At 40.5% G+C, this 60948-nt stretch overlaps 6 protein-coding genes and 1 non-coding gene across 7 annotated transcripts; 2 read left to right on the top strand and 5 right to left on the bottom strand.

The window, feature by feature from the left end:
- Nucleotides 1-3388: 3388 nt before the first annotated feature.
- Nucleotides 3389-8988, bottom strand: sid1 (secreted immunoglobulin domain 1). The gene is made up of 3 exons (XM_085371973.1): nucleotides 8927-8988; nucleotides 4447-4517; nucleotides 3389-3774 (listed from the first exon to the last, which is right to left on the bottom strand). The coding sequence occupies exons 1-3, from the start codon at nucleotides 8986-8988 to the stop codon at nucleotides 3389-3391; spliced, it is 519 nt and encodes a 172-aa protein (XP_085228099.1).
- A 1084-nt stretch (nucleotides 8989-10072) lies between these two features.
- On the top strand, nucleotides 10073-26245 carry LOC146618051 (uncharacterized). The gene is made up of 5 exons (XM_085373006.1): nucleotides 10073-10625; nucleotides 17621-17717; nucleotides 22575-22728; nucleotides 22820-22965; nucleotides 24914-26245. Coding segments are annotated over exons 1-5 (726 nt in total). The 5' UTR covers nucleotides 10073-10298; the 3' UTR covers nucleotides 24916-26245.
- A 231-nt stretch (nucleotides 26246-26476) lies between these two features.
- LOC146618050 (cocaine- and amphetamine-regulated transcript protein-like) lies at nucleotides 26477-28206 on the bottom strand. The gene is made up of 3 exons (XM_085372747.1): nucleotides 28075-28206; nucleotides 26980-27063; nucleotides 26477-26584 (listed from the first exon to the last, which is right to left on the bottom strand). Exons 1-3 carry the CDS (start codon nucleotides 28204-28206, stop codon nucleotides 26477-26479), a joined length of 324 nt encoding a protein of 107 aa, XP_085228873.1.
- Nucleotides 28207-30748: 2542 nt separating this feature from the next.
- Nucleotides 30749-41220, bottom strand: LOC146618049 (uncharacterized). Its single transcript, XM_085373660.1, has 9 exons — nucleotides 41188-41220; nucleotides 40913-40978; nucleotides 39801-39932; nucleotides 39273-39461; nucleotides 37496-37690; nucleotides 35556-35666; nucleotides 32866-33006; nucleotides 32226-32381; nucleotides 30749-30784 (listed from the first exon to the last, which is right to left on the bottom strand). Exons 1-9 carry the CDS (start codon nucleotides 41218-41220, stop codon nucleotides 30749-30751), a joined length of 1059 nt encoding a protein of 352 aa, XP_085229786.1.
- Nucleotides 41221-43156: 1936 nt separating this feature from the next.
- On the top strand, nucleotides 43157-43229 carry trnak-cuu (transfer RNA lysine (anticodon CUU)). Its single transcript has one exon. It is a non-coding gene; the product is annotated as a tRNA-Lys (tRNA).
- Nucleotides 43230-44846: 1617 nt separating this feature from the next.
- LOC146618047 (growth arrest and DNA damage-inducible protein GADD45 beta-like) lies at nucleotides 44847-45642 on the bottom strand. Its single transcript, XM_085371843.1, has 4 exons — nucleotides 45628-45642; nucleotides 45390-45490; nucleotides 45082-45295; nucleotides 44847-44960 (listed from the first exon to the last, which is right to left on the bottom strand). Exons 2-4 carry the CDS (start codon nucleotides 45488-45490, stop codon nucleotides 44847-44849), a joined length of 429 nt encoding a protein of 142 aa, XP_085227969.1. The 5' UTR covers nucleotides 45628-45642.
- Nucleotides 45643-47416: 1774 nt separating this feature from the next.
- Nucleotides 47417-48558, bottom strand: LOC146618046 (growth arrest and DNA damage-inducible protein GADD45 gamma-like). The gene is made up of 4 exons (XM_085371910.1): nucleotides 48542-48558; nucleotides 48077-48178; nucleotides 47757-47970; nucleotides 47417-47587 (listed from the first exon to the last, which is right to left on the bottom strand). The coding sequence occupies exons 1-4, from the start codon at nucleotides 48556-48558 to the stop codon at nucleotides 47417-47419; spliced, it is 504 nt and encodes a 167-aa protein (XP_085228036.1).
- Nucleotides 48559-60948: the final 12390 nt, after the last annotated feature.

Raw genomic sequence — 60948 nt, 5'->3', positions numbered from 1 at the left:
CCCCGGTCTCCCCTACAGATAATTAAACCCCTGACATACTGGTCTAAAGGGAAAAACAAAGAAACAAAGACGATCTTTCATCTTGTTTTATGTTTCCATGTTTTTGTTAGTTTCTAAAGAGAAGCTCTCAAAATCCAAACAGAATACGAACACAGTGCTGACCGTGGTGCAGTTTGTCTAGTGGAGCTGTACCTGTTGACTTGTTTTGATGGTTGAGAAGGTCATCATCAGCATCAAAGTCAGCCACTTCTTCATCAACATGCACCACCAGCCGGGTCCCAGGGCCAAAAACCATCGAAAAAGAGAAAGTCTGTCTGGTGGGAACTGAGCAAACAGTGCAGCAGCTGCAGCAGCAGCAAACCACCATTACTAACAGTGGAACAAACGTGAGTGTTAAAGGAACAGTTCACTATTCTGTGCAGCATCTTACCTTATGAGGATGATGAAAGTCACTGCAGTTTCCATGACGATTCCACTAAAGATTTAGCTGAAGAGAGAAAAATCCTGGTAAACAAAGATTAAAGTAAAAAGCCTACACCACTCATAATGCTGTTGAATAATACCTGTGCATCTTTCAGATTAAAGTCTGGTACTCCAAGAACATTTCTAAATCATATCGTTTTCCTTAAATACTGATATTAATTTCTCAGCTGCCTCGACCTTAGATATTTACCTTTGATAAGTGTGTCCCCGTGGTTCCTGCTGTCACTCTGATGCCCACAGATCTCCTGTGTCGTATCATCTCTCATCAGTGAAATCAGGAAACTTCAGGGTCTGGAAAATAGAAACATGAGAAACTGCTGGAGCAGAACAACAACAGTCTCCAGAGGAGAGAAACTGCTCTTGGATCACATCGACCGTTGGTTTAGTCAGTTGGTGAAGGACAGAAAAACAGGAAATTTTCAGTTTTTTCTTAATTCAACTGTTGGACCCTAAATAAGATCCCAGTGAAACCGTCAGTTTGCATGTTCACAAACACTGTTTTTATGATTTATTAGCTGAACATTTCCCATAAAGATACACTGTAACACAACATCTAATCTAATCTAATCTAATCTAATCTAATCTAATCTAATATAATATAATATAATATAATATAATATAATATAATATAATATAGTTCAAGTTACATATGATCTTTGTTACATTTAAATAAAATGTAACTGATGCAAGAGATTACTGACAGTTTAAGGAGACTGGCAATAAATACAGCGCTGATTGTAACTATGGCAATTACGTTTTTGATTATAATTTTCTTGAGATGCTTGATGTTGAATGTTTATTTCCTATTTCAAGTAAAAGAGTTGATGAGTATTTTTAAAACATTTCACATAAAACATACTAAAATTACTTTGGGGACTTTAAGGACAAAAACTTTCAGAGCAAATAAAACTAAAAGACTACGTGTGATTAAACATTTCATTTAACATTTCACTTGATTTTTGTTTTACAGCACAAACACAAAAAACACCAGAAGTATAACAGCTCTGCATCAAACACATTTGTAATTTTATTACCATCTTGTACTGAGTTTTTAAAATGGTGTAAGATTGTCTTGAAAGAAATTTTCATGTTATAGCAGCTTACAGGAAAATACGTCTTTAAAGGGCGCATCCACTTAGAAATATGATTTTGATGCATACTTCACTTCATGACATCTGCGCAGATGTTGTTCGTCTGCTTGCTTGAACACCTGCAGCTTTTATGACATCACAGCTATTTTTCAGTCACTTGGGTTCGAGCTTTAAATGTGAAACGTTTAGGTTAAAGAAGAAATAAATCTCAAGTTAAGCTGGCCTACATGCCCCCATGGCACAGAGGCAGGCTGTCCTTAATTCAAGGACAATAGAAGGGTGAAAAGTAAGTTGTAGCAATGAATCTTTAAGTCATGCTTTATCTGTATTTTCAATTTTAATAATGTAAAATATATATGGTTAGATATTTAATGATATGAGGTGCGTCAGATTTTGACAAGCTCTAGAGGTTTCTGCTTACTAATGAGAAGTTTTTTACTTTAATAACTAATAACTCTTTTTTTTAAACTATTCTTCATTAGGTCAAAAAATGTTGTTACATGTGTTTCCCTGTGCATATTATTAATATAAAAGAGATTATAAAAAACTTTCAGATAACCTCGACATTCATGGTATAAATTTAGGAGTGGCAGAGAAGTACATGAAGGTTGTGCAGAGGCAGCGCTGAGGTGTGCAGTAAGAGTGACAGAAGGCTTTGACTTTACACCAAGGCTCAACTCTGAGCTGCTTCTTGTTTGCAGTGGTGATGATGAACAGGTTGACAGATGAGGTCAGACAACAGTCTCTGTGAACTATATGTTTGCAGATGATACTGTGATCTGTAACAACAGCAAAGAGCAGGTAGAAGAAAGCCTGTAAGTAAAAGGAATGAAATGTCCTGGTATTACAGCACACATCTGTGAATGAGAAAAAGGTATAACAGTGAAGCTGCACAGAGCACAGGTGGTGAAGGTGGATGAGTTTAAGTACCTGGGGTCAGCCATCCAAAGCAGCAGTCAATTCACAGGAGAGGTGAAGAGGAACGTGCAGACAGGGTGGAGTGTGACAGAAGGACAATAGCAGGAGTGAAAGGGAACGTTCATATCCACCAAATCAAAACACACACACACACACACAAACAACTAAATTATGCTGAAAACACAGTAGACACCAACAAAACCACATCACTGCTGTCAGAGCACATTCACCGACCAAACACAGCCTGGCTAACTGCTGCAGCTGTGCAATGGTTTCTCAGGGGAAATGGGTGGCAGAGTTCAGGGAAGAGACAGGACACAACAACAGGCACACAAGGCTGAAACTATGTTTGGATCAACAGTTTTTATTATGGAAGGTATCAACAGGAAGCAAGCATTCTTGCTGGGTGAACAAGTGTGTTTCCTGTATTTGGCAAAGACAGAATCAAAGAAAAGATAGCGTACTGCAATGTACAAGAAAGGCAGTTTTTATTTATGCATTTTTAGCTTTGCTGATGCTATAATCTAGCAATAAATCTGCCAGCAGAAATGGTGGGGAAAGAAAAAGTAGTGCCACAAAGCAAATACCTTTACAGCAACAGCTTCATTTGGCCGGACTGTGAGAGCGCATGGATATTGAAAAAGCACAGCCTTTAAATCACTCTTAATTCAAACACAAGTTAATTAAAAATCTCAGAAACTTGGCCGTTGTACATGTAAGCTCACTGTTTTCAGTCACTGCACAAAAAAAGCACATTTATTAAACTGTGAGATGGGGTGCAGATATTCTTCTGCGTATGATGTTCAAAGATGAGGCTTAAAAATGAGGGGAACTGAAGAAGAGCAGAGAAACAGTCTGAACAAGCAGCCAAGTAAAGCCGATCCTCACTCCTGACATTATTTCCTTCTGCGGCTCCGTGGCCTTGGTTCCTTCTTCCGGTCATCTCCCCGGCTGATTCCACAGTAATAAACCGCCGAGTCGCTCTGCTTGGAGCCTTGCACCACCAGTGAGCCATCGGCCGCTATAGAGACTTTACTGCGGGGAACACCGTTGCCGTATTTCAGTTTGAGTCTATCCATAGACCTGAAGGAGACAAGGAGCTGTGGTCCCTGTCCTGGTGCTTTCCTGTACCAGCTGAGGGTGGTGGGCGCGGTCGGGGCAGTGGTGGTGGTGAGCATGGTGAAATTGGAGGTGTCCAGCAGAGGGCACTGCAGGGTGGCATTCTCTCCAAGCCTCACCTGGATGGTCGATGAGGGATCGACAGCTGCGTGGTTCTGTAAACCTTTACATGAACAACATCAAAGCGTTTGATATTCCTCACATACTGAAATGTTGTGTAAAGTAATATGAACACGTAAAAAAAGCTTGTAGTGGAAAATCAAAACCTACAAAGTGAGTGTTAAAAATAAAAAATTAACATGGGAAAAAATGTTATAACATGTCATAAAATCAGAAATGTTTGGGTCCAGATTTGTTGAATAAATGTTAAAGAAGAAAATAGCTTAAAAATTAAAGTATGTTAAAAAAAATCTCAAAATATTACCATTATGATCAAAAACTTTAACCTTTTGGAAACGTATTAAAAAATGTGCCTGTTTTCTTTGCATTCAACTTTAAACAACATCAGCGTTTAGTTTGTTTGACCAAGATTTAAAACAGAGGAAAACCTTCTAAATTAATTTTTAATGAATGTTTATTCAATCAAACCTGTAAGTCTGTAAGCCAATAAACATTTTCTCTTTTGCACTCTAATCTCTTAATCCTGCACACAGGAAGCTTCATTTTGAACAGATTTTCACCATAAAATCCTTTTAAATTGGCCTAAAGTGGCGAACAGAGCTTCAGCCTGTCGACAGCGTCTTCGTTAAACATCCAGTTTTAAAGTCGGTGAGTCAGTGAAGTGTGAATTTGAATTCATTAATTGACGACAGAAAAGACAGAAAGTAGAACTCACCACTGAGAGCGAGCAGGATCACCCGGACCAGCAGAGACTCCATCATCAACTGACTGAGGAAGCTGCTGCTGCTGTGAAACCAGCAGAGTGTTTCAAAACAAGACTAACGGATAACAACACATGGCTCAGTATGTGAACGCTGGATGTTTTTCCCTCATGTGAGACCTTTAGTTCTCATGTATGTAAATGTGGTAACACTTCATTCATATGTTAGCTACATTTAAAAAAAATGCTGAAAATTTCAAGATATTTCAAAGAAGGTTTTGTACTAATCAGAAGAGACATACTTTTAACATTTAACATAGTTAGGTCCAGATATATTTGGACACTGACACAAGTTTGTTTTTTTACCTGTCGACTGAAACATATAATGGACATGGACATAACTCTCAGCCTTCGTTTGGGGCTATCCACATTTCAGTTCGATGCAGGGTTTAGGAGTTTCAGCTCCCTAACATGTGCTACCATCTTTTTAAAGGCGCCGAAAGTAATTAGACAACTGACTCAAAGAATATTTCATGGGCAGCTGTGAGGAATTCCTTTGTTATGTCATTATCAATTGAGCAGATAAAAGGCTTGAAAGAGTTGATTTGAGGTGTTGTGTTTGCATTTGGAAGATTATGCGGTGAACCGATAACAGTCAAAGGAGCTCTCCATGGGTGAAACAAGCCAATCTTAAGCTGCAAAAACAGAAAAAAGCCCATCCGAGGTATTGCTACAATATTAAAGGTGATAAAAACACTAAGCTTTGGTTCAGTCAAACCCCAACCCATTTGACCTTAGAACTGAAGAAGCTTCTCGGATGAGAGGTGAAAAGTCCAGACGCTTTTCTTTGCAAGCTCCTTTGACTACAATGACCTGGATGACTGAGAACCTTCACAGACATGACAGCATATATTGCTCTGCACACCTTTCAGCACTGATCATGCTTATCTAGACGTGCAAGCTGCCAGTTCCATATGCACTAATGCAGCGGTCTCCAACCTTTTTTGCGCCACGGACCGGTTTATGCCCGACAATATTTTCACAGACCGGTGTCCCAAAGTAGGTATCCCCGACATAATTTGTTTCCCCTGTGCTGGGAGTATGCAGGAAGTACTGATGTTTTCATTTTGTGAAAAAGTGAAAAATTAGTATCGTTACGTTACCATTCAGTTTGAAGGTTACAACAGAAAATTATATATTTATTGCTCACGAGGTATCAGATGGGATTATTTTAATAAACCATTAACATTTTGGCTGATAAATATTTTTATTCTCCTGTAACTTCACTATATAAAGAGCTAAATCCTCCAAAGTTTCAGGAGTAATGCGTGTTTGTGAACAAAAAATCAACAATGTGGGATCCTGTTTGTCCGTGATTTACACAGGGGGAACAAATTGTGGCAGGACCAGCCTGATATTATTTGTATCCCACTATAACGTCGTTGTATAAAGAGCTAACATCTCAAAAATGTCAGGAGTAGTTGGTCATTATAAGAAGTGTTTGTAAACGAAAAATCAACAATGTGGGATACTGTTTGTCCGTGATTTGGACAGTCCAGCGTGTGCTCCCTACGCAGGGGAAACAAATTCTGTCGGGGATACCTAGTTTGGCACAACACCTGTACCGGTCCGAAGCCCGGGGGTTGGGGACCGCTGCACTAATGCACCCCTATACCAACAAAGATACGGGCTGTGGACTGAGTGCTGATAACAAGCCATATGGTCTCTTTCTCTGACCTTTACCTCGATGGATGCAGCATGCATGTTTTACAAACAGAATTACAAATCTCGATTCTTCTGACCATAGAACAGGTTTCTACTTCCCCACATTTTAAACGAGCTTTGGCCCAGAGAGGAAGGACGCATTTCTGGTAACAAATGGCTTCTTCTTTCCACGATAGAACTTTAACCTGCATTTATCGATGGCATGGTGAACTGTGTTCACAAACAATGAAGTGTTCTGGAGCCCATTCAGTCATTTTCACCACAGAATCATGCCTGTTTTTATTGCAGTGCCAGCTGAAGGCCCAGAAACTGAACGAATACACAGATCACTATTGATGGTCACAATTTTTTTAAAATATAATTTTAACAGAATTTTGTTAAATGATCACAGTGTATAAAATAATACCATGAATAATTATTGAACTCTTGTCTGTGTTGGGAGTTTGAAGGTGTAGAGTATGTGATCTTCCAGCAGGTGGTGCTGTAACTTCACTCACTGTCTGACATGCTGGATTCTTATGCGTTCTGTTAAACTGAACCACATTATCTCATTAGTGATGTCTTAGTGTCAGCAGTAACACAACGCTGAACAAAACAATTAGAAACAGAAATGAAAACTTTGGTTGTTTTTGGACAACACAATCAGCTGCAGAGCACAGCACTGCTTTTATTGGTAAGCTGGAATATGAAGCCACTAACACACAGCCAGCAGGAAGTGTGACAACATGACACTGTTTTAGTTTACCTGAGTCACCCACACATTCACACACACATTCATCCAAGCACACGCTCACACTCCTGGTGGATTGGGGGCATTTCAGGGTTCAGCAACATTCAAGGTTGCTTTGGCAGACAGGGAGAGCTCGGGATTGATGAGTAGATTAGCTGCTCTTCCTCTTAAGCCTCTGTTTTTGGTATATCTGCTGCTAACATCAGCACCACTGTTCCTGGTTTGAATTAGCTCACTTTGCTGAGACTGCTTTTGCACTAAACTTTAAACGTGTTCATTTGTGCTGTAAAGTTTTGTATTTTAAAATCAGAGTCAGTGGAGATTGATTCACTTTTGACACCAACACCAAGCGGCCATCAGAGCGACTGTGGATGTGTGGCACTGATCGGCTCATCTCGTTTCCAGGAAAGGGAGGAAAACAACCTGAACCTTATTAGAAACTACATGTTAAAATGCATTTAGATTTCAAAGAAGGTTTTAAAGAAGTTTAAAATTGTAGGTTTGAGTTGATGCGACCATGTCTCTGACCGCCACGTTTCTATCATTGGTTAATACTGCTGCACCATCAATAAATAACAAATACAAGGCACTTGATTCATAAGACAAAATTCACATTTAGATTATCCCAGAGTGACGGAGTACAACACCGTGTATCCAGTACTCTCATCATATGGAACTAGAGGGTTGTATTTTTACTCAGTTGTATATAGTATTTGTATTTGTATTCTATTCTTATCTTATTGTATATTTATTCTATTTTATTCTACTGTATATAGTATATTATTTTATTCTATTCTGTACAGCTGTGTACTGTATTTATTCTTATTGTATTCTAATTTTTGCCTCATAACTTTTGCACTGTCCACTTCCTGCTGTGACAAAACAAATTTCCCACGTGTGGGACTAATAAAGGTTATCTTATCTTATCTTATCTTATCTTATCTTATCTTATCTTAATTTAATTTAAAAAATACAATCATGGACATATTATTTCCGGTCTTGGCTTAGTATTGCCATGCTGTGTGAGAGTGCGGTTAACCCCTGACCTCATCTGAATGCACAGCACTTCCTCTGTTTGGACAGTAGAAAGGAGGGTCAGAGGTCAGCTGGCTGTCTGCCTTCAAGCCAAAAACATCAGATCTGAGAACAGAGGAGTGTTTTCTTTCTCTGTTCTCATGTTTTCTCTGCATTATTGGGTCTTTACCTAACAACACGAAGCCCCTCGAGGAGACCGATGTTGTGATTGGTCCTATATAAATAAAAAGAATTGAATCGGTTCACAAATCTTTATATGGTGGCAAGAAAGTGATGCTGATTAAACATTTCCTGTTGGCTTTTGCTGCAGCTTTTGAAGGTTTGAAGAATTCAGATAGTTTTGTGTTTGCAGGTGGTTCATATTTTAAGGTATACACACCATTTGGCTAAAGTGATAGCTACTCTGTTTCTTAGTTTAAACGGTGATTTTGAAAACCTGCATTCAGGATGGCAAAATGAGAAAAACATACGGTAATTTTAATGAATGATTTATTGCTTTAATCAAGAAAAATAATCAGTTTCAGCTTCTCCAAAGTGAAAGGTTGGTGCTCTCAACTGTTCTGCATCCTTGTATATTTAATATTTTTGGAGCCCTAAATGAACTAAACCTGTGAATGTAAATATCTTTTTCATGGCACTAACATATAATTAACTAGTGTAACTGAATTGTAGCTATCGAAGCATGCAGAGGTCCACAGCATTGTTAAACTTGACTTCCTTTGAGTCTCGATTTCTATAAAAGAAGTTAAAACTGGACTGTAGCTCTGATGTGACTAAATGAGTCGCAGCTCTCGTTTGAAAACTAATTCTAATGGGACAGTCGATTGGTGTGAATTGTAGAGAAACATATTTTATATTTTTCAGTCGGTTTTCTCTTTTTAACTGAAGGATACACAAACACCTGCAGAATAATAACAATGGGATTATTTTTCAGTATGAAAATGTGCATGTTAAACTAAAGCATCCTGTATAATGAATATAATTAAAGGATTGAAACAAACCAACCTGGTTGAAAATGAGCTGAAATTGTACAGCAACCGATTTTGTGTACAGCTGTCGCTCCTCATAGATGCACTCAACCACCCAGCACTATGGCAGCTGTGCTGATGAACAGGCATATTTATCATTGACAATGATGGCAGAAAGCCACTGTTTCCTGCTCACTGTTTTTCTCTGCTATTTATGGACTTGGCCCAGGACACCTTCACTACACTAACTGTTTATCTGTCAGAGCAGTTAGCAAACACAGAACTAAAGGCAGAGGTCAGTGCATTATTGTTTGGACAGGAAAATGAATGTTATTTCCAGTTAGATTTGAAAAAAGAAGCATTTTTATTTAAGCTGTAATGCATTTTGATTCTAAAATCTCTTTAAAGCTCTCCCATCAGCAACAATAGTTTGGTGTTTTCCAGCTGTGAGCAGCTGGTCCATTTACCAGAAGTGAGTGTTGTTTGGTCTTAAGGCTCTTTGCTTTCAGTAAGTCTCCCTGTTTCATCTATTCTGCAGACGCTGCCCGCTGCTGAGATTACCGAAAAGCACCACTGAACGACACAGGAAATCATTCCTGCCTGTGGCCATCTCCCTGTACAACGCATCCACTTAACACACTGTTTGCTGCTACAACTACACATGTTTCTTTTCCAAATATTTATTTATAAGTGACTTATGTATGTATGTATGTATATATATGTATATATTGTACTATTCTTAGTTAGCGTATTGTCTGTCTTGTCTTAATGTTGGTTTAAAATGGAGCACTGTAACAAAAAATAATTTCCCCCAGGGATCAATAAAGTATTCTGATTCTGATTCTGATTCTGATTAAACCTGCTGAGAAGTATTATCCACTGGCTTCTTTATGAAAACAACTTGCATGTGTTTGGCTCCATCCCTGAAAACTCTGTCCTGACGGGTTTGTCTTTCTTTTCTCTGTTTCTCTTTTCTGAGTTTCATTTCTCTGCCTGGCAAGCTGGGAAATAGAAACAGAAAGCTTCAGTGTTCAACACACACCCACACACCCACAGACACCCTCCCTCTCTCTTTACATGTAACTTTCCAACTTAGCTCTGTGTGAGTGTTAAACTCTGCTGGCTTCACTCTGATGTTGTAACTTTCCTGTTGATCGCTGCATGCTCTCTGGGTTTGATAACACCGACACAGAGAAGGAGGGCGAGGTTCAGGGTGGGATGGTTCCTGGGGGTGGAGATGGTGAGGTTTGCCGTCCTCCTGTCATCGTGTGAGGGAGCCCCTCCCTGTGTCCCTGCCCAGCCTGAAGGGAAACTCCAGCTCACTTCAACCTGAGAGACTTACTGAGAGCAGCTGCTCACTCCACCGTTCTTCATCGTTGTCATCATTTTCATAGCCTCCAATCCCCCCGATGGCGGCCGCCTCCAAGTCCTCCCAGATGGTAAAGAGTGTGGTGATTGCCCTGCTGGCGCTCTGGTCCATCATCTCTCTCATCGTGATCGTGGTGTGGGCGACATCTCCCGACATGAAAGGCGCAGCCCAATGCCGCGCCGAGCTGCAGGAGGTCACCGAGAAGATGGAAGGGGCAAAGGTGGTGTATAACAAGAACAAAGAAGCTCTGGAGAGGATGGTGTTGGAGGAAAGGAGGAAGACAGAGCAACAGAGAGCTGAGAACCTGGTGCTCCTGGGCCAACTCAATACCACCAACGTCACACTGGAGGAGTGCCGGCAGGAAAACGTGAGTTCAGTCATTTATTTATCATTTCAGCACCTCCTCTGCTACCCATGGGTGGCATTTATGTCAGACTGATTATGTAGTTTACAATGATGTAGACTTAGTTGAAGAAATAGAAAAGAATAGAATAGAATAACAGAGCACCAGTTGGATCAGTTATCAGAGCCATGCAAAGCTCCCCTCCTGCTGTACCTATCTTTGCATAGTATGGTTGTTTCATTAAAATGGTGAGCCAACCTTTGCTTCATATTAGAAAATGTTCATATATCGTTGGACCAACGAGTAATTTTCTTTGAGGTTAGTTTGCACGATGGTCGGTTGGCCTTACTACACCCTTAACTCCACAAACCCTTCAGAAGCTTCTTATTGTATCTAAGACATTATAATAATTTTCAGCTGCAACATTGCAGTCATATGCACATGAACAAATTACTAAATATTATCCTGCCATATCATGTGCACGACAATTAAAAAGCTCTACGTCTTTTTTAATAGAAGTATGTTGTGTAGGTTGGCCTGCTGCTACAGTGGTTAGCACTGTTCTCGTACACCAAGAAGGTCCCGTGTTCCTGTGTGGAGGTTCATGCTCTACTCATCTCCGGGTACTCCTGCTTCCTCCCACAGTTTAATGATGATTCCTAATTGAATGTTAGTGGGAATATTTGTCTGAAGGGCATACCTGCCTCTTGCCCTTTGATAGCTGGCATAGCTAGGCTCCACAAAGTAGAAAGGGGGGAAAGGTGGATGTTTGGGTGGCAAATTTCAACTAAATTAAATGACTAATATGCTCCTTTCACTTTTTAGACTTTTAAACCGGTTTAAAAAAACGCTCTCTTTATCTTTGATACTGCGGGAATAAAAGTCAAAACCTTTTTGATTGGTTCCTTTCATCACAACCACCAATAGAACCTACGGTCATACGGTCGACACTGCAAAGAGCCAAATAGAAATGCATTAGATTCACCTCAGTTTTTTATTCTTGCCAGCTTTAGACTGAAGCTGAAGTTGTGCTTAACTCACAATGAGTCCCAAACATCAGCAGACTTCCCAGCATGCACTGGAAGCTCCCAAGAATGATAGTTTGACTTAAATTACAAACTTAATACTGATACTGAAAATAGCATCTTTTTTTAATCCAGCTTGCAAAATTGAAACCAAAGCTGCCCCACCCACCTCACCAAAACACTAATGGCTTCCATCTGTCCTCAAAAAGAAAAAACGCTGAGACATATCAATAAATGTCATCAGAGAGGGTAGACGGAGACCAGAGTTTAGCATGTTTAGGAGTCAAAATGTGAAATATCCACAGTGACGGTGCAGAGCTGAGTTTGATGCAACAAGGATTTCTCTGAGTGTGAAAATGAGCTCAGATATGAACAGAGTGGGATTCTCTCCTCCTCTTTGCTCAACTCTTTCCACTTTGGGAGACCTGATTTTCCTTCGCGTACAACAACTTTTTTCCTCCCTGCAGGCTTGACTCAGTGTTTATAGGATAAGAGGCATTCAGTTGCTTCCAACATTTCCAACTCTGTATTCTGAGAGTCGCTGGTTGGAAAAAATGAGTGTTTGCCTTCTCTCTCCCTCCCCCTGTGGTTCGTCCTGACTCACTCCCACTCTCCACTCCTTCACTCCTCCCTCCCTGCCTGCTCCTTACTTTTTCCTCAGTCTAACTTCTCCCCTCTTGACTCTGACTTTTCTACTCATCCAGTAAAAATGTTTGGCTTCTGCACACATTTTTGTGCTGAAGTAGTTGCAGGCGTCATTGCTGCTAGCTGTCCACAGCTATTGAGATTATGGAAATGGATGCATGCACAAACACGCAGCATTTTTCTAGAAACATGCTCACCACTGTGATGTGCGCAAATCAGGTCATCGCAAACATAAAAGCAAAATGAAACTCAAGGAAACAGAATCTTATGTTGAAGCTGCTTTTAGGGCTGAGTGCCAATGAGCAAAGATCTCTTAAATATGCATGTTTATGAGAATTATAGCAAGATGATCATCCACACTGACAAAGCAGACATTTTGGAAGGTACCAAAGAAACCAAAGTTTATTTTGTCCTTCCTGTCAGCTTCCTGTGCTCAACTTCAAGCTGGTAGAAGAAATCCTGTCAGATATCCTTCAGCTGCTTTTCAGAGGTTAGCAGTTATTCTCAACTATCTTCATCAACATTTCCCCAGCACTGCAATTAATGCTGTCAAGTCAACCGTGCAGGCTTTTTCTTTTTGCAGGTCTCCTGTGGCATCCCCACACAGACATACAAAGTTTTAGCAAAGTCCACCTAAACAGGGTTACCATTGTGAAGAGTTTCGTTTTACCCCAAAGTACTGGCTAAACCCTCCCAGCAAATGAAAGCAAAAGTAAAAAGTGAGGCACAACAAACAAACAAAATCCTCCTAAGAAGCTTTGAGCCTTGGATGCAAAGTTTTCAAAGGGACCTGACAAAGTTGCACCACCTCTATCCTTCTGATGTAGATTTCACCTGTCTATAAAAAGGAAAGGTTATCTTATATTACTGCAGCTGGTTAATCGGGACATTCAGTGAATATGCAGAGGGCATCTAACAACAACGGGGCCAAAGCTGGAATTCCTCCAGTACACTTACGACCTTTTGGAGGATTTTTAAAGGAGATATCTGAAAGATAATTCTTAACTTTACTAACATGTCCAAGACGTTTGTGCTGAATTCACAGTAAATGAAATTGTAGTGTTTTTTTATTTATTTGTTTTATATTTTATGTATTTGTTACTTAGGACTGTGTGCATGAAACACCCACCCAGTAAATGGATGCGGCTTGCTAACAGAGGCTACTTGGTAGCACTGGCTGATAACGCCTTCCGAGTCCTTTCTGGCTCCATAAAGCCTGCAGCACTCATGCTGAAAGTCCAAAACCTGTAACTCCACCGTGCTTGGATTTTTCTTGATTCTGATTAGTTCTTTGGGTGTGACTGTGCAGAGCGACGTGCAGTAAAGTCTGTTACCTTATATGACCATTACTTCTAGCCATCTAATAAGCAATAGTGTTAACTGCACCTGAGTAAGTGAAAATCTAATTAGAAAAACTGGTTAAAAAAAGGCAACAACAATGTAAGAGGTGGGAGTTTCCTAGGATTTGTCTAAAACCTTTTTCCAGGATTAAGAAAGACAAAAACGTCCTCTGTCGAGGGAAAAGCCTGGACATGTCCACTGCCGTAAACACACGCTCTTCTTTTCTGCATGTAAAGAACAACTGTCGCTCAGTCCTTCCAGTCATGCTCTGAGCTCTCAGATGTGAAACGTTTGGACTACATGTGATATTTGCAGTTGTTACGTGAAATTTTGAGATCTGGGTTTAATTTTAGTTGGTGTGTTTTCATGTTAATCAGCTGAGGCTGTCTGTAATGTTTGTCTTTTGACTTGGGTATTAACTTCCTTTAAGTGATTGTTATTGCACTTTTTTTTTTTTACTGTAAAAGTTATCAATGAGACCAGCAACATTGGAAGCACCTACCCGTGAACCATTTTTGCACTCCTTGTCTATCAGAAATCAATAATCAGTATGAATGTTAAGACATTGGTAAAGATCAGAAAGCACACAGTTAGCAGAAAGGAGCACTGCTGTGAGGGCAGAAGAACAGCAAACAGAAAGGAATCCAGATCCCTACATCGAGCCTTCAAAAAAGGTTCTACGAAAACAAGAAAAAACCCAAAAACTGATCAAACGGTAAAGTGAACCACTGAAACGCCATCAACCTGAGTCGTGTCTGTGAAGGTTCTCAGTCATCCAGGTCATCGTAGTCTAAGGAGCTTGCAAAGAAAAGCGTCTGGACTTCTTTAAGTTGCTTGAAGACGTTTCACCTTCATCCGAGAAGCTTCTTCAGTTCTAAGGTCAAATGGTGGAGAGTCCCAGATATAAACCTAGTGGGAGTTTCCCCCCACAGAGGGACAAAAGGACCCCCTGATGATCCTCTAGTCGCCTGAGCCAAGGTGGGAAACTGGGTGTGGGTCCCAATCAGCCAGAGTTTCGGGTGAGCTCATTGTGAAACCTGGCCCCACCTTATCATGTGATTTCCTGAGGTCAGATGGCCCAGGATGTGAGTGGGCGTTAAGGCATCTGGGAAGACAAAACGCCAAGACACAAACTTAACAATGTGGTGTATGCTGTACAGTGCAGCGAGGAATGCCCAGACCTCTACATTGGAGAGACCAAACAGCCACTTCACAAGCGCATGGCACAACACAGAAGAGCCACCTCCACAGGACAAGACTCAGCAGTCCATCTGCATCTAGAGGTCAAAGGTCACTCTTTCGAGGATGCCAATGTTCACATTTTGGACAGATGGTTTGAATATCATGTGAATTCCTGAGGTCAGATGGCCCAGGATGTGAGTGGGCGTTAAGGCGTCTGGGAAGGGATCTCAAAACTGGATTATAGATGGCAGAGAGTTGGTGTCGTAAGCCCCGCCTCTGTTCAAAGATGGTCGCTCACAGTGGACATAGATGCTTCTTTCACTCCTCTTTCAAACCATCTGTCCAAAATGTGAACATTGGCATCCTCGAAAGAGTGACCTTTGACCTCTAGATGCAGATGGACTGCTGAGTCTTGTCCTGTGGAGGTGGCTCTTCTGTGTTGTGCCATGCGCTTGTGAAGTGGCTGTTTGGTCTCTCCAATGTAGAGGTCTGGGCATTCCTCGCTGCACTGTACAGCATACACCACATTGTTAAGTTTGTGTCTTGGCGTTTTGTCTTCCCAGATGCCTTAACGCCCACTCACATCCTGGGCCATCTGACCTCAGGAAATCACATGATAAGGTGGGGCCAGGTTTCACAATGAGCTCACCCGAAACTCTGGCTGATTGTGACCCACGCCCAGTTTCACACCTTGGCTCAGGCGATTAGAGGATCATCAGGGGGTCCTTTTGTCCCTCTGTGGGGGGAAACTCCCACTAGGTTTATATCTGGGACTCTCCACCATTTGACCTTAGAACTGAAGAAGCTTCTCGGATGAAGGTGAAACGTCTTCAAGCAACTTAAAGAAGTCCAGACGCTTTTCTTTGCAAGCTCCTTTGATCAACCTGAGTCATGCAGATATCTTTAATGTTGTTATGCTAAAACCTACACATAATCGTCTAACAATCCCACAGTGCACTACACCATATTTTACAGATGTCAAAATAACCAACGCACAACTCAACTTCCGACCAGTGATGATACAAAACCACTGCAGAGGTTGACTTTAGTTCTCACGTTTGAGAACTAACATGAAAGTTCTCACTTTACATACTGAGGAGTCATTGTGATAACAATAGGGGGATTTTGGAAACCTGTCCTTATGCTCCAGTATTGATAAGAGATTGACGTAATAAAGATCTCTGCCTCTGCACAGCATCAGTGTCATTATCAGTGAAGTCTGAGTGGACAGATTATGTTATATTGTATCATTAAAAGGCCTCTCAGGATGGAGAGATTTGTTTGGACTGGTCCTTTACATCTAATAATAACTGTTGCCTGTGATGAAAGGAATTCTTCTAAAAGCCAGCGCTGCCCTGCTTTCAGTCACCAGCTTAGCTCTGAGAACACAAAGTTTGGTCCAAGTTGATGTCGTACCAAAAATGATATGAAACACTGAGTTGTTGCCACATAGAAGCTCTGTTCATTACAGAAAACAAAAAAGTCCTAGCTATATATTATTTATGTGAAGTCAAAATATCTAGATTTGTTTTACTGAAAAAAAGTTCATAATTAAATTCATGTTTCTACTGCTGATTTAAGCTTTGCCAAATTTTCTCAATTGCTCAAAATGTTCATGTTGCATGCTCCCAAAGAGCAAAGAGGAATCCTGCCATCACACAGCAGGAAGAAGGCAACAGAAAACCTTCAGTCGGAGAGTCTGAGTCATGATGTGTGCCAAACCCAACAGTCACTGAGATGGCATGAAGACCCAGCACACATTTTAGCAGCTGATTTACAGGTTTAACTAATCATATATATAAAAACAAATTGTTGGAAAGAATCAACTTCATGAAAAACGTTGTTTACAAACAAATAAATCTTTTGTTAAACTTGAAAATCTTTACTGCATGTACAGAGATTCAAACTGCAACGTGACTCTTGGTGAGGCAGCAGTTCTAGTTGTTACACATAAAGAACCTGTCAACTTGTCATGCTGGTTGTGAACATTTGAGTTCTACTGAAAGACTAGTGACTAGTTAGTAGAGGTAGTCCCGGTTCATCTACTTGTCAGTTTCTTGGTTCATTGCTTCCTTTGATCCAAAACACCTGTGAGGTTTGTTTACGCCCACATACTTGCCTCCTAAGAGGAGGAAGCACCTTGTGACAAAGTGGATGAGCAGTTGGAACACGCTCCTCACACCTAATCAATGCCCCACATCTTTAAAGCTTCTTGAAAATAAACGAGTGAAATCTTTCTCTCACAATACTCAGAAAGTCAACAATGTCTCAGACAGGAACTTTTTTAAACTCACTAAATCTAAATATGAATCCTATTGTATGACTAGAAATGAATTCTTACCACCAATAAACTGTTTGTGGTAAATTTACACAAAACATGGACATAACCCTGGTGATGCCACCCAGTGGTTAGTGAAGCTGCATGTTTTTGTCCACACCATCGTAGCCTCAGGGTGATGTGTACTCGGGCCATTAGGTGAGCAGTGGCATCGTTTTCCTACAGATTTTGATCAGAATTTTGCTGTAAGTTTTAAATTATTACAATATATATAAAATATGTGGTTGATAATGATGGAGGCATAAGAAAAAAAGGGCGTAGTCTTAAACTAACCACTGACCCTCTTGCTACAAGTTGCTGATAGTTGACAGAACCACGGTCAGAAATCTTGCTGTTAAAATCAAGGGATTTGTGATATAAAATGAAATATTATTGATAGGAAAAGCTAAACATTACACAAACGCAATGCACAGAACTGTTAACTCACAGTAACACCAAGGTTTCTTTTTCTTCTTCTCCCTTTGGGGTGTGTTTAATTCATTCTACAGGTCCTCCTGAACAGGAACATGACCATCATGCAGGAGGACATTGAGGAACTGCGACAGAAAGAAGCGAACCTCACTGTTCAGCTCGGCCTGCTGAGAGGTAGGAAAAACTCCATCACTGCCATGAAAGGAGACTTTTCCCCGGCCCTATTCTTAGCCATATTTTCCTCCACTGTTGCCATGAGGACAGAGTGTAAATAAATACACGAGGTGCCAAGGTAGCAACTTTACACACAACACTGGTGCATTGTTCCTTTGTTGCCGGTGTAATTACTTTCAGAACAAACAGCGGGACCCGTCAGGTCTGAGGAATGTGGGTTTCCCTGTATTGAAGGATCACAACGCTATGCCAACAGCTCGCAGGGCAGAAGTGACTTCACAGAGCAGCTCAACATGTCACAAACTCCAACACCTGCATTTTAATTTAACTCTTACATATCTTCATGTTTCCTCTAATGATCAGGTCCAAAACCTGGTGCAACAGTTGTCTTTGATTCTTTGTGCTGTTTGCAGCAACACAAACTACAAAATTCTGTGTGAATCCAAGTGCTGGAGATATTTCAGTACCAGCAGGGTTGATGGTTGAACTGCATCAGCATTGTGTGGTGCTTCTAAAATTAATTAGATCATTTTTTGTTGTTTTGTTTTTCTTTCCAAAGCCAGGCAATGTCTCGCTGTAAAACAGCTGCCCATCGGTGTTCTTTCATATCCTTTGTTATTCTTTTAAAGCTGATGAAACAGTTATGTAAAAAAAAACCTTCGACTGAGGTGTTACAACAGGAAGCTCTGCATGGTTTTGAGTTTAGGAACCATTTATGTTTCACTTCCTCTTTTGTGCACATTCTCTCAGGGAGGCAAGTGGTTCACTTTGTGGTGTTTTTGGTGTATAAACTACCAGTCAAAGGTTCAGACACGCCTCCTCATTTAATGGTTTTTCTTTATTTATACTACTTCCTACATTGTAGATACATACTGAAGAAATCAAATATTTGAAGCCAGATATATAGAATTATGTAGCAAAGAAAAGATTGATAAGATATTGATATGTTTTATATTTTATATTCCTTAAAGTAGCCGCCTTCTCTCAGTGAGCTTCATGATGTAGTCACCTGAAATGGTTTCTACTTCACAGCCGTGTCTTGTCAGGGTTCATTTGTAGAATTTCTTTGCCTTGAGTGGGACCATCAGTTGTGTTATGCAGGTTGGTGCACAGCTGACAACCCTATTTAACAATTGTTATAATTCATATTATGGCAAGAACCAATCTGCTAAGTAGAGAGAAACAACAGTTCATCATTACTTTAAGAACTCAACATCGGTCGGTCCGGAAAATTCACGAAATTTCAAATGTGTCCCCAAGTGCAGCCACCAGAACCATCAAGCGCTACAACGAAACATGATCACACGAGGACCACCCCAGGAAAGGAAGCCCAAGAGTCACCTCTGCTGCTGAGGATAAATTCACCAGCCTCAGAAATCGCAAGTTAGCAGCAGCTCAGATTAGAGCCCAGATAAATGTCACAGAGCGTTTCAGTAGCTGACACATCTTTACATCAACTATTCAGAGGAGACTGTGAATCAGGCGTTTGTGGTCAAATAGCTGCTGATAAACCAAGACTAAGGAAAAGCTACAAGCAGAAGAGATTTGTTTGGGCCAAGAAACACAACGAGTGGACATTAGACCAGAGGAAATCTGAGCTTTGGTCTGATGAGTCCACATTTGAGATCTTTGGTTCCACCTGCGGTGTCTTTGTGCGATGCAGAAAAGGTGAATGGATGATCTCTACATGCATAGTTCCCACTGTGAAACATGGAGGAGGAGGTTTGATGGTGTGGGGGGGCTTTGCAGGTGGCACACTGAACCAGCATGGCTAACACAGCATCCTGTAGCAACATGCCATCCCATCCAGTTTCCGTTTAATTAGTCCATCATTAATATTACAACAGAACAATGACCCCAAACACACCTCCAGGCTGTGTAAGAGCTAACTGACCAAGAAGTGATGGTCTGGCTTCCACAGTCACCCGACCTTAACCCAATCAAGATGGTTTCGGATGAGGTGGACCACAAAGTGAAGGCTAAAGGGCCGACAAGCGCTCCGCCTCTCTGGGAACTCCTTCAAGACTGTTGGAAACCATTTCAGGTGACGACCTCATGAAGCTCATTGAGAGAATGCCAAGAGAGTGCAAGGCAGTAATCAAAGCTAAGGACGGAAAGTTTTGAGTTATTTCACACTTTTTTTACTACATAATTCCATGTGTTCATTTTGATGCCTTCAGTGAGAATCTACAATGTAAATAGTCATGAAAATAAAGCAAAACCATGAAATTGGAAGGTGTGTCCAAGGTTTTGTCTGGTAGTATATATGTGACGTAGGATTTCTTTAAGCAGGTGTAAAGTCTATATATTGTCATTTTGAGAGTTGCACTCATGGAGATCTGTTTGTTGTTGAGGCAGTTGGGCTTTCTGAGCGTCTTGGAGATGATGTCTGGATTCTCTGTAATGTTAATGTTTAGTGTAAAAATGTCCCGGACACCAAATATGCAGAAAAGAATCACTATCGACTAAGGTTTTGGGTTGGTCATTAAGTTTAGTCATTAACACTTTCACAGCAGCTTAATTCAAACCACCTATTACTGACTAATCAGTTAAGTATGGGGTCATCTAAGATGTTCTAACCCTGGATAATGAAAACATGCATTTTTAAAAATTCTGATCCAAAATATTACCTGTGCCCAGTGTTTATTTTAACCTATTGATTTAGCCCTGGAGGGCCTACTTCTGGTAGCTAAAGATGCTAAAACCATAGCGTAGTCAGAGGGATGACAGCAGCATTTTTTCTTTGTCAAACCAGTTTGAACTAGTAAACGGCAACAAATAAGATAACCATCTCAAAAGATAATCTGCTTTAGTCTTGTTTGTCTCGTTTCATCGTAAACTGAAAATGAAACTAAAAAAGTGTTTGAGGTTCAGAGGCACCACTTTGTGGTGACACATAGATGTCTTCTCTCCTGCTGGTCAACTCAGCACTCACATTCTTAACTTTTGTTCAATGAGATCAGTTCTTAAAGCTGTTCATACTATGAGTTTTGAACCAAAGCAGCAGGACTTGGTTTAAGTAGTTCCTTTTTAAAAAGAGCTCATTAAAAAACAGATGTCAAACTAAAACTTCATTAAAGGACTCTTTGTATTGTTTAAGTGATTTTTTTTAATACTGTACCATAAAACACTAATCTTTATCATACGAAGGAAAGCAATTTTCTTGACTAGGAATCTCAAAAAATAACAGGGCAAGAACAGCGGCCTGATGGGAAGTGGAGACATACATTAATGGAGGTGACTTCCTGCAGCAAGCGGTTGAAGGGAAACAATAAATTCCTGTACGGAGGAGATATGAAAGGAGCATTGTGTTAGAAGGGAGAGGGTTGCTCTGATAAACATCAGTCACTATTTAATATGAACAAATCAGTGTGGAAGAAATCAGTCACAAAACATCGGACTAGGAAAAAACATGTAGCCAGGGCGTGTTTTCGTTTAAAATGTGTGCTTTTGATCCCTGAAATTTTTCTGTTTGCACCAAACGCTGTATGTATGTATTAAACAGACTAATAAAACCCCACTAATTGTTTTTCACCAAAACCAAAGTGCAGATGTCTTGGACAGTTATTCAGCGAGCCATGCTATTTATCACATAACTGCATTTGAGTCATACTGAATAAAAAAAATTAAGTTACGCTTAAAATTTAAGAATGCTCATTGACTTACAAGTTTCCAGTCTCAGGCCATTAGGAAGCGGTTTCACAATCAGACCCGTGCCTTCTTGTCACTTCTGGTTTTTGAAACCAAGATGTCACTGGGAAAAAACCTAATCTCAGAATCAGACTCAACGAAACCAATGGATGATGTTAGGTAGCTACTTTCATCTTTTACACCATCTATGCACCAATGACTGTAGAAAACTTTTATACAGTCATTGCTATGAACCTACAGCTACAGCCCCCTATGTCTCTAGCTACCTGTCAGTCAAATAAGCCAAATGTCTAATAATGCAAACTTTATTTAAACTGGTAAGTTACTTAAAAGTTCACATACTTTACAGCTGTTATGAAGGATGGGATTTGCTACAAAGTCAAAATTGTTGTTTACCAGGTTTGGGCTGCAGTTTTTTAGGCTTCTGATTTAGGTTCATTTTCCAGCTTTAGATGTTGCTGCTTTTTTTAAACATACTGAAATAATTTTGCTGTTTCGCAGAAGACTTTAGGAGCCTGGTTTTTGGAAGTGGAGGAATGTTGGAAAGAATTAAGTATGAAAGGAAATAAATGAATGTGTGTTGGAAACAAGTGAAATGATGACACAACTCTAGAAAAAAAATCCGGTTGTAGGATTGATGATGATCATCTCACTGAGCCTGAGTAACATTCTGCAAATGACGAAGTCAAAGTCCAGACAAGACGAGTGCTGGCAGCACAGCACAGGTCATTCCTCACATAGCTCCCACTGGAGGCTCTCTGATACCACTCCATGTTTCCTTATAAGCTAATGCAGGCGCAGACCTGAGACAAACCCTCAAAGCGTGTCCGGACTGAGGAGTTCCCAAGAAAACAAATGTAGGATTGGTTAGTTACTGTTGCTGGGTTGGAAAACTGTCTACAGGTCCAGAAAACTAAGCAGAACGTAGACTTGGAGTTTTATTTCTACTTCACAGATCTACATTTTTTTAAAGCACCTGTTTCCAACCGCAGTCCTCTCAAGATCCTTTATGTTGTGAGACAATATAATAAGATAACCTCAGCTATCAGCCAATCCCATGTAAGGAAGCACTTGGCGACAGTGGGGAGGGAGAATCCCCTTTTAACAGAATCTGGAAGTATCCTGTATGTGTGCTGTTTGTGTGGTTCATCTGTTTTTGCATGGTTCCTTGCATTCACTGGAGCTTTCCCTGTTTTCTGTTCTCAGATCAAATTGACACCCTTGAGCAGAACCTGACCCAGGCCGTTCATAAGACCGAGGCTGCAGAGAGTCTGCAGAAGGCTGCTGAGAGCAACATGATGGCAGCTCAGGCTCAGACCAAAGGCTGTGAGTCCAGCAAGCAGGCTGTGCAGAAGCAGCTGTGAGTCCACACTGTGAGCTAAACTGATCATTGGGGGATTCTCCTGAATGAGGCGGTAGTTCTGACTCTGTCTCTGCTTTTGTGTTAACAGTCAGAAGTGTACAGCGACCAAATCTGAAGCTCCTCAGCTGACACAGCCACGGCCCCCCACCTCTGCCCCTAGTTCCACTGCTCCTCTGTTTGCTGGTATTCCTGCACTGATGCTGCTTGTCTGCAGTGCTCTGCATCTGATAACCTGTGAGTAGCAACAATGCTTACACATCTGTCTCACTGCAATGTTAATCCCTTACGCATGATGCCAAATCTGATCCTAAACAACCTGCTGCACCCAAACGTGTTCTGCACAGGGTGTAGCAGGGAGTCATCCTGGTTTTATCTTTGCTAAATTATTTAAAGTTGAGTTTAAGTAGATTTGCTTATTTCACTTAAGAGTTTATTGTTAAAAACATTTTTCATTTTACTTTAGTTTTATTTATTGTGTGTGTGTGTGTGTGTGTGTGTGTGTTAGCTTTTATGTCTTTAGTATTTACCAGCTGGCATCCTGCAACAAACACAGATTGAAACTCTTTTGCTTAAAAATGTAACAACATGGAAATGAATGATCTATTGTCACTTGCAAAAAACGTTCAACAGAAAAAACTCATTAATGGTGTAAAATAAATGATTAAACATGTCATTATAATATGCAACAACATAAAATGATGACAAAAGTCTGCATGAATCTGCAGTTACTAAAATACCATAGTTCATCACACAGGTTAAGTTCTCATTAAGAAAGACACACACTCACAAAATAAATAGTTCTCCATCTGCTGGCTGGAGTTGCTCACTGCAACGAAGAGGCTGCAGAAAAGCCGTAGAAAAGAGCATCCTTAAATTATAAGTCCTTTAAATTTTTGAGTCCTTTAAATGTTGGGGTGGAGCTAGACACTTCAGTTAAATTCAGTTTTATATATAAATCGTGCCAAATCACAACAGTTGCCTCAAGGAGCTTTACACTGTAAGGTAAAGATCCTACATAAATACAGAAAAAACAGAAAACAAACGGCCCCTATGAGCAGGAACTAGGCGACAGTGGGAAAGAAAAACTTCCTTTAAACAGGAAGAAAGCTCCGGCAGAGCCAGGCTAGGGGACAGGCAGCCATCTGCCACCACCACAACGTGAGATTTCATAGATTTTCATTGTTTTACACATTTCTGTTGTCCTAAATCAAATTCCATTTGCTAAGTTTCAAGCAAATGGAATTTAATCTGGCAAACTTAGTTATTCTGAGAGAAAAACAGTTTTTAGGTTTGAATATATGTGGAACTTTTTTCATGTATTTTTTCTGTATTGTTTTTTAATGTGAAGAAAAAGTAAATTCAGTGGAACGCAGAGCTCTGGTATTTGCTTTGTAAAGTAGACTCAAATGTCTTTATTATTATTATGACCAAGTTTCTTTTGCATCTTTTGTTAAAGGAAGTAAGCTCTTAATCTGCATGTGACATATATCTATGTCACTGTTTTAGTTAAATTTCTTCAGTTTTTTTTTATCCATTTGGGAGATTTTAACAGCCTCAACAACTACTGATCAGTGGCCATGAGTACCATTCATAGAGAGTTGGTGAATGGCTACAATCAAACCATTGTAAGATGGCGAAAGATGTATCTTTGGTCTGTAGATGTTGATCAGTGGTCATGAGAATCTGAATGATCATAAACTGACCTCCCAGCCCATTGTTCCTTCAGAGGGCTGGTTTCAGTCATTATGCAGACGTACTGTTTATAAGATTGAAACCTGCAGTCAGCTGAGACTGAAGACGTCACCTGGATCAGCGACGAAACGTTTCTCCCACTGAAAACATCCAGATAACAAAATCAACTTTTGGGACTGACTTACCTGGATGGTTGAGCATGCATCAAGACACACAGGAGATGTTCATTATTTATTTACTGTATTATGCAGAGTGAATAGACACCCACTTTATTGGTGGTAAGGTGACAAAGGGTTTAACACTGCCACCTCTACAGCAAAGAGGTCCTGGGTTCAACTCCCATCGTCCAGCTAGTTTCTTGTGTGTGGAGTCTGCATGTTCTCCCCAGTGTGGGTTCTGTCTGGGTTCCAGCTCCCTCCCACATTCAAACACATGCATTTTAGGTTAATTAATGATAACCATCACTTAACTTGTTTTTTCTGCTTTGTAGGAGTTGAACATGGAAAACGGTCGTACTAACAGCGAGCACTGCTGTCCAGCAGGAGGAGCGGAGCCTGGACTAACATACCGACTGCTGTACAAACGTTTTGCGTAACAAACGAACTGGTTACCGTGGGGATGCATCACGCTGAATGGACACAAACCTTGCTTTTTGTTTTTTACCCCACAGCTGAGACGTTTACTGCCCACTGGACGCTGTTGACTGTCTTTTTTACTGTTACATATGACCATTTGTAGAACAACCATTTCCATTAAATGAAATCAGATAAAGGTCAGATTTTTACTGCTAGCTGCGATCAGGTTCAAGTGTGTGAACGATGTTTTGCTTTTTGCATGCCTTTTTGTGCGCTTGAAGCTTCACTCATCCAAAAGACTTTTACAGGCTTTTCATGACTTTCATTAGATGCTTTTGTTTTAGGCAGAGGGGGTGGGGGTCAATGTTCCATTTAAATAAACCTGAGGATTGTTTTAGGTTAACACCATATTTTTTTTCTCAGTTTTGGATTAAAGTAGCTTTTTTTGTACATTTCAAGCTTTGCTCTTTCATTGGGAAATTTTGACGACTGAAATAACCTGAATGTTACTTCGTCCAAATCTGAGGATCTATTTTAGTGTTTTAATATTGCAGCTGTTGGTTTTGCAGGATATCCTCAAATGTTACTGTTGAAATGGAGGTTGAACATCTGAAATGTTTGTTGCAGTAAAGGTTGAGGCACTTGGAGTAATGTAAGTGTTCTGGAAATATTGCTGGTTTTAATTTCACTCAAGTACTTGTAAGGTAAACATGACAACATGTTCAGTGTGCAACTTTTTTCAGGTATTAAATGTTCTATTTGGTCACAACAAATTTTTTGTCGCCAGAAAATTTAATGTAATTTGCAATTTTCAACTTAATGCAAAAACTGGACCCTGTCTGATTATCTGGTTTTTGTACATACTTCAAACAAGTACAGACAGAAATTTGATTATCACAGATGTTACTTTGTTTTTAATGCTTTTCACACCGGCAGCTACAGTGCTGACGTCAGCTTCATTAAACATCAAACACCACACACTCTGGCTGTTACCAAGTGATCTTAAAATCTTTTAAAGTTGACTTATTCTGCTTTTGGTCATTTTTTTCACATGTACTGTTTCAGTGATTGAAACTTTTTAATATGAGTATCCAAGTCAGTGTTTGCATGTATGCAAAAGGTAGAGGTCAGACTATGTGCAAATAATCCCTGTAAGGCAAAAGTACAAACTTAAGACTGTCCCCGATATCGTTCCATCTGTTGTTCATTAAAATAACCCAGAAACTGATAAATAAAGATAACTTTGAACTGTGATGTGTAATCATGATTATAAATACAGTAGTATCTGTGCAAATTGAGTGAATAAGTTCATGTTAGTTTTGCTTCATAAAAAAGCTAAAAAAGAAACAAATTTCGATTGTCAGTGATGATTTTTTTTATTTGAGGTAATGTTTGTATAAAAAACAAACAAACAGACGAGAGGCAATTTTAAAAACGTGTCTTTATTCTCTGAACAGCAGGACTTTAGTGTTTGAACTTTACAGACACTTGAGGACACTGAAGTTACAAGCGGTTCCTCCGGGACAGCCACACAGCTTCCCGATTCTCGAAGCCTTACGTATTGCACACTGCTCACCTGCATCACACTGACATACAAAAACACAACATGACTTTCAGTCTGGATACAGTTTGATCATGATATTTGCTAGTACAGTATTAGTTGGACAAACAAAGCCTGACAAGTACATTGTTACATATTCATATAAAAAGAGATGTGAATCACCAGAAACCAAAAAGGTTTGTGTCTGTAAATCTTTCGTTTTTGTGGAAGATGGGAGGCATTTCAGTTTGGCACGAGGCCAATTGTCTTATCCACTCAGGATCAGTGGTACTTGGATGGCATCCTGCTCTAGAACAGCAGTGTGAGAAATGTGCATGCTTACTCTGGAGGTGGAAATCTGCTAACCTGAACACCTAAAATAAATCCCAAGCTATCTGATCAGCACTGGAGGAGGAAGGAGAAATGAACGATCGTACTTACAGCAGCAAGCCAGCCGAGTTTTTTCTCTGAGGATGGCAGCTGTTTGCCCTTTAGCTTCTCCAGAACTTCCTGCAGAGCTTCAATCTAAGGAGGAAACGAGATCATGTTAAAATCTGACTCAGAAATCAGAAGAACTGAAACTAACATCATATTGTGTTTATGGCTACGCCCATCGAATTAATTTGAGATCCCAGAGGAGCATTTACCATCATCAGCCTTGGATTGATAATGATCAGTGGCACCTACTCTGTCGTTTTTAAGGGCTGTAAACATTGCATGAATTCAGACTTTGCTTCATAACTATTACAATTCTTGTACATCTAATTTTCATACTACATGTGGACAGTATTTCAAATAAAGAGAAAAGCATGTAAACTAAATCCTGCTGCTTGGCACCAAGTACAGCTGTCAAAGACTACGGTTTGCTCTTAAGGTTTCTGAGAGATCCGGCTTTTAGGCAGAGGAGGGGGCCTTAAAGAGGCCTAAAGCATTCAGCTTTGCCCGTGATAATCATTAGCATGGTAACACTAAACTGCTTCAATTAAACTGGTAACATTTTCAAGTCAACTTCTCATAATGAAGAAAATGTTAGCATAATTTAACAGCTATAGATGATGATGTCAGCATGATGGTTGAATAACTGAGCCCCCCTCTCTTTTACTGCAAAGGAAGCCTTTATGATACAGCCAGTACAAGAAGGTGGCTGGGAATATTCAGCCCTGAAGTTTGTACTGGATTTAGTTTATATCAGTCAAAGCCAACTCATTTTTAACATTTATTGCAAGTCCTGTTTGCAGGAAAGCCAAATAAAACAAGATAATACAACTGACCAAAATCTCAAATTTGCTAAACTCAAACTGCAGGCAGCAGCTGATGGACAACATGGTCATGCAGAATGGACGACAGACCCAGCTTCAGATTTTCTGTTCCTAAAGGCGTTGCTGTTGTGGGTTAGGGTTAAATAGTACAGACAAAACAATTCAGAAACAAAATTTGTAATGAAAAAAAAATTGTTGCAGCCCCAACAATCAGCCCCCTTTGTCTTTATAGCATCATCATGACCCATCATAAGTCAGCCATGACGTTGCTACTCACCAGCTCTTTCTCTTCTTGTGTCTCGATGGCGTCGTATTCGGCTGACCTCTCTTCGATTGGCTCCTCGCAACTCCCTAAAACAACGAGCAGCCAGCAGGAGGCACCGAGAAGCAGCATCCTGCTGCTGACCATTGTGCTGAAGGACTGCCGACAGGTAACGGACACTAAAAGATGCTGGCCAGCGACGCTCAGTGTGCTCCCTGATTCTGAGGCTTATTCTCAGATGTTTTTAAGTGAGCAGCTCTGACGTCACTCAGACAATGTTTAGTTTTCAATAATGAGACAATCAGCCATCTCACATCTGAGGTCAACTGTGAGAAGAACCTCTGCTCTGTCAAACAGGACATGAAAGCAAGATCTTCATTTTTAATATTGGATTAAAATCAGACTTAAGAGATGACACGATTCCTGCTGCCATACAACACCACCACACAATAATTTTAAATATTTTCTCTAATCAAATTCATCAGTGTTTCAAAATGATCAGTTCTTATTGCTGTGATTTATGGATAAAGCCTCTTTACAAACAGCAGCTTGATAGGAAGAGGTGCTACGCCCAAAGGTCTTCATGTGTCACCGTTTACGTCAAAGCACATAAGAAGCTTTAACATCTAATCAATCGAGTCAACATGTGTCACGCAAGCAGAGAAAGGGGGTTAGAGTAAAGTTCAGTGGCATGAATGAGGAGCAAATGTCAACCGGCAAAAATAAAACCATGTGCAGGATCAGAACCTGCCACAGGAAGTTGATCTGTTTTTTAAGACACAGAAGAAGATGACGCTCAGAGGTAATCCAGCTTTCTTTTTAATAACAAAACACTCTTTTCTCCAAATAATCTGATTTAATTTGTCAACAGCTGCAACTTTGAAACAAACACTTCATATTCGCTTCAAAAAAAATAAACAACAACAAAAATTCCACTACGTGCACAGTTTCCATGACAACATTCAACTAAGAACAAATAAGATACTTGTAGAAATACAAACAATAATCAGAATACACGTGAGCTGTGAATGAAAGATGAACATCCCAACTGCATCTTGTCCCTTGATTCTCTCGACTCTACAGTAAAGAAATAAAAGAAATAAATGCATACATTTAAGATCAGTCGCGCTGCTCAGATCCTGCACTCATTCAAACTTTGTCTTTTTCCTTTTAATCAGGTAAGTCTGTAGAAACACAACTGAAGAGAAACGCTACTGTGAGAGAGATCTTCCAGGAACAGTGACACCATTATCTGGATAATCGATTGGTCAGCAGGCCGTGATTTCATATCTGCTTACCTCTAATCTGGAACCTAACCTGCTCCACAGGCCTATAGCATACGTTTCCAAGATGATTTACCCCAGTAAGACGTGAACCACCTTCACAGTACAAAACACCCAGGGTTAACCCCAATAAGCCAAAATTATGCTTATAATACAGGCCTCTGGTCCATAACTTGCAACTGTCATCTGAGCCAATGTTGGGACTTTTAAAGCTTTTCCTATTTATAAAGACCTCCTCAATGGCCATTTAGGCTAAACAGAGGAATTAAGTGACCGATGAACAATTAAATGACAGAAAAATAACGTCCATCTGGTCTTTAAGTCTGACGTCATCAGCTGTGTCAGGCCCAAACTCTGCTGCAGGTTATAAAGTCAAACGAACACTGCAGCATCACTGAGAGTTACAAACTGCCTAAATTCTTTCATCTTTAATAAAATGATCAGCGTTGCTGCTTTACCAGGTGTAACAATGAAGTTTAACATCCAGGCATCCATGAAAATAGAACTGATTACATTTAACAAAGTTAGAAGTTAGCAGGAAGTTAGCTCGCTAGCTTCCACCTAAGCATGATATAGCATGTTCTGACTGAGAGGTTTCTGAATAAATTCAAACGTACAGCTCTGCTATCACTTCCAACATAAATGAAGACAGAAAACTAAACAGCAGTGACGTTTGTAGGGTTACTGAAGTTGGGCTAGCTGGTATATAATGATGTGCTACGTGATTGCTAGCCACACAGCTATGTTAGCATAAACAGTGAAGCTGAAGGATGAAGCTAACTTTCTTCCACTGGATAAAAGTTAACGTGAGGGTTCCTGATGGTTAGAGACAAATGTAATGGCATGGCAGGATGCTGTAAACGGACCAAACTTCAGCAGGAGAACAACTGAGATAATCCATCCACAATACGAGGTTAGTCATTAATATACTGCTGCTGGGCTGCAGCTACATCGTAAGGGTTTAAACACTGAGCTGTAAAATGAACAGTGATGATTAAAACCGAGAGAGGCCGACAGTGATCACTGACTGTTTTTACGGGCTTGTTGAGATTAAACAGAACAAGATACAAAACATTAAAACATGTTAAAAACACAACAGCCTTAATAAACACAGAGTAGTTTGGACCTGAAAGGGTTCATCACGTCATCACTTAAAGACCAGATAGAAGTTTTGGTTATAGAAAACAAATATAATAAACTCAAACTGGAGATCTTTCACGTTACAAAAGTGTAAACCACTACTCTATGAAGCTATGTATACACTCCATGGCATAAATATACCTTAAAAAACTTTTTATATATACACTGACATGTTTTCCTGTGATGCCTTTGTGTGAAGCGCATTATCACGACATTCTATTCCTGCCTGTCTGAGTCTGCGCACATGTTCAGTGTGGATTCTCACCTCAGTCTCTGGAGGCCGGCTTGAACATCTGCTGAGCCTGAAACAAATTCACGACACATAAGTTTAAAAGCAAGTGTCACATTCTTATATTTATAACTGAGCTACAAAAAATTAATTTAATGACACAAGCAAAGTCCTGAGTGTCACCCCCAGCTCTTACAGTGTTCACTACTCAGTTACATTTCAATGCAATCAGTATCATTTACTGTTTTTTTTAATACATCTCTACGTTCTATAATTCAGCGGTCCCCAACCCCCGGGCCTCGGACCGGTCCGTGAGTCGTTTGGTACCGGGCCGCGAGAGTTGAGGCTCAGGTGTGAAATGTCTGGTTTTCAGGGTTTTTATCGGTTTTCAGCGTTATTTTGTTATCGTTTTTATCGTTTACTCTGTTTTCCTGGGTCTTTTCACGTGTGTTATGAATAAATCTTCTGTTTTTCGGTACCGGTACTAGTTTTATTTTGTTGTATTTATCCGCGACACCTTAAAGGCCGGTCCATGAAAATATTGTCGGGCATAAACCGGTCCGTGGCGCAAAAAAGGTTGGAGACCGCTGCTATAATTCATCTAACACATGATGCTTTCTACTAGCTAGCATCTACTGGGCTTCACCTCAGGTCATGTTTGTGCTGCTGGTGACTTTGTAGCATTTCTGATGCAATTATCTGACAACTAACGCAGCTTTCAGGATTAACTGTTCCAGTGTTTCAGTGAATGGACCATTATACTGTCTGTTACTCACTTAATGCCAAACAGTTTATGGATGAAGCTTGCTAACGAGGAACTCCACCCACTTGTCTTGATATTGTCACTTCAGGCTAAAAAGTAGGTGACGTCAAGTAAGATCCACCATTTATGTTTGGCTGTTCTGAAGGAACAGATTTTATATAATTTCAGCACAATGAGCTGCAGTTGTGAGATTAATATGCAAAATATTACCAGAGGTCAACTTTTTAAGGTTTATTATAACCTCCCCTAACACTACATCCAGTGATACCCTTAACTGGCAGTTCATTACAACTGTACCATCAAACCAACTGGTCACATGGTTTGGATAAAACACGTGACCTCTCAAGTGCTGCGTACTTCAGAGATACCTCATATATGAAGACAACAGACATGGATGAAGATGTATTATTTTTTGTCGCAATTGTCAACTTGTTTTGTTTAAATGGCAGTCACACATTTTGTGATTTATCAGGTCATATTCATTCATAAAGAGCTTTTTATACTCTTCATATGTCCTCAGGACGTGTGATATACGACCATGGGCCCCATAACGAGAACAACAGGAAACAGCTGGGGGTGAAAGAGCGTTGGAACCGTTAGTGAAGTATAAACTTCAATACCATAAAAGGTGTTGCAGCTAACTGTCATGATGCATGATAATATACTCTGTTTACGCATACAGGGCGTGTACAGCCCTTTATACAGCCCAACATCAACGAATCGGGACACTGTCTAATAACCTGCTACTGACCATGAAGCTGCCCGTGTGGAAGCCACACATGTACCACAACATCAACATGCTGGATGTGGAATCAGTGCCAGGAGAGCCATCAGACTCTTTCCCACCAAACATCCACGAGGGAGGAGGAGGAGGAAAAGGGGGTGGAGCCAGGAAGGACACACGATCCTGACGAGGGAGACACCGGCACAGGAAACATTATTATTACATTAAAAACAACATTGATAAACATTAACTTGATCCAAAGTAAAGAGAATTTGATTTCCATGTGTCACTGAAAAAGAAAACGTGAACAACGTCCACATTAAGCAGATAACGATTAGAAATGGCAGAAAAAATGGATACAGCACAGCATTGCAATGTTTTGTGTATCCATGTTGTGTTAACGCACAGAGACAAAATATTGCTATATTATTATTTAAATTGCTATTATAAATTTAACTTTGCGGTACTAAATTAAAATCACTTCCTTTTTTAGTCACCAGATGGTGCTGTTGAGTCTTTTGCTAGTTCCTACAGACAGGTTTATAAAACAAAGACGGAGACATTAGAGAAAAATCAGAGCATTTAAAAACATCTGGACTTATTTGGGATTTATTTTTATTTTTCAAGAAAGAAAAAAATCTCATAATTTGAATAAATGTAGGTTTACCTCTGAGCCCAAATGAGGAGGAGGAGGAAAAGGACGGAAGCTGTGACTGCTTGTCTTTTCTGCTCCTACTGTCTGCTGGCTTTCTTTCTTCTCCTCAGCTTCTTTCTCCACTTTGCGCTGATCACCAGGTCTCTCCTTATCCTGCAAAAACACAAGACAAAAAACACAAAATATCAGAGGAATCTTTTCTGTAAAGTAGATACTAGCTATGAGACAAATTATAAATAAATTAGGCTATACTGAGTGAAAACACTTGTAGTGTATCTATTAAACTTTGCTGAATTGACATCAAAGTGAACAGTGTGATCAGTAATCCAACCGGCATTTAAATGATTGGTTATATGACTTTTTAAGTTAGAAGTAGAAACTAGTTATGATCTTGGTTGCTTAGTCTGCAGTTTCAGGATAACATCAGTAGTGCTAGTGTCTTGATGCATACTGATGTCATCCAGGTAAGTAAATCCCAAAAGTTGATTTTGTTATCTGGATGTTTTCAGTTTGAGAAACGTTTCGTCATCATCCAGGTGACGTCTTCAGTCTTCAATCTTATAAACAGGACATTTGCATAATGACTGAAACCAGCCCACTGAAGGAACAATGGGCTGGGAGGTCAGTTCCTTAATCATTAATATGCAAATTCTCATGACCATTGATCAACAACCACTGATCAAAGCCCAGATCACACCAAGAAGGTCCTGAGTAAAGGTGGTTGTCCCAGCTGGAAATGTTCTTTGCCTAAAGAAAGCTCCAGCCGATCCAGGAAAGAAGGAGAAGCGCAGCCTAATGCTGGGCTCACACTGTGTGATTTTTGGCCCATTTTGAGCCGATTTTTCAGTCGTGCGACCGTTTTGGGGATCGGCCCGAGTTTGGCCTTAATCGTGTGTCGTGTTTCGTATACACGGGGTAACGAGAAGCGATTAACACCTCACGACCAGCTCCCGATCATCAATCGTTTGGTCGTAAGAAAATCAAACCTGTCTGAAATCCTGAAAAGTCGGAGCAGCACGGCAGCGCAGCGTGTGATCTGGACACAAGCGATGGAGGCACAACTTGTAGAACTTTGGCTCATCCGAGCATTTTCGATGGCCTCACAAAATTATCACGACCACAACAACCGTGAAAATAGTTGGATGGACTTTGCTGCTCAATCACAGCTGCCTGATCAATGTTTTTCATTAGCAAAGTTGATGTTGGTGTCTGTGTGAGTGAAAGACAGAGAGGGAGAGACAGATTTTGTGTTTTAAGCTTCATGTTATGGACGCACAGTGTGAGACCTACGAACTTCTCACCCCTGCGAGTCAATCGTACAGTTTGAGCAGGAGCTGAATAACGTAACTGATAAAAATCACAATCACAGCTTAAGCGAAAAACAGCAGTGATCCCGTACTAGAGCAGGGCAATGTGACCAAAAATATTTATCACAACATACATTTGAAAATTTATGATAACGATATAACTGACGATATAATTGACACGAGACAAAATACTTTACAACTCCACAACTTTATTAGTGCAAAAAATCCCATCAATGTATTTTCACTTAAACAAGCAGCTGTTTTTTGCATTAAAGTTATATAAAAATTTAACAGTGCAAATGCAAATTCCTCGCTGACAGTTTAACCAAAAGGCGTTTCCAGTGGAAACTGGCCGACATATCCTCAGCATAACCATGTATAATGTCCACAACACTTAAAAAGAGGTTATACACACACAATACGGTAACATTATGTTGAAGCACAGTACGTTCTGAACCAGAACCAGTTCTGGTTCATCCGTTTCATTCAACGATCCGCTCTCGCCCTTCTCATTCCCCGCCGCCGCCATGTGCGTATGAAAACAAAGGCACTGCGCATGCGTGTTTTACCCATATTCTATCGTGATATTTCATTTTCTTATTGTTGCCCAACATTATACCGCTATTACCGTGAACAGTATGATATGGCCCAGCACTACCCCGTACGTGTCAGAAGTATCACAATAGTTGAGACGTATTTTTTTCTAAACACAGAGTCTCACGCTGCGCCAAAAATTGGTCCACTCCAACAATCGGGTCCCCGAAACAAACAGAGTAGCATAGTGTACGCTGTGCCAGGAGGATTGGCAGGATTTATACATCGGGGAAACCAAACAACCTCTGGCTAAGCAGATGGTACAACACAGCAGAGCCACCTCGTCAGGCCAGGACTCTGCAGTCTGTTTACACCTACAGGCCAGTGGACACTCTTTCAATGATGAGGATGTAACATCCTGGACAGGGAGGAACGCTGGTTTGAGGGCGGAGTCAAGGAGGCCATTTACGTGAAAAGGGAAAGACCATCTCTGAATCGAGGAGGGGCCTAAGGGTACATCTGTCACCATTCCCCAACTCTCTGTGAATGGGACTCATGGCCATTGATCAGTGGTCATTAGAATTTGCATAATTAAGATTAAGGAACTGCCCTCCCAGCCCATTGTTCCTTCAGTGGGCTGGTTTCAGTCATTATGCAAATGTGCTGTTTATAAGATTGAAACCTGCAGTCAGCTGAGACTGAAGACGTCACCTGATGATGACGAAACGTTTCTCAAACTGAAAACATCCAGATGAACAGAATCAACTTTTTAGGCTTTTATAAACCTCTTGAAGGCTCTAATGTTTTGATCACTCACCCATGAATCACTATTTAGATTCTTGACCACAAATGGAGACTCACTCTGGAGTAGTTCTGATCATCTTTCCCTGCAGACCTCCTCTCTGCTCCTCGTTCTCCTTGGTTCTCCCTACTTCTCCGCCTGCTTGTTAAATTGGACCTCCAGTTGCTGGCCTACAGGAGAACAACACAACACCTTTTTTTCTTTATGGGGCATAAAGACACCGATCAATGAAATTAAAAACACAAAAGAGAGCAGAACAAACAAAACAACCCAAAAACATCATTTTGAATAGTTAAAACAGAAAGACTGCGCCTCCACTTCATATCAATGATGAGAAAAGCTTTTAGGCCACATCAAAGAGGTGAGATTCTGCCCTCATCAGACAGCAGGGAGGATCAGAAGTGAGCTACATCTAATTAAAAGAGTCCTTTAATAAAGAAATGTATTTTGTTTTTTATTATTTTAGTTTAACTGCTTTCATATTCGTGCAGTGGTTCAGTTATTTTTTAAAAATGCACACAATGTTGGTCCATAAATCTAAATGATTTTTTGTTACTATTGTTTCTCTCTCTACTGCTTTGAAAAGTCCTGAACACTTTCTTTCATCCTGAACATAGATCACATATAAAAGGTAGACATCACAGCTTCGGTGACTAGCTTGATTAGCATGTTATATCCACCTATACTGCACAGGTGCAGATAACTGCCGATCAGAGCTAAACAACGTACAAAAATAATACCAGAATTTCACTAAACTCAAGCAGAGACAGCGAGAGCCAACCTCAAGTTATCTTTAAGGGAACTGCAATGTTGAGCTGACTGAGACTGCCGCTTCGCTACAACAAAACATTTTTTCGCGCCACCTCATGATGCTTAATCGACGTAATCAACTTTAATTTGATGCAGTGTGAAAAAAAATGCACAGAAATCAATTCTTTTTCCACAATAATTAAATAGATTCAACATCTTTCTTCAACAGAACTGCAGACTGCACAGATGGTACCTTCCCAAAGGAAGAAGTACTATAGCTTACTAGGGTATATATATTAGACTTAACAGTTAGTATATACAGTAATGGACTTCTATACATTTTACATCAAATTAAAACTTTGGGTGTCAGATAATTATTTATTAAAAGCTCGACATTTTAAATGAGAATAAGAAAGAAAAGTATGTCTTTGTGCCCCCTTTTCCCTGTTCATGCCCTCTCGGCCCCCCTGGCTAAACTTTGCTAGATCCGCCCCTGCACAGTTACAGCCGTCAGCTACGTAGAAAAAGATCCTGGTGTAGAAAGTAATATTAAATACATTCTAACAACAGCTGATCAAGCTTAAACGTGCTGCTGTTGTTCAGCCGCTGGTTTCCTCTTTCTGCTGCAAAGTGGACCAAAAACAAACCAGAGAGACGGACTCGCGACAGAAAAGCCGATCAGCTGATCATTGATCAGGGAGGGGGGGGCAGTCGCTCCATATATCGGTTGTTAAGCTTAACGCTGGAATGCTTTACAAACATTCAGAGATGAACTTACACACTTGCTTAACTTCTCTCTGGGATCACTTTGTCGGAGATGAAATGCCGGGTTGGTAGCGAAGCTCCAAATGCTCAACCAGACAACAGGTCTCGCACGCCACAGCCGCTCTATCACGTGACCACACTGCTCCGACGTGCTACGGTTATGAGCAGAGTTATGCCATGTCGCAAGTTTTGTGAGGTGCTCTTGTGATATTTAATGGATCGGATTACATTTTTTATTTCTCTCCGATATCCGATCCAGTAATTTAGGTCAGTATCGGACCGATACCGACACGTAATATCGGATCGGTCCATCTCTAGTATTAACCTGTGATCTGGACCAGGAAAGGTTCTTAGACAAACAAATTTCCCACGTGTGGGACTAATAAAGGTTATCTTATCTTATCTAGACTGTCTCACTTGTCAATACTGTCTAGACTCTTTATAGACATTTCCCCATCACTCAGAGCCTGGTGTGGGTCTCTACCTTGATTGTGGCGGCTCTGCTGGGTCCATAGAGCTCATCGGGACTCAGCAGGCAGTTAACATCTTGCTCCTCCTCATTGTTGTAGTCATCAAAGCGAATGCGGCAGCGCTGACCTTTTACCCACAGAACCACAGCAGGATAAAACAAACCATCCTCTGAATACACCGCCCGACATTGAGAACCAGGCTTCCAGTCCTGAAACACATATAACCAGTTACTGAATACAGATTTACATTTTCAGGGCGATCGTGGCTCAAGAGTTGGGAGTTCGCCTTGTAATCGGAAGGTTGCCGGTTCGAGCCCCGGCTTGGACAGTTTCGGTGTTTGTGTCCTTGGGCAAGACACTTCCCCCGTTGCCTACTGGTGGTGGTCAGAGGGCCCGGTGGCGCCAGTGTCCGGCAGCCTCGCCTCTGTCAGTGCACCCCAGGGTGGCTGTGGCTACAATGTAGCTGCCATCACCAGTGTGTGAATGGGTGTATGACTGGATGTAGTGTAAAGCGCTTTGGGGTCCTTAGGGACTAGTAAAGCGCTATACAAATACAGGCCGTTTACCATTAAAAAATGATGTACTTTGATGTATATTGTGATTCCAACTGGTTTTCTGTATTCAATCAAGTGGATACAAAAAACTACTTTTATTAAGCTAAATTTACACCAGCACTACTCTAAAAAACTCGCAGATTTAACGCTGTTCATGAAGCAAAATTAAAAAAAAAAAAAGTGTTTTAGGTTATGATACTTAAAGCATGTATACCACCATCCTGCCTAAATGGCATCACTAGATTGGCTGATTGTCTGTAGTCGATAGTTTATGTTAGCTACCTAGTCACAGAACCAATAAGTCAACGGAAAACAAGGAAACTAAAAAGCAGTTTATGGTCACTCTTGTGTTGGTCCTGACTGCAGCAATACATTTTATGTTTCAGGAAAAACAGAAGGAAAACAAGGAAAACTGTCCACTTTCACTCTTAAGCAGTAAGTGGCTCTTTATTGTTACTTGCAAAGCTGGTGTTTGCAGAGAACTAATAAATTACAGATGTCTTGAGGACTGTGAGGAGAGGGTGCTTGAATTAGATGCTCTGTTGGTTTGCCAAGCCAACAACGTGAGGTTGATGCTGAACCCTAAATTTGATTCCTCATTGGGTTGGGTGCACAGAGTGTTTGACACAATCAGCTGACATAACAGATGTCCCCAAGACACGATGAGTATCACTTTATGCAATAATAATATTTCCCACCCATTACACTGGGTTATTGTGACCATAGGACGACGGAAGGAACAGTCAATAGTGAGGAACCACTTACTGCTTAATATTTTTAATATTTATTATTATTACTATTATCATCATCACAACAACAGCAACAGATACTGACAATATTTGATGAAGTATTTAAGGAAAGTTAACACACAAACTATGATGAATCATTCTTCACTCTGAATGTGTTGCTTAACAAAACTGAATTAAGACATTTTTTCCGATTGATCTTTTGACTACATACCACAGCCAAGCAGAGCTTCCTCAGCTGTTACCATGTGCCTTTAGTTGTTCTTCTCAAATAACTAATAAGCAGGTATCGAAAGAATTTTTAAACGATGATTTTAAAAATACTGACAACTGCCAGTGATACCCCTCAACAAGACTTTCAGAAAACTCACTCTGACATAGAGATCAAGGTCAATACCCCATCAGCTTTTTACAGCTGAGGAGTCAAGAACAACCACTGACTTGCACTTTAACCCATTAAATATTGCCATAATATGTTAAAGTGCATTAACCTGAGCATGTGAGTTCTCCATTTGTGGTGTAGCATTAGGACTCTTAAGCGCACTCAGTTCCATGTCCTCCTCATTGCCATAGCCAGTGAAATGAACTCTGCAGTTGTTGCCATCCACAGACACCACAGTTGCTGGATACTCCTTCCCATCTACAGACCACACTGCCCGACACTGAGCTCCCACGACCCACTGTGAGACATAACAGGGGTTTTTTTGCACAACATATTATTTATTGAAATCACCAAAATAGCAATAGGTGTGTTTACTTAATTTTTTATTTTAATTGGTCAGGGAGTAGTTTGTTAGTTGATCCTGCATCAAGTTATGAAAAGACAGAACAAATTCTGAGACAGTAATTTAAGTGACAAAATTATAAGCTCACAAACTTGTAGTTCTCTCAACTTCTCTGCAGTTCTTGATCTCTGTCTGCAGAGTGCAGCAAAGTCCCACGTATCTGCTCCGAAGCTCTGGGCTACACTTAAAAACTGCTTCTGCAGATTAGCCCTCACCTGTCTGTGAGGTCATTACCTTTGACTCAGGATCAGCAGAGTCAGCTGAAGATGGACAGGCCTTCTGTCCGTCATTCTGTCCAGCCCCATGTTCTGGCTCCTCTCTGCTGTCTGCATCCTCTGAGGCTTCAAGCCCTGTCAAAGTCACATCCTGTGTATACACACACACACACACCTTATCCAAAATTTGTACAATTTTTACTATGACATGGAAGCCACAGTATTATAAAAGCTGGAAAAAGACCATTTTACCGCATTCTAGTCACCTTCATAAAGCAGTTATCCACTGGTTATGGTGGAAATGTCTATTTATTTACAATTTAAAGCACAAAGCATTTAACTTTTGGCTCAGATACTCAGATTCTGTTTTCCTTTGTGCCATTTCTTTGGAAAGTAACATCCTTAAAAACAGAAATGCCTGTTACGCTGAACAAATGTCTTCTTTTAATTTGGACGCTCCCTTTAGGGGTCACCACAGCAGATTATCTGCCTCCATCTCACTCTATCCCCAATATCCCGCTGTGTGTGTCCTCCTTCACTACGTCAGTCAATCTTCTCTGAGGTTTTGCTATTTTCCTCCATCCTGGTAGCTCCATATTCAACATCCTTTGTCCAAAATATTCACTATCCCAGCTCTACACATTTCCAAACCATATCAGCCAATCTTCTCTAACTTTGACTCAAAACTGCTCAACCTGAGTTGGGTCTTCATCTCTGCCACATCTCTCTTTTTTCCCTCAATAAAATATACTGTAAAAACATAACCAAGTTGAAGAACAAATCTTTCAGTTAAACTGACAGAAACTGCAGAGGTAACCCAGAAATTTACAGTAAAAAAATTATCACATTTATTATTATGCATTGCATACCCTTAACTTTGAATATAATTTAATGGGTGGTCTTTGCAGTTTGGTGCAGCTTTGTGTTAAAAAAACAAACAAACAAAAAATGTGATTTTTTCCCCCGTATTAGGATATCTTTGGGAATAAATGTGCAATTATAGATTCTGTACGGTGACAGGGGAGTTTCACTGGTCTGGCCCGCTTAAGATTAAAGTGTGCTGTATGTGACCCACAATGTGAAATGAAGGCCACTTGTGGAATAATGTAGATATTTAACTTTCAAACCCACTTGGGATATTTCCAGGGCATCCCTGAAAACTTCTGCCAGAGAACTTTGGTCTTTCACGGACTCCTCCTGAGGACAGAAAACTGTTAGCTACTCCAGCACACAGGCTAAACTCAGCACATTATAAAATATCTTCAACCCTTCAGGCCCTCGGTTTGGGGTGTAGCTAGCTAGCTGCCTTTGAGGTTTGTTGTACTGTTATTAGTCGCCGTCTGGCTGTTTTGTTCATTAAAATAGCAAATACACATAATACACAAATAAATAATATAAACACGTACCAGACAGACTCCGTTTTCGGCCAGTTCAGTCATGGCTGTAAATAGTTACAGATACAACCATTTCACAAACCTTAAAAAAACGCGCCAGCACCTGCGTTAACGAAACAGCTTCCGGTCCTGCATTTCAAAATAAATGTGGGACCGGAAATAAATCTTTTAATAAAGAAGCTGGAAAAATCTAAGAACACATTTTTCGTTTGTTTGTTTTTTTTTTGCTTGTTTGTTTTTTTTTTTAACGTCACGAACTTCTACATAAATCAGTTTTTTTAATTATAAAGTACATTACTTTCATTGTTTCCCTCATATCATAAGATAAGATAAGATAAAACTTTATTAATCCCTCGGGTGGGCTCCTCTGGGAAATTCGGTTTCCAAAAACACAGCACCGACAGAAGTTACAGAGTTACAGAGTTATATATATATACACGAAGGGGATAAATAGAATAAATAGGAATGAAAATAAATAAAAATACAAGTGAATTGCACATTTCAAGTATTGAGTCTATTGCACCGTTGACTATTAACAAAAGTATTGCACAAAAGGTATTGCACAGTGAGGTGAAGAGGCACTACAGCTTAGTTGTTCCCCCCTCCTTTGTCCTCCTGTTTCCCCTCCCTCTCCCCTCCAGAGAGGAGTTAAACAGTCTGATGGCGTGTGGGACAAAGGAGTTTTTAAGTCTGTTAGTTCTTGTCTTGGGGAGAAGCAACCTGTCACTGAACAGACTCTTCTGGTTGTTAATGGCCGTGTGCAGAGGATGCCCAGCATTGTTCATAATGTCCAGCAGTTTTTTTAGTGTCCTTTTCTCTGCCACCTTAGTGGCATATCATCCCCATGCTGCGCCAGGGCATATTGGGAGCTCATCTCTGATCTTTATCATTCAGCTTATTGTCAAATGCTTAGAAACTAAATGAGCAAATGTGCAATAAAACCTGAAGAGATTAATTTTTTACAGAAACATCGTTAACTACAACCCCACAAATCTGATAAATTACAAAAAAAAAAAAGGGAAAAAAGAAAACGAATCACCTTTGTTCACTCATATGTCTACACCAGGATGAAATTCCAGTAGCTGCTGGTACAAAACTGTCAAAGCCTTTTCACATTTTTTTCTTTAAACTGAGGATCTTGCCACTCTTCAATTCTAGATCCTCTGAACTGACGCGATTAGCTTTGTAAACGTAACTATGGTCTTGGAGGTGCTGCAGACAAACCCACATTGTGCACGCGGAGATCACGTTTGATTATTAGTTTGTTTTTTTCGTTTTAACTGCTTTTTCTGCCCCATGTTCACAGGTGGTCCGCCTACGTCTGATTTTTGCTACCTTTGCAGAAGCTAATCATCAGAAGAAGACTGCACGCGTATTTCCTCGTTTTTGCCTTTGTTTACAAGACCTGTGCTGGCAAATGGTATGGGGACAGTAATTAATTTCAGTTCACTTTAATAGGTAATTGCACTACCGAGCATCAGGATGAAAGTAGAAACGTTATAGATTCACACGATTTGAGAGTTGTGTGTTCACAACTTGTGCAGGAATGCGGGAGTGAACCAGGAAAAGAAACAATCGCTCTCACCGGGGGCTAAATCTAAAGCACGGTCCCTTCTCAACAGTTTTTGACCAATCAGATAGACGCGCTTTCTCTTTTATAAATAAAAAGAGAGTGTGTGTAAAATAAAGGAGATGCCTATCAGAGAGTGCCATCTCTGCAATGACTCGTAATTACGCATTGACAGGATGTTCCGGTCCCATTTTACACCGATTCTTAGACCAAGTTACTGACCTGACCTCTATTTCCGTTTTTTCCCCGCATATTTAGCACCAGCGGCAGAAAACTGTGGAAGTTTTCTTTTTACAAACCCATCTTCTTAAGTCATGGTCTTGCAGTCTTGACTTTAGCACGTGAAGAAAGCTCCGGTACACACACACACACACACACATCGAGACGGGTTTATCGTTTTCCTTCTACACCGCCCGGCTAGCTCAGTCGGTAGAGCATGAGACTCTTAATCTCAGGGTCGTGGGTTCGAGCCCCACGTTGGGCGATTCCTGTTTTCTTGGAGCAAGCAACTTCCTCACGTGTGAAGTCTTTGCACGCATCCAAGAGTTAACTCAACCCACTACAACTTCCAAGCTAGGTTCAAGGTTCTTTATTTGTCACATGCGTAGTTATACAAGTATAACACACAGTGAAATAGCCTGACACGCTCCTCGACATGTGCAAAAATGATGGGGGGGTTAGAGGAAGAACATTATATATATAGTATATACACTGGGTGAATGTGCAAATCAAATCAAATCAAATCACTTTTATTGTCACATCACATGTGCAGGCACACTGGCACAGCACATGCGAGTGAAATTCTTGTGTGCGAGCCCCACAAGCAACAGAGATGTGCAAACACAACAACACAACAACACAAACGAGCAAAATACAAGAATGGCCAACCTGAAGTAGTAGTAGCAGCAAGCAGGTGAATTCTGTACATTAATATGAATAGACATCTGACTATTTTACAGGATAGACAATATAAACATATTTAAAATTAAAGGAATTGAAATGTACATTGTGCCTGCATGGGTTTAGAGTGTCTGGAAGAGTCCTGTCTCAGTCAATTATAGATGATGTGAGAGGGCGGGTGTGTGTGTTTAGGGCACGGATGGCTTGGGGATAGAAGCTCCTCTTGAGTCTCTCTGTCCTTGCCCGGATGATGAGGAACCTTCTACCAGATTGCAGAAGTTGGAACAGTTTGTTGCCAGGATGGGACGGGTCCTTCAGTATCTGCTCTGCTCTAGTCCGGCATCTCTAGCAAGACTAGAGCTAAGCAGAAAAGCTAGCAAGACTTATCTGTTCAATCTAGCATTAACAGCTCCATTAATATTCAATTCAATTCAATTTTATTTATATAGCGCCAAATCACAACAAAAGTCGCCTCAAGGCACACACGTACCACATGTTCACAGCATCTAGTAAAGACAGGCGTAATTATGATAATAATGAACTAAAACACAATCAGGAACTTCAGGGTGGATAAAGATAGACAGATATAATTAGTGTTGGAAAAGAAATGACACCGACCTCTCCCACAGTGGAATTGAAGAAAAGGGTATGATGCCTTCATTAACATCGGACAACAGATTTAGACATCAGACAGTAAATTACAAAAATGATGTTTAATCAACATCAACGTGATTTTTTTATACAATATTATGTGAATGAAACACTTTAGATTTATTAGTGAAAAATAAAAAGAGGGGAACGAGTGAAACTGTGTTAGCTGACCACATTCCATCATGTACGAGCAATGTAGGGAATACTGAAGCACATTCTTTCAGTTGATAAACTGCAATTTATTTTGCATGCACTGCTTAACAAAATGATTGCGTTTTAAAACGAAATCGTCCTCAACTGCTCTATTAAATCTGACACGGGTCTGGATGAACCCTCTGCCGGCTGCTGTTCGAGTTTCACGAGCAGTTCCTCGGTTTTCCACCCGTCCACTCAGGTCACATGTCTAGACATTTTCTCACACACCTCTTCGTGGCCTTCAGCTTCCCGTCCTGAACCAGATCAAACTGAACTCCCGATAAAGCAAAACCCCGTTACTCTACTTGGGCCAGTTTCCATTAATTCGAACCGCTCTGCAGCGGTCTAGTTTAGGTCAGCGGTCCTGCAGCTCAAGGTGGGGGAGACACTCGTACCTGTGGCGGCTCTCCTCGCAGAACCTGGCGACCTGCTGAAGAGCCTCGCACTGCAGAATCTGTTCAGAAGTGTTCTGCAAAACAAAGCATGGTTGAATATTTATGTTAACCAGAGTTTATCTAGAAAATAAGTCGGGATCCACACTGGCAAAGTTTGACAAATGCAGTGGAGCAGAATGAGGCGTTTGGACTTACAGTGACCAAGATGCAATGCAGGTCGCGGGATTCGCTTCTGTTGCTGGTTTCCTCTAGCAGCTGAGCGAGCCGCCTCATTCCCGTCACTCGCAGGATGTCGAGGTAATTGTCGTAGCAGAAAGCCTGCAGCAGTTTGAAGTGAATCTGCAGCGCAGCGTCATCTTCATCCTCCTCATCAAGGGCCAGCACACACAGCACCGCGCCATCCGGGTATCTGCGGGTAGGACAGGAGAATAATAAACCCCACATAGCGTCAAAATCACTATTATTCTGACAGTACAAATGAATTGCTTTACATTAATACTTACTCATTCAGGAATTTTGCAGACTCATAAACTCCCACAGTCAGACAGTTCTGATGATGAGCTGTGACCAATACATGTTCCAAAGTCTGGCTGATGGTCTCCATCTACAGAAACACGAAGGAAAGTAAGTATAATACAGGCTCTAAACAAGGGCATAAAAGCTTATCAAAGTGCACTGTAGCCGGATTCAAAATGTAACTTGTGTCAGTGCGTAATTACGCACCAAACATGCCTATCTTACCTTTTTCTGTGTGCTGCTGGATTCCAGAGAAGAAGAAGAAGTAGTCGGAGACAAGTCGGTGGTCATTGAGCAATGACGAATCTCTGTCTCTTCAGGTCAAAACTTTCATACCTGCTCTGGGACGTCACACCTTACCACTCCCTCTGTTACTGGCCAGCTGTACCCCCCGTCCCTTTTCAAACTTCGCTCCCTGTCTCCCTCCTCTTCTTTCTGCACACAAGTTTGTTTGCTTAAATCCTTCTCGTTAAAAAATAATAATTAAACTTTGGAGAAGATGATTTTAGCATAGGGATAACCTCTCAAGATAAGGCTGTATATTAGCTTTGTTTTTTATGGATGAGCCACTGCAAGAAGAGGCACGCAAAAATATTCAAAATAATATTCTGATATCTATATTTCAAATGTATGTGCAGCGTCTCTGTTCCTGTCATGCTTCACATCACGCATGTTTGACAAACATGACTGGAAGCGCCCTCTCCCTCTTTGATCAAGTCACGTAGACCTGGAATGGACCTTTTGGAGATGCGCACAGTGAGTGGGTTTAAACGGGTTCTGCTCTTTTGTTTGGTGAATTCGAAAAGTGTTCCGGTGGACGCGTGAAGGGCTCGCAGAGATTAAGGTGAAAACAATGCAGAAAGCTGTGAGCTGTAGCTGATAGCTGGTTGAAAGTGCATTGATTGTTTCTTTAGGCTGATTCACTCAAACATTAAGGACATCATGTGTTCACTGTCCCTGCAGGGATAAGACCCCCAGAAATATCTGGGCTCTGTACTCAATCTCTGGACTGTGTATTTAGATAAGATTTATGATTTTAAATCTCTGCAGTTTCTTTCACTTGTAAGTATTTATCTTCATATTCAGTGTTTATTACATTAATACGTTAATATCAGATAAAATTACAAGATCAATTAAGTGAAGGAATCCAGTTTACACAAGATGTGGGGGCATTTTATGTTAGTTTATGTCAGTCTTTGAGTGATTTTGGGGTTTTCTGAAAACACCTCCAGGAAATGTTTCAGTTGAATCATGGCTATTGTGTTTAATGAATGAGAACATTAAACTTGATGAAGCCCCTAATAAGGTCTCGTGCGGAAAACACCTGATTGATTAAAGACTTAATCAGTGGCGCTGATAAGGTGAAGCTGTGAAATTTACTAACAGGGTCGCTGTTACAGGCATGCACCCGAAATGCGTCCACAGTCTTTTTTTTTTTTTTGTTCAGTTTCAGTTTGCTCGTTATGAGGGGATGTGGGTTTGTCTGTCTCTGTCGGCAGAGAAAGTGTGCGATAGTTAGACAAAGGTGACAAAAAAAACTTAGTGCCAATAAAAATTCCAAGATCACATGAAAACTAAAACTAAAGATTTTCTTAAAACATTTATTTTAGTTACATTTGCAAGCAGAGAATAGCCCGAAGTCTGTTTGGTTTAATTATTTTTTGTCATCTGGCCTTGAAGCATTTTGTTGTCGTGAAATTTCTGTACAGCACTGACAATGAAATGAAACAGCGAGATGATAAACTTTATTTGGCTTTAGTTTTATTTTAATTTTTGTTTTTCTCTTATTTTTCATCAAGACAGCCCCAGGACGCTTTGGCGCATCCGTTTCATTGGCAGAGATATGACTTTGTGCAGTTTTCGCTTTAAGAGGCAGTAAATCCCTCGTTTTAAAAATAATACATTGAAAGTTTGAAACTGAGGATTTCACCTTTACCCCATTTTTTTTCTCTTTGCAACTTTAGAACGTGGATTCAGAAACAACGAACACGCTGAAGAATTAAATCCTTCACTTTTATTTACAGCAACGACAACAACAACAACAACAACTGCGGCTTGGGTAGAGATAAGAACAAACGTAGTAACAAGAAAGGCAATGCACCGACGAGTCCCTCCGTCGGCTTTCTTCGCAGAAGCTGCTGAGGATCTGCAGGGCCTGGCGTGGAAGCGGCTTCACTGGAGGGACCTGCGAAACACAGCGAGGAAGGACGGTGAAACTCCTGGAAAACACATCACTTTGCTTCTTATTCGAAGTAGCCTATCATGAAGCCAAGTGTACAAATTACAACGATTTTAATAGAGATAATCGGCAAACATGTTAACTGCGCAGCAGCACAAATGGAAATTTGGCTTACAGTGACCAGAATGCAGTGCAGGTCCCGCGAGGCCTCGTTGCCGTTGATGTCATCCATGTTCACCAGCTCTGCCAGCCGTCTCGTGTCTGTCGAACACATGATGCTGACGTTCTTCTTGTAGCACATATCCTTTAGCTGGATTAGATTCATCTGTAACATAATGTCACCCTCTGTTTCGCTGGCAAGGACGCACAGGACGACTCTGTGCGGGTTTCTGCGGGAAACAGGACGACATTAATGTCACCATTGCCACGTTGTTCCACTATTAGATCAATTACTGCATTTGAACTATATTTAAACGTAAAAATTAAAATACTAACGCTTTCATGTATTTGTAGGACTCAATTACACCGATTCTGAGGCAGTTCTGGTGATAAGCTTCCACGAGCAGCTCCTCCAAAGCCTGACCCACCATCTTGATCCTACAGATACGCAGACGGTTAGAAATGCGCACAAACTAAGACAAAACAGCCCCAAAGTCAACAAATAACCCCAAACAATGAGAATACACCCTAACCCATGACTCAACATTAGAAACTGCTATAAAAACCCGAAACTGGGATGAAATTTGAGCAAACTTACAATGTATCGTGTAGCAGGGGTGCGTAATTACGCACCACTGAGATACAATGTAAGTTTTAATTTGGAAAATTGAGACTTACAAAATCAAGTTAGCGTAAACAAATATAGTGATTAAAGAAATCAAATCCTTTTTCAGACACCGCAGAATGTTTCACTGAACTGAAACACAAGCAAACTGTGGAACCCCCCCCGTGAAGTCTTACATCCACTGTTCGGTCATCTTGGATGTAGCAAAAGTGCAGAGATCCAAAGCAGGAGCAGAGTGTATGTCTTTAAGAGAAACTGAGCCCAGTGGATCAGGTCCTTCATTTATACTCAGGTGGGGTGGGTTGGCCCACCTGAACACAGCAGGCGGTTTGAAGGTAGACAGTTTTAAATGGTTTTAAAAATGTATTTGCAAGTCACGTGTGCGAATGCTTGGTACAAAATTCAAAAGTCCGAAACAGAAAATGTCTTCTTTAAACGGGAAGAAATGTATAATTACACTTTTTTGGACGGGAGGTTCTGACACTGTTATACAGCTATAATCATGTGTAATTACCTGACCTTACTTGACCGAAGCAAACTTTTAGACCAGGCACCCAGCCCACGATTATTCTAATATTTATCGACAATTGGAAATTAAAAAGTAAAATAAAAACTTTAATTGAGGTCAAACAAACATGTCTGTGCGTCCCCCTTACCCCCTCGTCTCCTACAGACTTGAACTGAACTTCGTACAGCAACACCAGGTCTCGGACCCCTACCCCCACCCTGCCGGTGGTGGGGTGTAACTGGGACAGAGAACCTTGCTCTCTGCATTGTCTCTGCAGATCTCATTTCCCCCTAAATAATTTAGACACTGCCTTAATATGAAGTGTGTAGGAAATTAAACTCGAAATTGAAGATCAGCAGTTTCCGTAAATGCGTGTTGATTAGTCTTTGGAATTGTGAGATGAACATATGTATAATTCAATAAAAGAGTGTTTCATTTCTTTCTCTTTTGTTGTGCATTTGTGGACTTCCTGAGGTTTTTAAATGGGTTGGGGTTTCCTGGATTCAACTTCATGATTTACAATGATATAAATAAAACACCCCAAGAGAAAGAAAAAAAAACCTGTTATGTTTAACATCATGTTTAAACATTTCCGTTAGGAGAATTAATCAAATCTTACAAGTATCAATATTTAGACTTCCAGAGAGCAATGTAAAACACTTCCGTTTTAAAATAAAACATTTTATTTGTCATATTTCTAAAAACAAAACAAAAACAAAAAAACAACTTGCAATTTTTAGAATGCACGGAAAATAAAATTTTATTGCTCTTATTTATTTTAAATTTTCTTAACAGGTTAATTGCTACTGGGGTCAGAAAGATCCTTCTACAGGTTAAATAATAATTCATACATTACATTTGTTATAGAAATTCTGTATGTATAAACATAAAAAAACAAAACAAAAGCTAAAATGAAACAAATGTTCCCCCTGACCCTGAACAGCGCAAACACCGACAGTGTACCTCAAAGCAAATATGAAACTTAATTTGTCACGGCTCTTTCAGTACCAAATTCAGCTGAACGACTGTTTTCACACTGAAACACACTCCACCCACTTATTAACGTTTCTTTTATTTTATATTTTCTGTATATAACTTGTGCATGTCCTTTTGTGTAGATACATTCCCTGTGCAGGTACCTCTTAAACGTATTTTATCTTTATTAATCTAATTGTCTTATCCGAAAAATCTGAATGCAAAAACCTAAAAGCTGCAGAGAGACGCCAAACAGTGACAATAAAGATCTATCTGTAAGACAGATAATAAAACAGGTTGGAAAGTGCCAGACTGACTCACTGTTACAGGGATTCACCTGAGAGAACCTGTGGTAGGACTCGACTTAAGCGGTCAAAGAAGTGCAGGAGACTGATGCTGTCCAGTAGTGATGGCCCGCTTGAAGCTGGCGCTCCGGAGCGTGTGTCGAAAAAAACAACACACTGGTTCAGAAGCACTGTGTCGAGGCTTGCTTCGTTTGGCAAAAGTCACGTGACCAGTGACGTCCGAAGCTTCATTACGCACGTAACTGCTTCGGTACCTGATTTAAACGGATATAAGGAAGTGAATCATCCACGGGATTCGTGGAGTGTGTTGATGGTGACAGATAGCGAAGAGGTGATCATTCCACTGACAGATATGGAGCCAGCGAGGAAGAGAGGACGTTCTGGCGTGTGGGAATATTTTGAGTTGATTTTGCTCAATTCATTTTATCTGCCGAAGTGAAAAACCTGAAATGTCCAAAATCATGTTTTCATAATGTAAATATCATTACAGCATATGACTTCAGGAACACTTCCATGTGAATTAAAGCTAATGAAGACTACAACAATGTATTTGACACTATACGTACATGACATTGCTACAGTTTAGAAAATCATTTTGTTTATTGTTTTTAGGTGATAGTCTGCAGGACCCAGGAATACCTGCATATCTACCAGCTTGCAGTGTAGTTCCTGCACTCCACAGCCTCTTCTGTTCCATGCAAGTGGATTTTCTCCAGGGCAGGAGAAACTATTTCTAAGAAAAGAAACAGACTCAGCCAGCGCACAGTAACACTAATCCTCTTTTTAAATGTAAATTACAAAAGGGCTACCTTACATTGATCATGTTTTTACTTTGCAAGTTCTTGATTAGGGGTGGGTTTTGACTATGCTTTTCTGATTACAATCCATGCTAAATTGAATAAAGTGATATTGATTCATTAAAATCCCGTGTCGATTTGTAAATTAACGTTATCATGCCTGAAACGCCAGCATCTCAGGTTAAACCTCACAACATGTCGTCAAACACCATGCAGCTAAAACAGTAACTGGGAGCAGGTTTACGGATTCTGCATACAAACGTGAACACAGAGCGCGGACCCGACGCGTCAGAGTCAGATTTTGGTGCGTCGTCGGGTCCGCGCTGTGTTTGCCTCTTTTTCTTCGCTGGCTTCTGCAGCTGCAGGTTTCATAACTCTCTGTTTACATCTCTAATTAAGTCTCACATGTGTCAGCTTTCTTTTAATAGATACGAAATTATGGATATATACTGTTAAATGATCAGACTTGTAATATTTCTGACTGAGGCAAAACTTTCCAGATTCCAATCAAATTGAATCGGATCCTGTATCGAATCAAAATGATTCTACAAATCAGTGACGATGCAGCCGTACTCAGCTTCCTAAGCATTTTCCCTTTCCAGTTCACAATCAATCCCACCCCTAGGTCAAAAATATGTATAGGACAATTGGCCTAATCTAATATTTTGTATGAACCTGTCCAGCTGTCCAGTGATTAAATGACAAGTAGATGGAGGCAGGACTTCACAGCAGGGGCATACTCCATAATGTGCTGTGCATTCTCATATGTATATTATATATATTGCTCACTTATTGTATTTACCAACATCAAGGAGTTATGAGCAGAGAAAGGCCACCATAGTGCATGTTTAAATAGGGAAAGTTTATTGATCAAAATGTATTACGCAAATACGCATTACATTTTTTTCAGCCCCCCAATCGAGAAAACAAAACCAATTACATGTTCAAAGCAACGGAACGGTGGCCCAATATCAGAGAGAACTTCGAGTAATGAACCGTTTTTCAATACAAGCTTCAGTGCTTCGGAAAGCTTCGTGGCACTGAAGCTTGTATTGAAAAACGGTTCATTACTCGAAGCTTTTCAACACAGTCCTCTCCGGTGACATCTGGTGGTGAAAATTTTGAAGAGCAGCTTGAATCTGCAAAATAAAACGGACTGCTCAATCATCACTGCTCACTCAAGAGTGGAGTTCTCTCTGATATTGGGCCACCGTTCCGTTGCTTTGAACATGTAATTGGTTTTGTTTTCTCGATTGGGGGGCTGAAAAAAATGTAATGCGTATTTGCGTAATACATTTTGATCAATAAACTTTCCCTATTTAAACATGCACTATGGTGGCCTTTCTCTGCTCATAACTCCTTGATGTTGGTAAATACAATAAGTGAGCAATATATATAATATACATATGAGAATGCACAGCACATTATGGAGTATGCCCCTGCTGTGAAGTCCTGCCTCCATCTACTTGTCATTTAATCACTGGACAGCTGGACAGGTTCATACAAAATATTAGATGAGGCCAATTGTCCTATACATATTTTTGACCTAGGGGTGGGATTGATTGTGAACTGGAAAGGGAAAATGCTTAGGGAGCTGAGTACGGCTGCATCGTCACTGATTTGTAGAATCATTTTTGATTCGATACAGGATCCGATTCAATTTGATTGGAATCTGGAAAGTTTTGCCTCAGTCAGAAATATTACAATTCTGATCATTTAACAGTATATATCCATAATTTCGTATCTATTAAAAGAAAGCTGACACATGTGAGACTTAATTAGAGATGTAAACAGAGAGTTATGAAACCTGCAGCTGCAGAAGCCAGCGAAAAAAAAGAGGCAAACACAGCGCGGACCCGCCGACACATCAAAATCTGATTCTGACGCGTCGGGTCCGCGCTCTGTGTTCACGTTTGTATGCAGAATCCGTAAACCTGCTCCCAGTTACTGTTTTAGCTGCATGGTGTTTGACGACATGTTGTGAGGTTTAACCTGAGATGCTGGCGTTTCAGGCATAATAACGTTAATTTACAAATCGACACGGGATTTTAATGAATCAATATCACTTTATTCAATTTAGCATGGATTGTAATCAGAAAAGCATAGTCAAAACCCACCCCTAATCAAGAACTTGCAAAGTAAAAACATGATCAATGTAAGGTAGCCCTTTTGTTATTTACATTTAAAAAGAGGATTAGTGTTACTGTGCGCTGGCTGAGTCTGTTTCTTTTCTTAGAAATAGTTTCTCCTGCCCTGGAGAAAATCCACTTGCATGGAACAGAAGAGGCTGTGGAGTGCAGGAACTACACTGCAAGCTGGTAGATATGCAGGTATTCCTGGGTCCTGCAGACTATCACCTAAAAACAATAAACAAAATGATTTTCTAAACTGTAGCAATGTAATGTACGTATAGTGTCAAATACATTTTTGTAGTCTTCATTATCTTTAATTCACATGGAAGTGTTCCTGAAGTCATATGCTGTAATGATATTTACATTATGAAAACATGATTTTGGACATTTCAAGTTTTTCACTTCGGCAGATAAAAAGAATTGAGCAAAATCAACTCAAAATATTCCCACACGCCAGAACGTCCTCTCTTCCTCGCTGGCTCCATATCTGTCAGTGGAATGATCACCTCTTCGCTATCTGTCACCATCAACACATTCCACGAATCCACGAATCCCTTGGATGATTCACTTCCTTATATCCGTTTAAATCAGGTACCGAAGCAGTTACGTGCGTAATGAAGCTTCGGACGTCACTGGTCACGTGACTTTTGCCAAACGAAGCAAGCCTCGACACAGTGCTTCTGAACCAGTGTGTTGTTTTTTTCGACACACGCTCCGGAGCGCCAGCTTCAAGCGGGCCATCACTACCAGAAGGTATAAAGCAGGAAGTAAAACTACATTTCCTCCTTTTGTTTTTGCAAGACAGGTAGGTAAGGTAAGTTCTAAACAATACAAATTAACAGTTGAAATAAAGAACATGTTAACTTAACAAACTTGTAGGAATTGATTTAAACCAAGATGTTATATTATATAATCTGTAAAAGTGCAGAACATAAACAAACCCGGGATAGTAGATGTTTGCCTATTGCTGATTACATGTGAAATATGGTTAACTAAGAATATAGACAAATGGTCTTCTCACCCACTTTGTCACAGAACCATCAATGGGGCCTTGGAGCCAGACGACTCCTCTGGGTTTTGTCTCTGCCTGTAAATGTCTGATAGTTACATATGGGCGACCAGTAGTGGTTTTTGATAGGGGCGACACGGGGCGGCATCACGGGCATCGGCAAAAAAAAAAAAATTGCTGGTACTCATGCTGCCCCGACATCAGCCAGGGCATATTGGGAATGGCAGAGGTAGGGCTGGGCCATATTATACCGTTCACGGTAATACCGGTATAATGTTAGGCAACGATAGGAAAAAGAAATATCGCGATAGAATATGAGTAAAACGCGCATGCGCAGTGCCTTTGTTTTCATACGCACATGGCCGATTGTTGAGTGAAACAAATGAACCAGAATTGGTTTGTAAAAATGGTGCAACTTCAGTGATGTGGAACTGGTTTGGTGTTTGTCCGTCAGATACATGACAAAGCACATTTTTTTGCAGAACATGCAAGCGGCCGTCGTTATTGTCGGAAGATGCTCTTAAATCTGGGAGTAATCTGGGTCCTAAACTCCATATACTTCAGGTCAAATGAACACTGCAACATCACTGAGAGTTAAAAACTGTCTAAATTCTTTCATCTTTAATAAAACGATCAGCATTGCTGCTTTACCAGGTGTAACTATGAAGTTTAACTTCCAGGCATCCATGAAAACAAAATTTATTACATTTAACGAGTTAGAAGTTAGCAGGAAGCTAGCGGAAGCTAGCGGAAGTTAGCTCGCTAGTTTCGCTAGCATGTTCTGACTGAGAGACAGAGATTTCTGAAAAAAATCAAACGTACAGCTCTGCTATCACTTCCAACATAAATGAAGACAGGAAACTAAACAGCAGTGACGTTTATAGGGTTACTGAAGTTGGGCTAGCTGGTATATAATGATGTGCTACGTGATCGCTAGCAACACAGCTATGTTAGCATAATATAAACAGTGAAGCTGGAGGACGAACACTAACACTTTTCCACTTAAAAAAGTTAACGTTAAGGTTTCTGATAGTTAGAGACAAATGCAATCGCATGGCAGGATGCTGTAAACGGACCAAACTTCAGTCAGAAGAACAACTGAGATAATCCATCCACAATACGAGGTTAGTCAGTAATATACTGCAACAACATGGGAATAGAGAAGCTGCCAGAGAATTCAACATTAATGAATCAATGGTACAGAAGTGGAGGAAGCAAGAAGAATGAGTTTAATAAAGTTTGATTTATCTGACTGCTTTGTTTCGCTTAATGTGCCTTATAATCCTGTGCACCTTATGGTCCGAAAAATGCGTACTGCACACTGCAGTTTAATGTTGCAAAGCACCTCTTTTTAACTTCAGTGGATATTATACATGGTTATGCTCAGGATATGTCAGCCCATTTCTACTGGAAATGCCTTTTGGTTAAACTTTCAGCAAGGAATTTGCATTTGCACTGTTACATTTTTATAAAGCTTTAATGTACATAAAAACCAGCTTCTTGTTTAAGTGAAAATAAATGGAAGGTTGTGTTTTTGTGATCAATCAATCAATAAATGGAAGGTTGTGTTTTTGCGCTAGTAATGTTGTGGAGTTGTATTTTGTCTCGCCACAATTATATCGTCAGTTATATCGTTATCGCAAATTTTCAAATATATATCGTGATAAATATTTTTGGCCATATCGCCCTGCTCTAGGCAGAGGCACCGATCGGTTTTCTATCGCCCATTTGCTGGGAGTAAGGGCGCCCTCTGTTTGCGAGGTGCGCCTGCTGGGACGGGGACTCAGTGCAGGCTGGTTGTCGTTGAACTCTCTGGGTGTAGCCATAGCGCAGCTTGTATACCATCCGGCTCGAAGGACCACTTGTAGAATATATATTGGAAGTGCTGGGTATACAAGTCTGGCCTAAGTCTTCGGTCAGAAAGACTGCAGCAGTCCAGGAGTTTAGTTCACCGTCTTTAATGAAGCTTCACAGAAGAACTGGTTACAGCAGGGCTTGCCAGGATAAATCCAACTATGATACAGCCAGATATGCACTTATAATCGTGGCAGATGCACTATAGGTGACTATAGGCATGGTTGTCTGGAAACAGAAACTGGTAATACTATAATTAGCAGGGTCAAAGATAACTAAGCAACAATCAGAGCACATCATCTACTCAGACACAGCAATATTTTACAATGTCCACAAGGGGTCGCCGTAAGACCAGAAGTTGGCTAAATAGCACATATCTTCCCAGTTGCTAGTACTAAGGCAAGCATGTGGCAAGCTAACAACAGTTAAACTAAACGATAAACAGAAAAATCCTTTAACCGCGGGATATAGTCATTGGGGGAGATTCTGGCCACTGGTATTAACTTAGTGCTAATTAATTAAATAAACCTACTAACGTGGTAGCAGTGTACTGAGGCATAACTTTAGCTTAAACATACACAAACGACTATAACTATTATCATACCAGTTAACCTGTCAAAGGTAATAACACTTACAGTCTCATTAACGCACACGGAATCACATAAACTGATACCACTGCCATGCTCTGCTGCTGCTTTTCGTCTCTCACTCTCCCTCTGCGTGATGCGCACATGATCACTGATGCCCTCATTTGGGTGCGCTTGATTCTTGGCTCTAGACATCCTGAGGCCGAGTCAGCAGGGAATTTGCACAGTCATTTTGCGGAAAACTGCGGAAAACTACATTTTCCGCAAAAATGACGTCACTTCCGGTTTCGGGCAGGTCATGGTGGACATGCGATAGTTCGCGCTGATGGACGTAGAAAGTGTTACAAACAGCTGATCAGATCGGCAAAGAGTGTTTCTGGAATATTATGTTTTTGTTGCTGCAAGTGCTTTTTATGCAGTTTTTGCAAAGCTATATGTGGAAGGAAACTGTGACCTAGGACAAGCTGATGGCATAAGACGTAAGAACAACTCCTCCGGTTTCATATGCAAAAAAAAATTATTGCGCTAGCTTTTTAAAACTATTTAAAAATAGTTATGCAAAACAGAGCATGCCGCTTCGACCGGCTTTAAAGGGTTAAACATTAAATTAGGAACATTTTAACATGATTAAACAATGAAATTACCTATAAACAAGGTCAATGCGGCAATATGAATAATAATACTTAAATTTACAGAAATATACAGTTAACCGTTGGTTTAAATAATAATAATGGATTGCATTTATATAGCACTTTTCGAGACCCTCAAAGTACTTTACAATTCCACTAATCATTCACTCTCACATTCATACACTGGTGGAGGCAGCTACGGTTGTAGCCACAGCTGCCCTGGGGCAGACTGACAGAAGCGAGGCTGCCATATCGCACCATCGGCCCCTCTGGCCATCACCGGTAGGTGAAGTGTCTTGCCCAAGGACACAAGGACCGAGAGTGTCCGAGTCGGGGCTCGAACTGGTAACCTTCTGATCACAAGGCAAACTGCCAACTCTTGAGCCACGATCGTCCTAAATAACATTATTTGATGTAAAAAAAAAAAAGTTTATCAGAATCATTTTATATATTTTTCCATAGCATTACATTTGAATTTAACAGTTCAATCTTTCAAATAACGGACAAATATTTGTGAAATTATGATACATTTGTGAATGTATTTTAACAATCTAAATATGCATATGTACAGACAGATACATTTAACAAACAAGAAAATGATGTTTTATTACATTTACAGTGATTTTATGTTATTTTACATTTGAAATGTAAAATCACAGTCTATGTAAATTTAATAATATTCTAGAAAAACAGTACAAAACCGTAAAATACTTTTATATTACAATTTTTTTTACAGTGTAGCTCGTACTGAATATCGACCCACGGAAATGCACACGATAAAAAGAAAGCATTAAACTTAAACATGTCTGGACGCATGCTCAGTCGTCCAGGTCAGGTCAAGTCGATTCTGTTCATCTGGACATGGCGTTTTCGGTGGGAGAAACATTTCGTCACTCATCCAGGTGACTTCTTCAGTCTCGGCTGACTGCAGGTTTCCCCAAATGAAAACGCTACTTTGCAGATGGACAGAATCACTTCATTTGTTCCTGTAAATATTTGTTTGGTTGTGTTTTTAAAGAAAGATGGACACAAAGCCCAGTTTGGGGAGCAATCACCCTTTGTACTTTATATACATACTTAAAAAAGAAAATCTGTTAGTCCCAGAAATGAATCTGCCTTAGGAGAGGGCATCGACTCCTTTGTATCATTATTACAAATATTTAGTTTTATTTTGTTTTTCTTTTGTTTATTTGTTTTATTTTTCCACCTCTGCTTCTCCCACAAAATGCTATCTTTCTGCCCAAGCTCGACTCAGTCCTGGCCGCTCGTTATGGAAGCTATAACGGGACACTCCCGGGTTCTTTCCATGTGGAAAGCTTCTCATTTGTTCCTTATGAGGCCTATTAGCAACCATTCAACCTGTTTTAAAAACCAAAATGAGGACCTGATAAAAGAACACGTGCTTTATCATTACCAGAACCGATTAGCTTAACAAAAAAAGAGGTGAGGAGCAGGAGCATCGGACTTTAGGGCTAAAAGTACTTAGACAAAAAAGATATAATAATCCGGTTTGGAAGATGTAGAAACATTCGCTTTCTTTTGAATATAACGCAACGTAGAATACGGGGAAAAAAGTGGAAAGAGACCAGAGGAAAAAGGTATATTGTATTTTGAAGCGGAACTGTTCCTTTAAATAACTTCAAGATCCAGTTACACACGTAGACCCAATGCGTTTAAAGCTGCAATTATACATTATAATCGTAAGTACAGCTAAAATGTCCCATTCGTGTCATCAAGAATTCAACAACTGAGACATCTTCTATGCAGTTGGTTTGTGAAATTGGCTTAAATTCACCCTAATAGTGTGAACTTTTGTACAACCCCAACTTTTATCTTAGTGAGTCAGTGTGGTAACCAGTCTGCTCTAAGCCCTGCAGAAGAAGAAGAACAAAGGAGGATAGGGTCCTACAGTGCAGCACCTGGACTCTCATCACCAACATGCAGACTTCGCTAGAAGAACAGGAAGTTTGAACCCAAAACCCTCTTGCAGTAAGTCGACAGTGCTAACCATTACAACAGTCTCAGGGCAAATGCTTGGTTTTCTTAGGCCACCATATTAAAACATTTTGGTGAAACACTACCATCTAGTGGTGAGGTCTTTTTTTGGTTACATTTGGCAAATTGCAAGATCTTATTTGCTGAGAACTTCATTGAAGTTTACTTGTATTTGAACCACCCTCACGTGCCAGTGTATTTTATCACTTATATCATCAGTTGATCATACAATATTCTGTGGCTATGCTCTTGATAGAGATATTTTTTATTTTGTTTTGTTTTGTTTGGATCAGTCTGCAACAATGTCACAAAAAAGAGAGAATCCCGAAACAGGATGAAGACCAGGGTAAAGATCCATTTCAAGTCCATTTTTTTCAGCAGTTACCCAGAGCTAATGACCATGGGTAATGGTTGGCATGTAGACTAGTAGATCGATACTTAAATGTCTTTGCTTGGGACAGCCCCAACTCAGGGGAAGCAGTCTGCAGTGTAACAGCAGAGAACCCTGCTAACGTAATGGATCAAACTATTTCTTCCAGCTATTCCAGCTGTCACAGAGTGGGAAGCAGGGTAAACCCTGGACAGGTTGCTAGCACATCGTTGAGTGTGTTAGCCCTAGAGCAGCGGACCCCAACCTTTTTTGTGCCACGGACCTGTTTATGCCCGACAATATTTTCACAATAAAACTAGTACCGGTACCGAAAAAAAGATTTATTCATAACACATTTCAAAAGATCCAGGAAAACAGAGTTAACGATAAAAACAATAACAAAATAACGCTGAAAACCGATAAAAACCCTGAAAACCATACATTTCACACCTGAGCCTCAACTCTCGCAGCCCGGTACCAAACGACTCACAGACCGGTACCGGTCCGAGGACTGGGGGTTGGGGACCGCTGTCCTAGAGGATCGTTAGGGGTTGTATTAATATGGGACAGTGTGTCCATTTTTACAAGTTGTCTTGTGTAGGGATGGGTACCGGTATCATGGCACCGGTTCTGACATAAACTGTAGTAACCAGACCGAAAAGCAGCGCACATTTCGGTGCTTTATTTTGGTGCTTTTTTTTTTTCTTGAGTTGTGATACACTTTGGATTCTAGCCAATCATTTTACGTTTCCAAGGATAGTAGGCGGGCCCAGGTACGTACGTTCTTTTAGAGCAGAGCTACAGATTAAATATGCCCAAGGCGAAGCGGTCAAAGTCTGGCTGTACTTCACAGCAAAAGATGCAAACTCAGCAGCAACAAGTGCTTTAAGCTGATACTGTGATACTGTCAAAGGAGGTAACACCTCGAATCCGATGAAACACCTGGTGTTTTTTTTAAAAGCCGAGAAATGCACCGTATTTGATCCGAGCACATCTGCTGCGGGTGTGGTGCCTGTTATCGGACCGGAGTTAGCAACATCCCCCAAGAACCCAAAGAGGAGAGTCCTGCCCCCTAGCCCTGCCAGTGTAGCAGAAATGATGAGGATGATGATGCAGCAGCAGCAGCCGTTCTTCTCTTCATGTTGTTCATGTGTAATTTACGTTGAGTAGGCTAAATGGTAAATGGCCTGCATTTGTATAGCGCTTTTCTAGTCCCTAAGGACCCCAAAGCGCTTCACACTACATTCAGTCATCTACCCATTCACACACTGGTGATGGCAGCTACATTGTAGCCACAGCTGCCCTGGGGCGCACTGACAGAGGCGAGGCTGCCGGACACTGGCGCCACCAGTGGGCAAACACAGGGTTAGTATCTTGCCTGGCATGCAGCCAGGAGGCAGCCTGGGATCGAACCACCGACCT

The sequence above is a fragment of the Diplotaxodon limnothrissa genome, linkage group LG15, assembly GCF_057381915.1.
Source record: "Diplotaxodon limnothrissa isolate DT_005_m linkage group LG15, D_limnothrissa_male_GT1.1, whole genome shotgun sequence".
Lineage (NCBI taxonomy): Eukaryota > Metazoa > Chordata > Actinopteri > Cichliformes > Cichlidae > Diplotaxodon > Diplotaxodon limnothrissa.
The sequence above is the reverse complement of the archived record's forward strand: the minus strand, read 5'-3'. Positions and strand labels throughout refer to the sequence as shown.

Bases quoted from the DNA above. Each gene is read 5' to 3' on its own strand.
- sid1 (XM_085371973.1), bottom strand. From the start codon at position 8,988: ATGAGGAGCGACAGCTGTACACAAAATCGGTTGCTGTACAATTTCAGC. The intron at 4,518-8,926 runs GTTGGTTTGTTT...CTGGTTTCACAG, and splicing joins TTCAGCTCATTTTCAACCAG to CAGCAGCAGCTTCCTCAGTC. The intron at 3,775-4,446 runs GTGAGTTCTACT...GTTCATGTAAAG, and splicing joins GATCCTGCTCGCTCTCAGTG to GTTTACAGAACCACGCAGCT.
- LOC146618051 (XM_085373006.1), top strand. From the start codon at position 10,299: ATGGCGGCCGCCTCCAAGTCCTCCCAGATGGTAAAGAGTGTGGTGATT. The intron at 17,718-22,574 runs GTAGGAAAAACT...TTCTGTTCTCAG, and splicing joins TCAGCTCGGCCTGCTGAGAG to ATCAAATTGACACCCTTGAG. The intron at 22,729-22,819 runs GTGAGTCCACAC...TTGTGTTAACAG, and splicing joins CAGGCTGTGCAGAAGCAGCT to TCAGAAGTGTACAGCGACCA.
- LOC146618050 (XM_085372747.1), bottom strand. From the start codon at position 28,206: ATGGTCAGCAGCAGGATGCTGCTTCTCGGTGCCTCCTGCTGGCTGCTC. The intron at 27,064-28,074 runs GTGAGTAGCAAC...TTTCCTCCTTAG, and splicing joins CACAAGAAGAGAAAGAGCTG to ATTGAAGCTCTGCAGGAAGT. The intron at 26,585-26,979 runs GTAAGTACGATC...TTTGTATGTCAG, and splicing joins AACTCGGCTGGCTTGCTGCT to TGTGATGCAGGTGAGCAGTG.
- LOC146618049 (XM_085373660.1), bottom strand. From the start codon at position 41,220: ATGACTGAACTGGCCGAAAACGGAGTCTGTCTG. The intron at 32,382-32,865 runs GTAAACCTACAT...CTCCCTCGTCAG, and splicing joins CTCCTCATTTGGGCTCAGAG to GATCGTGTGTCCTTCCTGGC. The intron at 30,785-32,225 runs GTCAGTAGCAGG...AATTTGTTTCAG, and splicing joins TCCACACGGGCAGCTTCATG to GCTCAGCAGATGTTCAAGCC.
- LOC146618047 (XM_085371843.1), bottom strand. From the start codon at position 45,490: ATGGAGACCATCAGCCAGACTTTGGAACATGTATTGGTCACAGCTCAT. The intron at 45,296-45,389 runs GTAAGTATTAAT...TCCTACCCGCAG, and splicing joins TCTGCAAAATTCCTGAATGA to ATACCCGGATGGCGCGGTGC. The intron at 44,961-45,081 runs GTAAGTCCAAAC...TTTGTTTTGCAG, and splicing joins TGCATTGCATCTTGGTCACT to AACACTTCTGAACAGATTCT.
- LOC146618046 (XM_085371910.1), bottom strand. The intron at 47,971-48,076 runs GTTAGTATTTTA...TGTTTCCCGCAG, and splicing joins TCCTACAAATACATGAAAGC to AAACCCGCACAGAGTCGTCC. The intron at 47,588-47,756 runs GTAAGCCAAATT...TGTGTTTCGCAG, and splicing joins TGCACTGCATTCTGGTCACT to GTCCCTCCAGTGAAGCCGCT.